The sequence below is a fragment of the Durio zibethinus genome, chromosome 2 (assembly GCF_047325235.1).
Source record: "Durio zibethinus cultivar Kanyao isolate XHJ-2024 chromosome 2, ASM4732523v1, whole genome shotgun sequence".
NCBI lineage: Eukaryota > Viridiplantae > Streptophyta > Magnoliopsida > Malvales > Malvaceae > Durio > Durio zibethinus.
This window is the reverse complement of record NC_143163.1, coordinates 6,066,133-6,121,744: the sequence shown is the minus strand read 5'-3', so window position 1 is coordinate 6,121,744 and position 55,612 is coordinate 6,066,133. Positions and strand designations below refer to the sequence as shown.

At 33.0% G+C, this 55,612-nt stretch overlaps 3 protein-coding genes and 1 pseudogene across 6 annotated transcripts; 2 read left to right on the top strand and 2 right to left on the bottom strand.

Annotated features, from left to right (window-relative positions):
• Window positions 1–22,803: 22,803 nt before the first annotated feature.
• Window positions 22,804–25,111, bottom strand: LOC111308340 (vacuole protein). 2 transcript variants are annotated; one of them, XM_022906660.2, is made up of 6 exons: window positions 24,800–25,111; window positions 24,617–24,712; window positions 24,467–24,524; window positions 24,101–24,210; window positions 23,623–23,703; window positions 22,804–23,111 (listed from the first exon to the last, which is right to left on the bottom strand). In XM_022906660.2, the coding sequence occupies exons 1-6, from the start codon at window positions 24,992–24,994 to the stop codon at window positions 23,046–23,048; spliced, it is 606 nt and encodes a 201-aa protein (XP_022762395.2). In that variant the 5' UTR covers window positions 24,995–25,111; the 3' UTR covers window positions 22,804–23,045. The 2 variants fall into 2 exon arrangements, with proteins under 2 accessions (XP_022762395.2, XP_022762397.2); XM_022906662.2 differs by having other exon boundaries at window positions 24,101–24,218; window positions 24,484–24,524; window positions 24,800–25,109.
• Window positions 25,112–25,393: 282 nt separating this feature from the next.
• On the top strand, window positions 25,394–28,358 carry LOC111308339 (beta-ureidopropionase-like; annotated as a pseudogene). Its single transcript, XR_016330095.1, has 6 exons — window positions 25,394–25,628; window positions 26,092–26,199; window positions 26,797–26,985; window positions 27,066–27,292; window positions 27,363–27,587; window positions 27,872–28,358. The product of XR_016330095.1 is annotated as a beta-ureidopropionase-like (transcript).
• A 15,326-nt stretch (window positions 28,359–43,684) lies between these two features.
• On the top strand, window positions 43,685–49,342 carry LOC111309075 (protein EXECUTER 1, chloroplastic-like). 2 transcript variants are annotated; one of them, XM_022907916.2, is made up of 12 exons: window positions 43,685–44,311; window positions 44,423–44,539; window positions 44,628–44,693; window positions 44,792–44,898; window positions 45,365–45,446; window positions 45,994–46,725; window positions 46,849–46,972; window positions 47,179–47,348; window positions 47,572–47,646; window positions 47,771–47,863; window positions 47,960–48,105; window positions 48,834–49,342. In XM_022907916.2, exons 1-11 carry the CDS (start codon window positions 43,916–43,918, stop codon window positions 48,050–48,052), a joined length of 2,055 nt encoding a protein of 684 aa, XP_022763651.2. In that variant the 5' UTR covers window positions 43,685–43,915; the 3' UTR covers window positions 48,053–48,105; window positions 48,834–49,342. The 2 variants fall into 2 exon arrangements, with proteins under 2 accessions (XP_022763651.2, XP_022763653.2); XM_022907918.2 differs by having other exon boundaries at window positions 46,849–46,998.
• On the bottom strand, window positions 49,302–50,862 carry LOC111309076 (nicotinamidase 1-like). Its single transcript, XM_022907921.2, has 5 exons — window positions 50,695–50,862; window positions 50,307–50,490; window positions 50,009–50,142; window positions 49,696–49,881; window positions 49,302–49,613 (listed from the first exon to the last, which is right to left on the bottom strand). Exons 1-5 carry the CDS (start codon window positions 50,833–50,835, stop codon window positions 49,497–49,499), a joined length of 762 nt encoding a protein of 253 aa, XP_022763656.2. The 5' UTR covers window positions 50,836–50,862; the 3' UTR covers window positions 49,302–49,496.
• Window positions 50,863–55,612: the final 4,750 nt, after the last annotated feature.

Here is a 55,612-nt window from a genome sequence, read left to right as displayed (position 1 = left end):
CTTCTTATTTTTTTATCGTTGCCTTGCTTGTTCCTTCTCCTACAAGAAATTAATAGATACTTAATATTGTCTGAATTTATCAGATAAAATTTTATGTTTAGTTTTTGTTTATTAATATTAAAATTATTAATTAATAATAATAATAAATAATAATAAAATTATATATATTTTAAAAAAGATAAAGATAGGTATGCTGTCATACACGGTATCAGCTTGTCCAGCCATCTTACCACCACCATGCACCCCAACTTACTAGCCACCTTACAACCACCCCTACAGCCTAGCCTATTCACCCCTACAGCCATCATCTACTCCACCAATTATTCCAGACAATCGACCTCTTAAAGCCCTAGTTTTTTTCCTTTTAAGCTCTCTATGACACATCTTCAGAAACCAGAAACCCCATTCAGCCACCACCAATTACTTCGCCCAAGCACTATCCTTTCCTTTTTATTCGCACACTAGCACCCCATACCCAATAAAGCCCTCTCGACCAACACCCATCCCGACCACTAAGACCACAACTCCACCAAGTTCACACATCCAACGACCCTCACACCTCACTCAGCCCCCTTTCAAATCGATAACCTAAAAAAAAACACAAACAAAAAATCCACAAAAAAGAAAACAACAAACACAGTCCTTGCCAAATTAGCAAGGAACCTAGTGCCAAAAGAGGTACCTGTAAAAAAAAATCAATTTTAGTTCATAAAAAAAAAAAGAAGACAGAAACTTTAAGTACCGATCTATGCTGATCAAGGCTATTTTAAGCGAAAAAAAAGTTAGATCTAAGAAAAAAGTGCTGAGAAGAGCTTTTGGAAGCTTTTTGGCATTTTTCGATAATCGCACGACTGTCGCCCACCATTAACGGTGACCCTAGGTGGCGGTCGGTGCCGCGGCCTGATGCTGGACACTAACAAAGCTCTATAGCTCTGAAAGTTTTTTTTAGAACAGAAGAAAAATGAGCTGAACAAAAAAATTTGGCTTTATATAAATAGATAAAGCCCAAAACGATGTTTTACCAAATGAGGACTCACGCATTGACCTCGACCCGACCCAAGATTCGCACAACCCGACCCATGACCTGTTTCTACCTATTTTTACATTCAAAACTTTTTTTTTTTTAAAAAGATGTGATTCATTTGTAATAAATTAGGGTCTTCAAATGAGAACACCCATAAATATTTATCTTAATTTTCATTTTAGTGCTTTGATATTAGTTTTGTAGAAATTATAGTAATCGTTTAATCGTGGCTTAATAATGGTTATACTTGCTGAGTTGATAAATAAAGTCTATCTGTTTATTTGTCTTCCGTGTAAATTTCTGTATAGTTGAAAAAAGTAATTTTTCTCGCTTATGCTGTTAATCAAATATACAAATACTTGAACAATAAGTGTCATAACGTCTAGATCCGGAGACCTATCGCTAGACATTGACTTAAGGGAGTTGCCACCAATCTTTTTTATCTAGTTGCGATTGACCACCTAAGGAATCTGTTCTTTCAGGAAACACCTAAATTTAAGGGTCCCTAAAAGAATAGGTTCAGGTCTACTAACCAAAACAGGGTTCAGGAGTTCGGTTACGTGTGAGGAAGGTTATAACACCCTCACAACGCCCATTAAAAGATGGTACCAGCTTAAATTTGTGTTATCCAATGAGCCTTAAAAAATTACCAAGTAATTAATTATTAAAAATTATTCTCAATTGACTCTAATACTTTTAGCAGAAAATTGAGAAAATGCCATCACCTCAAGAGTATACAAGAAAACTATTGTTTCACTTACAGATGCTCCATAATCAAATTATTTAACATTAAAAAAAATAAAAAAAAGAGAAGAATGATTGTTTTTATGCAGAAAAAATTGATACTTTTAACTTTTCTCCAAAATATTTTTTAGAAATTTTAATCTCGAGGAAAATTGATACTTTCAACTTTTTTCAAAAAATATTTTTTTTGAACCCTTAATTTTGAGAAAAATTGATACTTTCAACTTTTCCTTAAAAACTGTTTTTAAAAAAAAATTATTTTTAAGGAAAATTGATACTTTCAACTTTTCCTCAAAAACCTTTTTTGAAATTTATTTTTAAGAAAAATTGATACTTTCAACTTTTCTTCAAAAACTTTTTTTGAAAATTTATTTTTAAGAAAAATTGATACTTAAGGAAAATTGATACTTTCAACTTTTCTTCAAAAACTTTTTTTAAAAATTTATTTTTAAGAAAAATTGATACTTTCAACTTTTCCCCAAAAATATTTTTTTTGGATTTTATTTAAAGAAAATAAAATAATAAAACAAAATAAAAAAATAAAAAATAAAGAAGGGTGAAACAAAAATAAAAATAAAAATAAAATAAAGATAAAAATATATTAAATAAACCTAATCTAATAATAAAAAATAAATAAATAAAAAACCTGGAACGGCTCGGCTTGGCTTGGCTCGACTAACGGCTCGGGGAGGCAGATCACGCGCGGATCAAAAAATGGGTCGACACTCGGGTCGGGTCGGATCTTGGCAAAACGCACGGATCCTCTAGGTTATTTAACGTAAAAATGATGTCATTTTGGGAGGGTATATAAGGTTGAATCCTTCATTTTTTCAGCAGACTGAGCCTCTTCCCTCTTTCTCTCTAGAACACCCGAAGAACTCCGATTGAATATTCACCGGATTTTAAAAATTTTCGTCAAAATCTAGGTTTTTCGTCGAAAGTTCACCAGAAAACTGATCGATTTTTGGAAATGTTACCGAAAATTGGGAAGTTGGCAGGAAGCTTCAAACTTGGTCGAAATTTTCGTCGAAAAACTCATCGAAATCTGAAAATTTTTCAAAAATTTCCAGAAAAAAATTTCACAGAAAAATCTCCAAAAAAATTTTCCCTGATTCCTAAAACTATTCTAATGCATCTAAACCCTTTTTAGCCTTAAAATCTCTTCTGTATGCCTTTTTCTCTAACCAGTAGCTATTTTTCTCTCTGTTTTCTATGTGTTCCTTCTGTTCCTGAGGATCCCTTTTATATAGATTGATCAGAAGAGTTTCTGATCAATCTCAATTTCTCTTTGGATCGGGATTCAATCATTGAATCCAACATGGACTCTTCTGATTGAATCCCAATCCAATCTTCAGCCGGATAAATAAAAAAAATCAAATAAAAATATTAATGAAAATAAATAAGATAATTAAAAAAAATTAACACATAAATTAAAATTAAATAACAGATAAATTATAACATATAATCTGATATACATATAAATATTAACAGAAAAAAGAAAAAAAAAGATATATAATATATTAATAAATAGTAGTAATGAATAAATAAATACATAAAATAAAAATATATAAAAACAATAATAATAATAATAGAAATAAAAATAAAAATAAAATAAAATAAAAATGTAAAATACAAAAATAAAAATAAAAAGAAAATAAACTTACCTATTTGGACCAGGCCCAATTAATCCGAGCCTGGACCAAATTGGGTGTCTACAGCTGCCCTTCTTTACACATTTTCTGTGAAACAAAAATTGCGCAAAGACGTAGACATCCAATCAAGACTCAACTCGACATTTTTTTTTTTAAGATCTGATTAAAACTCCTCTAAGCAGAGGCTCAATGACTTTGAAAAAATAAATGGCTCCTCTAATCATGGCTCAACGACTTTGAAAAAATAAATTGCTCCTTTAAACAGAGGCACAACGACTTTGAAAAGTAAATTGCTCCTCTAAACAGAGGCACCACGACTTTGAAAAGTAAATTACACCACGACTTTGAAAAGTAAATTGCTCTTCTAAACAGAGGCACCACGACTTTGAAAAGTAAATTGCTCCTTGACAATCATGTCCAAAGGAGTTGAAAACTTATGTTTGAAGGAATTTTAGGAGATTATGCCCAAAGGTCTTATAAATCAATCATGGTACCAAAAGACATCCTATTTCAAGGATTGGGAACTTACTTGATAAGTTTCTTCTCAAATTTAAAAATGTCTTCATATCTGTCTTCTCTATGTGGGATGTTGAAACACCCTTACTTCTTGAATTTATATACTATACTTTTCTGAAAGTAATATATGCTATGCAATGCATATGAATTTTAATGCATGCTATGCAAATGTTGGCCAATTAATTCATATTCAATGTATGGCACTCAAGTTTCTCAAGCTCTTTTCTTGGGTATCAAGCCCTTTGATTCTTTAAAGATCTAATTATACTGCTCTTCTAAGATCGAGCCAGTGTAGCTCTTAATTGTCTGTTTCACTCACATTCTTCCTGTAAGAAATCTCTTCCCAGATTCAATGTCTTAATCAGGAACTGAACATCTCGATTCTGTTTTTATCACTCTTAACTTATTCAATGTAATGTAAAAATCTTTCATGTTGTTATTCATTCATCAATCATTATTTCAAACTCAAAAAGTAAGAATGCATTTGCACATTTCTTCCATGGTAGGGTATTAGGAAGAAAAGAATATGAATGGTTGAGAAACAGTCATCAGAAAAAGATAAAAAGAATGAAATAGAATGTCTCTTATTAGCAAAATGTTGGCTAATTTTAGCCAAAGAAGAATTACAAGGATAAGTATGGGGATAAAGCCCAAAATGAACAATCAGATAATCATGATAATCATGATAATCAATTTAAGAAAAATTGATACTTTCAACTTTTCTTCAAAAACTTTTTTTGAAAATTTATTTTTAAGAAAAATTGATACTTAAGGAAAATTGATACTTTCAACTTTTCTTCAAAAACTTTTTTTAAAAATTTATTTTTAAGAAAAATTGATACTTTCAACTTTTCCCCAAAAATATTTTTTTTGGATTTTATTTAAAGAAAATAAAATAATAAAACAAAATAAAAAAATAAAAAATAAAGAAAGGTAAAACAAAAATAAAAATAAAAATAAAATAAAGATAAAAATATATTAAATAAACCTAATCTAATAATAAAAAATAAATAAATAAAAAACCTGGAACGGCTCGGCTTGGCTTGGCTCGACTAACGGCTCGGGGAGGCAGATCACGCGCGGATCAAAAAATGGGTCGACACTCGGGTCGGGTCGGATCTTGGCAAAACGCACGGATCCTCTAGTTTATTTAACGTAAAAATGATGTCATTTTGGGAGGGTATATAAGGTTGAATCCTTCATTTTTTCAACAGACTGAGCCTCTTCCCTCTTTCTCTCTAGAACACCCGAAGAACTCCGATTGAATATTCACCGGATTTTAAAAATTTTCGTCAAAATCTAGGTTTTTCGTCGAAAGTTCACCAGAAAACTGATCGATTTTTGGAAATGTTACCGAAAATTGGGAAGTTGGCAGGAAGCTTCAAACTTGGTCGAAATTTTCGTCGAAAAACTCATCGGAATCTGAAAATTTTTCAAAAATTTCCAGAAAAAAATTTCACAGAAAAATCTCCAAAAAAAATTTCCCTGATTCCTAAAACTATTCTAATGCCTCTAAACCCTTTTTAGCCTTAAAATCTCTTCTGTATGCCTTTTTCTCTAACCAGTAGCTATTTTTCTCTCTGTTTTCTATGTGTTCCTTCTGTTCCTGAGGATCCCTTTTATATAGATTGATCAGAAGAGTTTCTGATCAATCTCAATTTCTCTTTAGATCGGGATTCAATCATTGAATCCAACATGGACTCTTCTGATTGAATCCCAATCCAATCTTCAGCCGGATAAATAAAAAAAATCAAATAAAAATATTAATGAAAATAAATAAGATAATTAAAAAAAATTAACACATAAATTAAAATTAAATAACAGATAAATTATAACATATAATCTGATATACATATAAATATTAACAGAAAAAAGAAAAAAAAAGATATATAATATATTAATAAATAGTAGTAATGAATAAATAAATACATAAAATAAAAATATATAAAAACAATAATAATAATAATAGAAATAAAAATAAAAATAAAATAAAATAAAAATGTAAAATACAAAAATAAAAATAAAAAGAAAATAAACTTACCTATTTGGACCAGGCCTAATTAATCCGAGCCTGGACCAAATTGGGTGTCTACAGCTGCCCTTCTTTACACATTTTCTGTGAAACAAAAATTGCGCAAAGACGTAGACATCCAATCAAGACTCAACTCGACATTTTTTTTTTTAAGATCTGATTAAAACTCCTCTAAGCAGAGGCTCAACGACTTTGAAAAAATAAATGGCTCCTCTAATCATGGCTCAACGACTTTGAAAAAATAAATTGCTCCTTTAAACAGAGGCACAACGACTTTGAAAAGTAAATTGCTCCTCTAAACAGAGGCACCACGACTTTGAAAAGTAAATTACACCACGACTTTGAAAAGTAAATTGCTCTTCTAAACAGAGGCACCACGACTTTGAAAAGTAAATTGCTCCTTGACAATCATGTCCAAAGGAGTTGAAAACTTATGTTTGAAGGAATTTTAGGAGATTATGCCCAAAGGTCTTATAAATCAATCCTGGTACCAAAAGACATCCTATTTCAAGGATTGGGAACTTACTTGACAAGTTTCTTCTCAAATTTAAAAATGTCTTCATATCTGTCTTCTCTATGTGGGATGTTGAAACACCCTTACTTCTTGAATTTATATACTATACTTTTCTGAAAGTAATATATGCTATGCAATGCATATGAATTTTAATGCATGCTATACAAATGTTGGCCAATTAATTCCTATTCAATGTATGGCACTCAAGTTTCTCAAGCTCTTTTCTTGGGTATCAAGCCCTTTGATTCTTTAAAGATCTAATTATACTGCTCTTCTAAGATCGAGCCAGTGTAGCTCTTAATTGTCTTTTTCACTCACATTCTTCCTGTAAGAAATCTCTTCCCAGATTCAATGTCTTAATCAGGAACTGAACATCTCGATTCTGTTTTTATCACTCTTAACTTATTCAATGTAATGTAAAAATCTTTCATGTTGTTATTCATTCATCAATCATTATTTCAAACTCAAAAAGTAAGAATGCATTTGCACATTTCTTCCATGGTAGGGTATTAGGAAGAAAAGAATATGAATGGTTGAGAAACAGTCATCAGAAAAAGATAAAAAGAATGAAATAGAATGTCTCTTATTAGCAAAATGTTGGCTAATTTTAGCCAAAGAAGAATTACAAGGATAAGTATGGGGATAAAGCCCAAAATGAACAATCAGATAATCATGATAACACATCTCAAATTTTTTTTTTGAAAACCCAACCCTCTGATGTACTTAACAACTTGGAACTCTTCCGAATTTGCTAACCTCCATGTCAACGAACTTTTAAATTCGACACTGTATTCTCCTTATCTAAGCTATCTTTTCAGGTTTTTAACTTAGACAAACCTCCTATGACTCAAATCGCCCTTTTTGGGTTTTCGTCTTGAGTCTTCTTTTTTCATTTACTTTTTTCTCTTTTTTTTTTTACTTTTTATTATTATTTTTTTAAGCATAGTATTTCTTCACAGCATCAAAATTTATAGGATGGGGTAAATCATTTCCATCCATCTCAGTTAGTATCAATGCTTCACCTGAAAAAGCCCGTCTCACCACATACGATCTTTCTCAATTCGGAGTCCATTTTTCTCTACTATCGTGTTGGATAAGAAAGATTCTTTTCAACACCAACTCACCTTCTTGAAAGCAATAGGGTTGAATCTTCTTATCATGAGCCCTCATCATTCTTTTTTGATATAGCTGACCATGGCACAATGCAGTCAATCTCTTTTTTTCTATGAAATTTAACTATTCATAGCGTTCTTGAATCCATTCAGCTTCTTTCAACTCAACTTTTTTTAAAACCCTTAAGGAAAAGATCTTTACTTCTACTGGTAGTACAACTTTCATCCTATAAACAAAAAAAAATAGGGTTATCCTAGTAGAGGTGCGAACTGACATTTGATATGCATGTAATGCAAATGGAAACTTCTCATGCCAATCTTTGTAAGTCTTGATCATCTTCTCTAAAATCTTTTTTATGTTCTTATTGGCTACCTCAACTGTCTCATTCATTTTTAGATGATATGGTGTCGAGTTATTATGTTTGATCTTATATTGGGCACATATTTCTTACATTATCTTACTATTTAGATTCTTGACATTATCTGAAATAATTTTCTCTGAAAGCTCATATCTACAGATGATCTCTCTCTTTATGAATTTGTAAACCACAGACCGTGTCACACTTACATATGATGCTGTCTCTATCTATTTTGTGAAGTAATCTATCATCACAAAAATAAATCTGTGCCCGTTAGAAGCCTTTGGGGTGATTGGGCTAATGACATCCATGCCTCACATTAAGAATGCCATGCGGTGCCATAACATGTAAAGCAGATGGTGGAAGATGGATCTTATCAGCATATATCTGGCATTTATGGCATTTACGAGCATAATCAATGTAATTATTCTCCATCATTAACCAGTAATATCCTATTCTCATGATCTGTCTCGCCATCATATGTCTATTAGTATGTGCCCCACATATTTCATCATACACTTCTTCAATGATTTTTTTCACTTCAGTTTTACTTACACACTTCAATAATACTTGATCCCGACTTCTTTTGTATAAAACATCTCCATCTAGGAAAAAGCTCATAGCCAATCTTCGAATGACCCTTTTATCATTTTTTGTTGCTTGAACTGGGTACTACTGAACCTTAATATACTGTAAAATGTCATAATACCAAGGTTTTTCATCATCATCTTCTTTTACATTAGAGCAATAAGTTGGTATATCCTTAAAATCTAGCTTGATGGGCTGAATGTCAGTATTATCATTAATTCGAATCATTATAGCTAGAGTAGCCAATGATCAGTAATCAAATTCTCTTCTCGAGGTAAGTGGTCAAATTGGATATCTTCAAATTATTTCGTCAACTCTAGAATATACTTATGATATGGAACGAGTTTTGAATCTTTTATCTCACATTCTCCTTTCAACTAATATATAACTAGAGCTGAGTCTCCAAACACTTTCAGTACTTTCACTCTTCTATCTATAATAGCTTGTAAGCCCATGACACATGCCTCATATTCAGCGATGTTATTTGTGTAATTAAAATTTAACCTTGCTGTTACAGGGTAGTATTGTTCTTCTGGAGAGATCAAAATTACCCCAATTCCATGCCCCAAGGCATTGGCAGCTCCATCAAAGTACATTCTCCAACATTTTTCTCCATGCTCCCCTTCTTTTAGTTGGAAAATAGTCATTAGGTCTTCATCAGAGAATTTCAGCTTTATTGGTTCATACTCTTCAGTAGCACGATCTGTAAGAAATTCTATTATAGCGCCCTCTTTTATTGCTTTTTGGCTCACGTATATAATATCATATTTTGAGAGCATTACTTGCCATCTAGCAATTCTTTCAAACAAAAAAGGCTTCTCAAAGATATACTTAATTAGATTCAATTTTGCTATGAGCCATGTAGTATGATACAGCATATACTATCTAAGTTTTTTGGCAGTCTACGCTAATGCACAACACATTTTCTCTAATGAAGAATACTTGGATTCATATTTTGTGAACTTTTTACTCAGATAGTAAATAGCTCTCTCCTTTCGGCTAGCCTCGTCTTGCTGTCCCAGCACACATTCCATTGAATTTTCACATACAGTTAAGTATAAAATTAAAGGTTTTTCTGGAACATGTGGCACCAATACTGGAGGGTTCGATAAATATTGCTTAATTTTATTAAATGCCTCTTGACATTCTTCATTCTATTTCCTAAGATTATTCTTATGGAGAAGCTTAAATATGGGATCACATTTGTAAGTAAGTTGAGAGATAAATCGAGAAATATAGTTCAATCTCCCTAAAAAACCTTGAACTTCCTTTGGTGTGCTGGGAGGTGACAGATTTTGAATGGCCCGTATCTTATTGGGATCGACTTCAATTCTTCTTTCACTAACCACAAAGCCTAGCAACTTCCTTGACTTTACCCCAAATGTGCACTTGGCTAGGTTTAATTTGAGCTGAAATCTTCTCAACCTCTCAAATAACTTTCTGAGACTGATGACATGATCTTCATCCTCACATGACTTTGTAATCATATCGTCTACATACACCTCGATCTCTTTGTGCATCATGTCATGGAAGAGTGTTACCATGACCCTTTGATATGTTACCCCAGCATTCTTTAACCCAAAAGGTATGATTTTGTAGTAAAAAGTTCTTCACATGGTCACGAAAGTAGTCTTTTTCAAGTTATGTGTTCTTCATTGGATTAAATGTGTTTAGCTAGAATTCAAAGAAACAAAGAACTGTGGCTCAATCAATAGCAAAAGTAAAGTACATAGCTATTGCAACTGCTATTAATCAAGCAATTTGACTAAGAAAAGTTTTGATGGATTTGAGTCAAAAGCAAGAAGATCCAACAAAAATTTGTGTGATAATCAGTCAGCAATTGCAATGGTCAAAAACCCTATGTTTTATGGAAGAACTAAATACATTAAGATTAAATATCACTTTATTAGAAAAGTTGAAGCTGAGAATAAAGTGAAGCTGGTGCATTGCAAGTCAGAAGATCAAATTGTAAATATTCTGACCAAGGCCTTACCAAAGGTAAGATTTGAAACATTAAGGAAAAGTCTTGGTGTTTCCAGTAGAAATGCCAGGATGAGTGTTAATGGTTGAAACAATTAGGTATGGCATTTTTACTGCAACCTTTGCAACATGTTCTACCATCTTATCAGTTTAGGTAGCATGATGGATCTGTGTGTGGTGATCCATATTGTTAGATAAATAACTTTTGTAATAGTTATGTCGTAACGTCTAGATCCGGGGATCTATCGCTAGACATTGACTTTTAGGGAGTCGCCACCAATCTTTTTTATCTAGGTGCGATTGGCCACCTATGGAATCTGTCCTTTTAGGGAACACCTAAGTTTAAGGGCCCCTAAAAGAATAGGTTCAGGTCTACTAACCAGAACAGGGTTCGAGAGTTCGGTTACGTGTGAGGAAGGTTATAGCACCCTCACAACGCCCATCAAAAGATGGTATCGGCTTGAATTTGTGTTATCCAAAAGCCTTAAAATTTTACCAAGTAGTTAGTTACTGAAAATTATTCTCAATTGACTCTAATACTTTTAGCAGAAAATTGAAAATAATCCCTCACCTCAGGAGTATGCAAGAAAAACTATTGTTTCACTTACAGAGGCTCCGTCGTCGGATTAATTAAAGAAAAATAAAAAAAAAATTAAAATCAAAATCAAAATAGAAAGAAAGGAGATGATGATTGTTCTTGTGTAGGAAAAATTGATACTTTCAACTTTTCCCTAAAAATATTTTTTGGAAATTTCGATTTTCAAGGAAAATTGATACTTTCAACTTTTCCTCAAAAACCCTTTTTTTGAAAATTTATTTCTAAGGAAAATTGATACTTTCAACTTTTCCCCAAATATATTTTTTTTGAAATTTTGATTTTTAAGGAAAATTGATACTTTCAACTTTTCCCCAAAAATATATATTTTTTTTGGAAATTTATTTTTCTTTTAAGGAAAATTGATATTTTCAACTTTTCCTTAAAAATATTTTTTTTTCGAAATTTATTTCTGAGGAAAATTGATACTTTCAACTTTTCCCCAAAAATATTTTTTGGAAATTTATTCCTAAGGAAAATTGATACTTTCAACTTTTCCCTAAAAATATTTTTTTTGAAATTTTTTATTTTTATTTAAAGAGAATAAAATAATAAAAAAATAAATAAAAGGAATATTACATAAACCTAATCTAATAAATAAAAAATAAAATAAAAAAAGAAATAAAAAAAAATTCAAAGAAAGAAAAAAAAAAAAAAAAACCTGGAGCGGCTCGGATCGCGGCTCGGCTCGGCTCGGCTCAAGGCAGAGAAAACGGCTCGGGGGAGCGGCTTGGCGGCTTGGCGCGGCTCGGAGGAGGGGCAGCACGCGCGGGTCAGGAAAGCGGGTCGACCCTCGGGTCGGGTCGGGTTCGGCAAAACGCGCGGATCCCCCTGGTTAACTTAAAGCCAAAACGACGTCGTTTTGGGAGGGTATAAAAGGCACATTCCTCCGTTTTTCGGCAGAACGCTCCTTCCCCTCTCTCTCTCTTCTTCCTTTTTCTCTCTTTTCTCTCTAGAAACTGAAGAACACCGGTGCCGGATTCTGGAAAATGTCACCGGAATCTGGAAATTTCGCCGGAAGTTGGCCGGAAGATTGTCGGTTTCTGGGATTCTTCGTCGAAAACTGGGCAGGTCACCGGAAACTTCAAGGTTGGCCGGAATTTTCGTCGGAAAATTCAAACTTCGCCGGAATTTTTGCCGGAATCTGGAAATTTCCCAGAAATTTTCAGAAAAAATTTTCGCCAAAAATTTCTAAAAAATTTTTCTCACTCCCAGAACACTCCTAAACTTTTTCTAGCTTCCTATACGCCTCCTTTTCTCTCAAATCAGTAGCTTTGCTTACTGTTTTCTGTGTGTCTTGCATTCTGTTCCAGAGTCCCTTTTATAGGGATTGATCAGGAGTTCCTGATCAATCCCAATTCCTCCTTGGACGGGAATTCAATCTTTGAATCCCACTGGACTCTTCTGATTGAATTCCCATTTCCAATGGGATTCTTCAGCCTTCAATCTCAGCCCTCAAAAATCAAAATCAAATAAAATAAAAAACTAGATAATTAGAGAAGATAAATCAGCAGATATTATAGGATAAATAATAATAAAAAAATATATCAGATATATAATTAGATAAGTAAAAATACAAAAATGAATAAAATAAAAAAGATAAAAAATATATATATATACATAAATAATAAAATACACATAAATACTAACAAAAAATAAATAAATAAATATATACATATATTAATACATAATAATAATAAATAATACAATACATAAAATACAAAAGAAGAAGAAAAGAAGAAAAAAAAATACAAGATAAAATTGAATTGGGCTTACCCATTTGGGCCAGGCCCAATTGATCTGGGCCGGACCCAATTGGGTGTCTACAGCTGCCCCTCTTTGCACATTTTCTGTGAAACAGAAATTGCGCAAAGACGTAGACACCCAATCAAGACTCAACTCAACATTTTTTGGTTTTTTTGTTTTTTTTGTTTTTTTGTTTTTTTGGTTTTTTTGTTTTTTTTGTTTTTTTTTTTTACCAAAGCTCCTCTAAACAGAGGCACCATGACTTTTGGAAAGTAAATTGCTCCTCTAAACAGAGGCAACGAACTTGGAAAAGTAAATTGCTCCTCTAAACAGAGGTACCATGACTTTGGAAAAGTAAATTGCTCCTCTAAACAGAGGCAACGAACTTTGAAAAGTAAATTGCTCCTCTAAACAGAGGTACCACTACTTTGGAAAAGTAAATTGCTCCTCTAAACAGAGGCACCACGACTTTGAAAAAGTAAATTGCTCCTCTAAACAGAGGCAACGAACTTTGAAAAGTAAATTGCTCCTCTAAACAGAGGTACCACGACTTTGAAAAAGTAAATTGCTCCTCTAAACAGAGGCAACGAACTTTGAAAAGTAAATTGCTCCTCTAAACAGAGGCAACGAACTTTGAAAAAGTATATTGCTCCTCTAAACAGAGGTACCACGACTTTGGAAAAGTAAATTGCTCCTCTAAACAGAGGCAACGAACTTTGAAAAGTAAATTGCTCCTCTAAACAGAGGTACCACGACTTTGGAAAAGTAAATTGCTCCTCTAAACAGAGGCAACGAACTTTGAAAAGTAAATTGCTCCTCTAAACAGAGGTACCACGACTTTGAAAAAGTAAATACTCCTAGACAATCATGTCCGAAGGAATTGAAAGTTGTGTTTGAAGGGATTTTAGGAGATTATGCCCAAAGGTCTTATAAATCAACCCTGATACCAAGAGACATCCTATTTCAAGGATTAGGAACTTACCTGACAAGTTTCTTCTCAAACTTGCAAAGTCTTTTCATATCTGTCTTTTCCATGTGGGATGTTGGAACACCCCTGCTTCTTGAATTTGTACACTATACTTTCCTGAAAGTAATGTATGCTATGCAAATGCATATGAATTTCAATGCATGCTATGCAAATGTTGGCCAATTAATTCCTGTTCAATGTATGGTACTCAAGTTTCTCAAGCTCTTTTCTTGGGCATCAAGCCCTTTGATTCCTCAAGGATCCAATTGCACTGCTCTTCTAAGATCGAACCAGTATAGCTCTCAATTGTCCTTTCCACTCACATTCTTTCCTTGTTCAGTTTCTCAATACTTTGGAATAAGCTTCATCAATCGATCATCTCTTGACCATCATTCAATGAATTTCTCAGTACTAACAAATTTCAAAACAAATTTCATCCACCATCACTGGGTCCTTGTCTCAGCATCAACCATTCCAAAATAAACTCTGTCCACTGATTGTTCCCACCATTCGACCAATTCATCCTTGTACTCATCACTTGGTTGTATCACTTTTCAAGATTTGCCCCATCATATTCTCTATTTGGTCACATCATACATCCTTCTAAATCATCTCTTTTAGGTTTTTTCATCATCTTATATTTTCTTTCAAATGAATGTAAGATTCTTTTAAGCACATATTCATTCATTCATTATCATTTCAATTCTTGACAAATATAATGCAATCAAGCATTTTCTCAATTCATTCTAGGGGTGAAACAATAAGAGAATGCAAGGTAAATTATGGTAAAGATAATCAATGAAGATCTATTTTGGTACAAAGCAAATGGGAAAGGAAATGAATTGGATACATGTCATTGGGGTGGATGGTATGTCCAAATGATGAATATTCAAACAATTCTTAACATTAATCTAGGATTTTTTTTCAAAAACTCATTTCATTTACTGTTGAAGTCATCTTGAGCTTGGCGAACTCTGCCCCAGTCTTTGAGGGATCTTCAGATGTCTTTGATCTTTCATTCATGTGAGCCATTTGACTTAATTTTTTTCTACTAAAATCACCCTTTCAGGTTTTCAATTTGAATCTCTTTTTTTCATTTTCTCATTTTTTCCTTCTTTTTTTTTCATTTTTTCTTTTTTTTTCATTTTTTTTCTTTTTTTTCATCATCTTTTTTTCATCCATTGTTGATATCTTTCATACGTCCAACTTTAGAGCATGATTTCATTGCTTCCTCGTGAGCATACCTTCGTTCAACATATGATCATTCAAGTTGAGTATTCACACTTGATCTAAATGGACTTTTCAAGGTTGTAATGTAAGCCAAGGTGAAGGGTCATAAAAAAAAAAGATATAATAGGCTCAAAACATGTATTAAAAAGGTTCAAGACCAAAGGATCATTTGATGCAGCTTGGCATTTTGCCCCACATCATTTCACTGCTTTTTCTTTCCTCACACAAAGGATCTCATTACTTTGCCCCAAATCATGTGTGGCATTTATTTTTCTTTTTGCTTTTCTTTCTCTTTTCATCTTTGAGATCTTTTGTGGTGTTTTTTTTTCTTTTTTTTTTCAAAATTTACCCTCCAGTGTAGAGGGTGATCCTTGGTTGGGGTTCTTCAAAAAAATGATAAGCTCAAAGGGGTAACAATAAATGGTTTTTCAAATGGTAAAAGAAAGATGGCCATTTTTCATCTCAATTATGAATACCTTTCTTGAACATCATCTATTGAACAGAGCTCATGAACTTGTATAAAAGATTGCACACCTTCAAGACATATCTATTTCACCTTCAGTAACAGCTTATTTTTTGCTCAAATCATCTCCTCACATTGACGTGGATGAGTTCTCAAAATTAAATCCCAGAATCATTGTTATCATTGTCTAAATATTCATCATCTGAAATTTAAGAATGGGAATGTGAAGTTATGAAAGATAACAGGGCATGGAATAATGGTCAAGTGAAAGAGAAAATGTAATGAAATGCATTAACTTGCCCTTATTAAGATGATAACAAGTGAAATCATATTGCACAAAGAAATCCAACAATCACTCGAAAAGAAATCTTAAAATGACAAAAAACCTTCAACCCGCCTTATCTCCATTAAAAATTAGCTCCCTATATGATCAGGTGAAGAAATCCCCATTGACATCTTGCCCTTCAATTCATTGTGACTCTCCAGATCCTTTCTGTTCTTGACTTTCACTCAGTACGCTAACATGAGGTGTTGTTGTTTTTCCCTGATCAAAATTTACCATTCCATCATTGATCAACCGTTGCACCTTATACTTTAAAGCAGTGCAATTTTCAGTAGAATGGCCAGTAATTCCATAATGATAATCACAATGGGCTGTAGGATCATACCACTTTGGATAGGGTGGTTTAAGCGGTTCCACATGGCTGGGGGCAATCAAGTGGCTATTATAGAGTTCTCGATATAACTCTGTATAAGTCATAGGGATTGGATCAAATACAGGTTTTTCTCGAGTAGTTCTTTGTTCTCATGAACCACTTGCTGGGTTAGTAGGGCGAATTTGAGTTCTTACAGGAGCTTGAATGTTAAGGCGGTAAGTGGATGAATAAGATGGTTGTGAAGCTAGCTGGTATGGGTAGGATGAGGCATTATTCACAGCAGGATAGTATGAAGAGTAACCTTGGGATGGATAGGGTTGATAACCCCTGAATTGTTGTCTATCAAAGCTCACAGCTTGAGCTTCAGTTTCTTTCTTTTCTGATGCCTTCTTGGTTTCTCCTCCTTTCAACTTGCCATTTTTTATGGCACTTTCAATAATTTCTCCAGAGATTACCATGTCAGCAAAATTCTTTGTTGCATTCCCTATCATCTTTTCATAATAGGGAGGTTTTAAAGTGCTAACAAACAGCACTGTGGTCTCTTTCTCTGTCAGTGGAGGTTGTACCTGTGAAGCTATATCCCTCCATCTCTGAGCGTATTCTTTAAAAGACTCATTTGACTTTTTCTCTAGATTTTGCAAAGATAAACGATCAGGGGCCAAATCGATGATGTGTCGATATTGGCTGATGAAGTCATGAGCCATATCGCTCTAGGAGCGAATGTGGGTTCTATCCAACTGAACATACCACCTGGCAGCAGAACCAGTAAGACTATCCTGGAAGACATGCATCAAGAGTTTTTCATCATGTGCATGAGCTGCCATCTTCCTGCAATATATGGTGATGTGGGTTTTAAGACACTTTGTACCATCATATTTTTCAAATTTCGGTACTTTGAATTTATAGGGGATAACCACATCAGGAACTAGGCAGAGCCCAGCAGCATCAACTGACCCATAACAGCTAAATCCTTCCACAGCCCGTAGCCTCTGCTCTAGCATGCTAATCTTGGAACTTTTCTCAACCTCTACTCTCATCTTTTCCTTCTCCTTCTCTTTTACATCATCTAGATCAAGAATTGGTTCTGCTGCTTTTTCTGTGAAGACAGGATTTATATAGCTATTATACTGCCCTGGGTTGAAAGCTGATGGCATTCCAGGACATGTTGGATATGCAAAATATTGTGGTGGGACCTCTTGGGCAGACTGGGCCTGAGGTGGACCAAAACTTGGAGGGTATAAAGGGTCAGCCACTTCTTACTGGCTTGTACTTCCTTCAACTCCTTTTCCTTTATTCATATTATTGAGGGCCTCCAGAATCTTGCTTAGTTCACTTTCAATCTTCTCTTGAGCTTTTTCTAGCTTTTCAAATCTATGAGAACTTTCTTCTTCCATTTACCTTGCTCTGGATCTTGTGTTGTATGGATGAGCAGGGTTTTTGCTAGATAGAGCTATCTTCGGACCTTGAGTACCATACTTATGATTAGAAATGTTATGCTGTGCCTTATGTATGATGCTTTGATACACAAATGAAATGTACATTTTTTGAATGAAAATCTAGTATGAAATGAATGCAAATGATTGTGTTGAAACATGATCATGAAAAGAATACAGATGCATACAATCAGACAAACAACATAGTTAGTTCCGTGAATGAAACGTAAATGATGTTGATGCATAATGTTACATATGATAAAAATAATACACAAAGTTAAACAATCAAAATGATTAGACAAACACTCTTTTTGTGTCCTAATTTCAGGGTATATCTATCATTGGGTAGAAAGGGCTCTATCCTAGGTGTAGGCACTCTTAAAGTTCACTACATGCAGTTTTAAGGTCAGAGTCTAAAGGTCCTCAAATTGCTCCTTACATCCCTATCCATTACAGACTAGTAAGGCACCCTAATCCTCACCTATTACAGGCTACAAGCGGAAAAGGTTCAATTTGAGTGGGAGTATTTCGCTAGCCACTACGGAGGCATTAGACCTCACGAAAGCAATAGGTACTTTACTCCCTCCTGGAGGGACGGAGCTCGGGTATAGAGCTCATGTTATGCACATGCACATGAATGACATAATTAACAAAGTAAATAAAACATGAATGAATAACAACACATATATACAACAAGGTTCAATTTCATTTGGCTTTTGGATAACATAAATTATTTGCTGGCCTGACTCTCAAGGTCCCCAGTGGAGTCGCCAAGCTGTCGTAACGTCTAGATCCGGGGATTTATCGCTAGACATTGACTTTTAGGGAGTCGCCACCAATCTTTTTTATCTAGGTGCGATTGGTCACCTATGGAATCTGTCCTTTTAGGGAACACCTAAGTTTAAGGGCCCCTAAAAGAATAGGTTCAGGTCTACTAACCAGAACAGGGTTCGGGAGTTCGGTTACGTGTGAGGAAGGTTATAGCACCCTTACAACGCCCATCAAAAGATGGTACCAGCTTGAATTTGTGTTATCCAAAAGCCTTAAAATTTTACCAAGTAGTTAGTTATTGAAAATTATTCTCAATTGACTCTAATACTTTTAGCAGAAAATTGAGAAAATTCCCTCACCTCAGGAGTATGCAAGAAAAACTACTGTTTCACTTACAGAGGCTCCGTCGTCGGATTAATTAAAGAAAAATAAAAAAAAATTAAAATCAAAATCAAAATAGAAAGAAAGGAGAGGATGATTGTTCTTGTGTAGGAAAAATTGATACTTTCAACTTTTCCCTAAAAATATTTTTTGGAAATTTCGATTTTCAAGGAAAATTGATACTTTCAACTTTTCCTCAAAAACCCTTTTTTTGAAAATTTATTTCTAAGAAAAATTGATACTTTCAACTTTTCCCCAAAAATATTTTTTTTGAAATTTTGATTTTTAAGGAAAATTGATACTTTCAACTTTTCCCCAAAAATATATTTTTTTTTTGGAAATTTATTTTTCTTTTAAGGAAAATTGATATTTTCAACTTTTCCTTAAAAATATTTTTTTTTCGAAATTTATTTCTGAGAAAAATTGATACTTTCAACTTTTCTCCAAAAATATTTTTTGGAAATTTATTCCTAAGAAAAATTGATACTTTCAACTTTTCCCTAAAAATATTTTTTTTGAAATTTTTTATTTTTATTTAAAGAGAATAAAATAATAAAAAAATAAATAAAAGGAATATTACATAAACCTAATCTAATAAATAAAAAATAAAATAAACAAAGAAAGAAAAAAAATTCAAAGAAAGAAAAAAAAAAAAAAAAAACCTGGAGCGGCTCGGATCGCAGCTCGGCTCGGCTCGGCTCGGAGGAGGGGCAGCACGCGCGGGTCAGGAAAGCGGGTCGACGCTCGGGTCGGGTCGGGTTCGGCAAAATGCGCGGATCCCCCTGGTTAACTTAAAGCCAAAACGACGTCATTTTGGGAGGGTATAAAAGGCACCTTCCTCCGTTTTTCGACAGAACGCTCCTCCCCCTCTCTCTCTTCTTCCTTTTTCTCTCTCTTCTCTTTAGAAACTGAAGAACACCGGTGCCGGATTCTGGAAAATGTCATCGGAATCTGGAAATTTCGCCGAAAGTTGGTCGGAAGATTGCCGGTTTCTGGGATTCTTCGCCGGAAACTGGGCAGGTCACCGGAAACTTCAAGGTTGGCCGGAATTTTCGTCGGAAAATTCAAACTTCGCCGGAATTTTTGCCGGAATCTGGAAATTTCCCAGAAATTTCCAGAAAAAATTTTCGCCAAAAATTTCTAAAAATTTTTTCTCACTCCCAGAACACTCCTAAACTTTTTCTAGCTTCCTATACGCCTCCTTTTCTCTCAAATCAGTAGCTTTGCTTACTGTTTTCTGTGTGTCTTGCATTCTGTTCCAGAGTCCCTTTTATAGGGATTGATCAGGAGTTCCTGATCAATCCCAATTCCTCCTTGGACGGGAATTCAATCTTTGAATCTCACTGGACTCTTCTGATTGAATTCCCATTTCCAATGGGATTATTCAGCCTTCAATCTCAGCCCTCCAAAATCAAAATCAAATAAAATAAAAAACTAGATAATTAGAGAAGATAAATCAGCAGATATTATAGGATAAATAATAATAAAAAAATATATCAGATATATAATTAGATAAGTAAAAATACAAAAATGAATAAAATAAAAATGATAAAAAAGATATATATATATACATAAATAATAAAATACACATAAATACTAACAAAAAATAAATAAATAAATATATACATATATTAATACATAATAATAATAAATAATACAATACATAAAATACAAAAGAAGAAGAAAAGAAGAAAAAAGAATACAAGATAAAATTGAATTGGGCTTACCCATTTGGGCCAGGCCCAATTGATCTGGGCCGGACCCAATTGGGTGTCTACAAGTTAAACAAACTTTTGTATTTTTGAAGCCTATAAATTAATGAAATGAAGCTTATGATCTGATAGAACTAATTTACTTCCATTGATAGATTAGTTTCTTCATTTTTTTCCCTTTGATCTTTCTCTGCTATGATCCTTCAAAGTTGCTCATATACGCAAAGTTGGTCTTTTGTTGCTTATTAATAACCTGATTTGGGGTTTGTTTGTCAACACATTTCTGATAGCAAAGACTTGAATTTAATAATAATTGAATAGTAATCATTCCTTTATGTTGCTATCACACGACAATTATTTACTCGTCATTGGACCATTCAGGAGATTTTTTCCAGCTGGAGACACAAGACAGATCATTTCCGGAGAATTCGCTCAAGGACTGGAATTCCCTTCAACTCAATGCTTTTATTATTATTATTATTATTATTATTATTGTTATTTATGATGAGGATAGGAGCATACAAGCTGTAAGAATGGCTTTTCCTATCTTTTCCTTTTGCCTTTTTTTTTTTTTTTTTTGGCTTGGTCACTTGCTTTTATTTCATGGAGTTGGATATTTGGCCCTTTACATTTATGCATTGAGGTTGTAAGAACCTTCTCTACCCATTCTTTTGCTATGGTTATTGGGAAGGGCTGGCATGTTATTTCACTTAGCATAATCTTTAATGACAATGGCAGGTCTCTAAGATGGGAGTCACGAGCATATATGTTGATAATGGGGTTAATCTTGAAGCATTGAGACGAGGGCTAACAGAATTCACTAAAAATCAAAATGCATCAGAGAAGAACAAGCCCAAGTGACTCAAAAATACTCTCAAAATTCAAATTCTTCTGAGAACAACCAGAAATGAGTGTTCTTATACGGTATTCCTTGGTTTACGGTAACAGAAATCAAGATTATTTTCCAAAATTAAGTGGATATTTTTTTGAAATATACAATTACTGAATGTTGCCTTTCATAGTGATTCAGGTCAGGAGTGTATCAATCGGTCAGGAATTTCACACAATTGTTAGTGCAGAAACTTTCTTCTGGGAACTCAATAGCCATCCGTTGAGCCATTCAACCATTGTTATTGTCAGGGAATGAAAGTTAAATTTTTTTTCTGGTTCTTTTTTATTTTATGAACGATTATCTGCTGAACTTGCAATATGCTACTATTACCGAATAAATGGGGATATAATGTCCTAGTTGGGAAATTTATAAACAAGTTACACATAAATGAGTCTTCTCGCATGTTCACTCCTGGTCTATAATCTCAGGACATCAACATTCTTTTCTAAATTATTGTATCGCTTTTAGAAGCCAGTAAGAAATGTTTCCAAAATTCAGTGCCTGTATATGAAAAATATTTAAGACTGATGAGCTTTGTCAGTAAGAAATGTCTGAATGCCGATTCTGATGATTTTGCACCTATCTCATTCAATTTAAAAAGAAAACAATATATCGTTTACACAAGGCCATTTAAAACGTTTGCAAGGCTGAACTTCATTTGGTATTCGGGCCATCGTGGACCCAAAAAAAATGAAGATAGAAGGCAGAAGTAAGAAGAATCAGTGATGCCTTGAATTTGGCGAGGGCTAAAAAGAAACTCAACTCTTGGCAGAATGAGATCAAGGGCTTTTGATCCCCACCTTGATAAATATGAAGGTGGTGTAACCGTTTTAGTGACGGAAAGTTCTCTTGTTGCAGCCATGGGAGCTTTATCTTTGGTTCTGATTTCGGAATGTCAGGTTGGCATTGGATTTTGGAGATTGTGATAAGTGGTATTCATATTTTAGATCAAGCTGGTAAAATTTGTTGTTAACCAAGTTTTCTTTTTTTTTTTGGCAGGAGGGGTGACTTCAATGAAACCATTCTTGATGATGTTTTTCCCGTCAGTGTACCAGAAGATGCTTCAGGAAAAAATTCTTGAAAATCAGTACTGCAAATTTGATAGCTATCTACTAACATTTTTCACTTCTGTCCTCTACCTGGCGGCATCGGTTGCATTGTCATTTGCCTCAATGGTTTCAAGATCTTTGGCCGGAAAAGTGATTGAACCAGCATTGCAACATGTTTTAATTAACTGGGAAGCAGTAAATTGGAAACACATTTACGTTCACATTCTGCAATTTTAGTTTGATTGATTTACCAGCCTTCCAGCAATGCTATTCTCACCCATCAGCCCAAAATGCATATGAAAGCATCAGATATTATTTTTAACATACAATGTCAATATCAGCAAACAAAGAACAAACATATAAGCCAGACAAAATAAGGCTACTGAATTAGAAATGATAGCAAATTACTTGATATAGCAATCTAAAAGAATTAAGAATTGCTTTTTGACATGAACTACACAACTTTACACGAAATATGCTGTTGCTTACCATCCAACTTCAAAAAAGCAAAACAGAGAGAAAACATCAGAAAAGAGAAGAGTATAAACATCATAAAGTTGAACTGTTCTCGGTTTCAGGCCCCTTGTCTCTGGCAACTTAAACAAAAAGTGCCCCTTGGGCTAATCACACTAATTCTCTAAAACCCTATCTGCCAAGAGCAATTGTTCAAGTTCTTCTCTACGCCGCTCCAAGTCCTGCAGATGAAAGTCAATGAGATCATGGTACTTTCTTTTTCCTTTCCATTTTCTTTATTTGGAAAAATAACATATTTGGTGATAAAATTAATTGATAACTATAATACTTTCATACCATGGACCTCTAACGAATACAAATTCAATACCAAATTAAAGATCTCCACCTAACCTCCAACTGGTCAGGTTGACCTGAAGGAGCTACATTTTAACTAATAAAAGAAAAAATAGACTGACATGAACCTCCATTATCCATCATGTAAAGGTGTTTATTGATGAATTTCTTATGACAATCACTTGCAATGCACCATAATAACGTTCTCTTATTTGTCAACTTAAGAAGATCTGTGCACGTGATTAAAGAGCCTTGAATCCCAAAAGAAGCATTCATAGCATGACCGGACATCCATAATTGATAATAAGGCTAAACATTAGCATCACAAAGAAAATAAATAGAAACAATCACGAAGGCAAGATGTAGACCAAAGGCCTGATTTGGACACTCGTAGCCTACCTCCAGATCCTTAACTGCTTGTTCCCTTGTAATTTCTTTCTGCTGGCGCGAGCGTTTGAGAAAGCCAATGCATAAGAGTCCCTGATAAATTGTTGAAACAATCAAGGTTTAAAATCACTAAACAGAAATTCAACTCAAGTCACAGCGCTGCCTCAATTCCAGCCCAAACGATATTATATCAACACGTGAAAGTGAAAAACAAACCTAAACTAGACTACAATGTTAAATCAGACAGCCCATAGATAGATATAATGAAAGTCAAAGCTCAGTAGAAGAAAAGATCAAAGTAAATTTGTGATTTATATAGAAGAAAAGGATCTAGAATTGTTTGAATTATGAATCAATCTTGGAAAGTATTTCCTTTGACCTCCCAGAATGATCCTTTTAATTTATACCAGCGCAGTTGGACTAGAAGGACTAAGTCGATTTTAGCTTATAAATTCTCACAGCAACATAAACATTAAGTCCATTAACTTACGGAAATAACGTAGACTAAACCACACGCAAGGAGCATATAGCTTGCTATGTTCTGAAGAAGAACAAGATCCTTTTGGCTTTCGGAATAATCAGGGAAAGCTCTTGTCATCACTGCAACACTGAAAAGAAACAATTACAATTTCAGAAAGAATAAACCAAAAAAATAATAATAATAAAGAGACAGAGAGAGATCATTCCACAAAAGATAGTATATCACACACTAAAAATTTGGGCACTACAGCATTTGTTCTCTACCGGCAAATAATCCTTTGTTTCTTTTCTCTTCCTTTTCCTTTTTTAAGGTTTAGTATTGATATTTTTGGAGAATATAAAAGCGAAAAGAAAAGAAAAACAAGAAAAATCTTACTGCAATATAAGACATACAAGATTTGCAGCATACCCCTACCGGCCCAGAACTCCAAAACCTGCCGTTTTTAAATCAAAAGATTCAACATTTGATGATATATCCTTGAGAGTATAAATTGGTTAAAATCCCAACCAAAAGAAGAAAACGAACCTTCCAGAACTTGATTATGAAGCCCCATTCAGTCTCCGCTATAACCACAAAGAAGGCAATTACAACCGCATAACACCGGAAAATCCCATCAAAAACCTTTTTTTTTTTTTTTTGTATAAAGAAAGAAAAAAGGGTCAGGGAAAAAGAAAGTAAAAGAAAAAAAAAGGAATGGATTATACATACATCGGATCCGTTCTTGAAAGAGCGAACAGCAGAGAGAACGTTGACGGCAATGCAGAGAATCGCAGTTAGAGCGGTTATAAGGCTAAAGCATCTGCACACCATCAAGAAGGGGTCGCGTCCAGTTCTTACTCTCCCGTTCGAAGACGCTCGCGGAAGTACTCCCTCGCTGCCATCTGGATCTCCATTTCTCGCCATTTTTTGTTTACCCTTTCTCTTTGGATAAAAAACCCTAGCAAATCACTGAAGCATTTTTCGCATCTCTAATACTATGGGAAATCCTTTTTCAGTTGTTGTTCGTTGGCGAAAAGCGGGATACTTTCACCTGCTATTCAAGGCAGTCAGCTTCAACTGCCACGTGTCTTTGTCGAATGGAACTCCCGACACCTGACGGTAATCCATGTTCCACCGTTACTGAATCCATTTGATTTTGTTAAAATGGGGTCCGCAGACTAAAGACAGTTCTGCCACTGTCAGATTTCATCTGATAAAAAACGATCAGTAATCGACGGTTCATAATTAACTAAAATCTTGACGTCAGTGTCAGTGAGTCAGTGTGATACGTTAGCTAATCTTTTAAAAAGCAGACCGACCAACCAATTAGCTAATCTTTTGTTTTTGAGTCATATACTGTATTATTGTCCAAAGCAAATTGATAAGAATTGAAGAGAAAAATCATAGTTGTTGCAACTCAGAAATGGAGAAAAGTGAAGGAATTGAGAGAGAAAATGGAAGAATAGAAGAGAAGCAAAGCTTTAAAGATGGATCCATTTGTGAGTATGACTAGCTTGACCAACTCTTGAGCGCAAATCTCGATCCTCAAATCTTCCAGGTCTCTCTCTTTGCCGAACTTTTCAACCCCTTTTCGTTTCTGGGTTGTAATTTATATGTCTTGACTTTGTTGATTGAATTGGGGTGTTTTAATCTGGTTTGACAAGATAGTATACTGACCTTGCACTTGACAAAATCCAATGTTGCCTGTTATTTTAGTAACTTATACCTTTTATTATTTTGTTATTGGATTGGTTATGAAAAAGGATGAATTGTGGCTTTGATTGGATCAACATGTGTTGATAATCAGGAAATCCAATTCAAATTGTCAATTATGATTAGATTAGTTATTGTAATTTGGATTACTGGGTGCCACTGAAATGATCATTGGAATTGATCCTCAGAAGTTGTAAATATTTTACAAATAACATGTCTTTTGCCTATTAAAAGTTAAAATGTACTGATCTTAATGCTGATAAAAGTAACAATCTTTGGAATTTTGCGTTCATATGATTTATTTACATGAAGTCAGCCGGTTGCTTCTGGGGCTGAATTGCGGAAGAGCACTTGAAACTATTGTTCTCCCTGAATCAGCTAAATCCCTCTTTTCAAAACATGATTTTGACCTTCAGGTGCATATTTTTCCAATTTAACTGTGTTATAATGGATTGGTCAATACAGAGATTCATCGTCCAGTTCATTAATATCAGAAAATAACAACCAAAGGGTTGGCCTGACTGAAACCTGGATACTCCTAGAAAACCATCAAAGGGAAGGAATAATTTATGTTTTGAACACTTTAGATATACAAGGCATTTCCACATATTTTGAAGAGAACTGAAGATTGTGTTACTCAGTCTTTAGCAGTGTTAGTTATTCTGTGTCATAGATTGTTCTGAATTTTCTATCAAAAACATTTCCTTTTTTTTTTCTTTCCAATTTCTAATTAACCCATTTTGAAAATGTGATTAGAATAGTTTCAATGTCTAATTTTTCTACTACCAGGATTTCCTTGAAAATATGTTGATTTTCATTCAAGCTACCTTCTCTAAAAGGTTGAAAATCACTCCTTTTCTCATTACAAAAATTAATCTTACACAGACCTAATCTGAGCAGACTTGTAGTTATTACTTGGGTTATCTTTTATCATTTCAATAAAAGTATATCCTAGAAGACAGCCTATTCTGAGAAGACAGTTTTATGTGCTTTTCCATTTCAAATCATTCCAGGCTTTCAGCTTTTCTGCTGACAAAGAGTTGTTGAGAGAACCTCGGGTGGTAAGGGTTGGTCTTGTTCAAAACTCTATAGCTCTTCCAACAACTGCTCCCTTTTTGGACCAGAAAAAGGCTATCTTTGAGAAATTGGGACCAATAATTGATGTTGTAGGTGCTTCAGGAGTCAACATACTATGCTTGCAGGTATGGTCAAAAAAATTTTTTTAATTGATGCTTAATTATTCTGAAAGTCCCTATTAACAACTTATATGATGTAAGTTCAGAAAGCATGGATGACGCCATTTGCCTTCTGTACACGGGAAAAGAGGTGGTATGAATTTGCAGAGCCTGTTAACGGAGAATCTACACAATTTCTTCAAGAATTTGCACGCAAGCATAACATAGGTCATTATAAGCCCAATTCTTGAAGGGGATGCAAATCATGGAGAGACTCTGGAATACTGCTATTATAATTGGAAATCATGGCAACATAATAGGCAAGCATCGTAAGGTAAATGCAGTAGTTTATCTGGGTTTCGGTTTTTGTTACTAGAATTTTTGTTGACTGTGGCTTCTGGCAGAACCATATTCCTAGAGTTGGGGACTTCAATGAGAGCACGTATTATATGGAAGGAAATACTGGACATCCTGTATTTGAGACTGCTTATGGGAAGATTGCTTTTAATATATGTAATGGAAGGCACCATCCTTTGAATTGGCTAGCTTTTGGTTTGAATGGTGCAGATAATGTTTTCAACCCATCAGCCACAGTTGGTGAACTTAGTGAACCTATGTGGCCCATAGAGGTTATTCTTTCTTTTCAAATACTTAAACATGTGTTCTGCTTCTTTTACAGATTTAGATTACGCTTTCATTGAGACTAAAATTTGCCATGAGACTGTTTATTTAGTTATATAATGCTAAGTTATCAAAAGATTTAATGTGATACAGATCTAGTAGACGATCATTTATCTAATATTATTAATTGCATACGACATATGGACATAGATGTTAGCGTTATATCAGTTACTGCCTACCACTACAATGTCTTCTACAAAGTAATTTGACATAATATTCCTTTGTTTTTCAGGCACGTAATGCTGCAATAGCAAATAGTTACTTTGTTGGGTCAATCAATTGTGTAGGGACTGAGATTTTCCCCAACCCATTCACTTCAGGGGATGGAAAGCCACAACATCCAGATTTTGGGCATTTCTATGGATCTAGTCATTTTTCAGCACCAGATGCTTCCTGCATACCCTCACTCTCACATTATAAGGATGGGCTGCTATCTCAGACATGGATCTTAACCTTTGTAGGCAACTGAAAGACAAATGGGGGTTCCGAATGACTGCAAGATATGAGTTATTGGCAGATTTGCTTGCCCGTTATCTGAAACCAGACTTTGCATCCCAAGTCATCTCTGATCCATTGTTACATAAGAAGTCTTCTTAAGTTCCTGGAACTAGTTGCAGCTCAAATATGAAGGGAATAAATGAAGGTGAAAATGACAACTGTATTTTAACAACATATTGAATCGTCAATGAGAATTAAGTTCTTTGTGTTTGCGTTTGTAAGTACTTGTGCCCTTTTCTGTCTTCAATAGATTTAGCAATTTCTGACCACTCCATTAACTTCCTTGATATTAAGATGAAGAAAAAGGAATCCGGGTGTCGGCACTTGGTGAAAATTATAAAATGAAGTGAAAAGAACGCTTATTAGAAGAGAAGTGCATTTGAATTGCTCTTGCCCTTATCTTCGTTCCTCCAATTTTCCTTCTCACTGCCATTATACTTCTTGCTCTTACTGTCAAATACTACTTGGGATAAGTTGCAACAAGGCTATATTAATGTATTTACTTTATAAATGTTGAAGCTAATTAAAGAAAAACATCAAGGCTGGTAATGATGTTTTTGTATGGGGCTTGAAGAAGATTCTGAGAAATAATCTTGGCGTGCAAGTGGCATGAATATTGCACGGCAACTTCTGATTTCACTCTATTCCTATGACACAGTGTACATAGTCAAAGAATCAACTGAAAACTTTTCACCAAATGAAAGGCAGATTCTAATTCTTATGCCTTGGAACGCGAAAGTGGAGAGAACATCCAATTTGATGAATGAAGAATTCCTATACTCCACCTATGGTTTTTCACTAGAGCAATAAGGGACGCAATTTGATCAATTTGGTTTAGAGCCAGAACTGCTATCAGGAAGGAAAAAAAAAGGACAATATTTATGTCCCCCATCGATGAACGTACCATTTCCTATATCAGGCTCAAATTTGACCATTAGATTAGATCCCAACAATAATGATCCGTATGGGGTAAAGCATTTGCAAAATATTGTCCCCAACGTTTTGGATTTATACCTCACATCAACCTTCAGACTGAAACGAACCATTGCTGTTTCCCGATCTGCTCACAGCTCATGGAGAACAGAATATCTATTCCAGACAGAAAAAGGGCATTTCTCCTTGCAGAGAGAATTTCCGGCCACATTTCAAGCATGGGGAGAATTATGGTTAGGTGTTGTTCCTAGTAGAATCTGTGTGTGGGATAAATCCTAACATAAAGTTTGATCAAATTTGCTCATGATAGGACTTGAACATGAAATCTTTAAGATTCGATAATTTTCAACTTTTGAGTTGATCATGGAATTACTTCAACAAAAATTACATGGTGTAATTTCTATGAACAGTAAAGTAAATATCCAAACTATTCATTCAAGGCATTTTTTAGGCCTACTAAGAATCAATTTCTCCCTTCCTGTTTCAGGCATCATCCCAACCGGTAGATTCCAAAAATATGAATCCGGTACTTCCAGAAGACTACTTTTCCAGTATGATCCCCATTACTCGTATTTAACCCATAAATCTAACCTCACACCTAAACGCAAGATTCTACGTTCGATTTGCTTACCTATTTCACTAACAACTTTTTTTACAATTAGTTGGTTGCCTTCCCATCCTGTATTCCCAAATTTCACCTGCAATATTTTATGTTCCTTTGCTCCCAAGTTAAAATTAGGCTCAACGGAAACTGTTGAAAGGAGGTCATCATGATCTTCATTATTGTAAAAGATGTAGCCCTTAATTTAATCATAGTAAATCCGTGTGCGATCATATCCGGATGTCAAGTTGTAGTCACGGTGTTGGCATCCGAATATGAAATCTAATTCCCAATCGGCCGCCAGTCTCGTGTAGAAGATGGTGAAGTTGGATATGGCGAATGACTTTGGATTTAACTCTACCGTTGGTGAAGGAAGATCATATGTTAAGATATTGTATGAAATGACTAATGCAAGGAACGCGAGTCTCGCGTAATTGGCGCAGGCGTTCTCAGCAGGTTCATCGGCTTGTGATGGACAAAACTCGGAGGAGATTTCATCGTCAAGCTGAGGCCCTGGAGGAAAAAAATTGTGTAGCCACCTTCTGCGCCTCTTGATTCATGTGGCAATTCTATTGAAAAGGACGTCATTTCAGAATCATCTTCCTGGGGTAGGGGTGGAAAAGCACAAGGGCGATCACTCTTTGCATTTTTTGATTGAATATTCTCGGGTAGAGAAGACATTTTTCTTTTGTTTTCACTGTTTAATGATTCCTTTTTCCTGGAGAGAAAATTTTGCATTCACAAAACTTGTTCTTGATGCTAATATATGGTCGTATTGAGTGATGACATTTGTTTCACTTTGATGGATGAAATTTAATTATCATAATATTCTATGTATCTTTCTTCGCCAAACATTGTTTGGTAACAGAAATAGTTTTTGGAACTAAGCCATAAATTCTTCAATCCCACAACAGTCTCAACGTAATTCAAACAGAAAGGTTTCTGTCTGTACACCAAAAACCAAGTGATTAGCACTCACAATTTAGTTTAATGTATGTTCCAATGACATATTTACAACTACAAACAATGCCAGCTAAACATGAACATAAAAATCTTTGTGTTTATCGCCAAAAGCTATATAATCTATATTTTTAAATTCAATAATCAAAATTCAATTATGATGACTTCAAATACCAATAAAAGAAAAATGAAGAGCTTTTCAAGGTCAATCAACAAAATTACATACGCTGACACATATATATAGGCCCATATATAAGTTTGCAAGCATGCAAGTAGGTATATATGCACACCAGAAAGGAAAGATTATTTGATATGTTTTAACATTTTTTGAAATTCTAATATATCTTCGAACTCCCTACTTTTTATACTTATTTGTTTGAAGATGACATCTCGTGACATTTCGTGTATAAGCTACTTCGGATCTACAATCTCTAATTAAGTGCTAACTCTAATATTATTGTCAATTGATCCAAAGGTCAGTTGGCTTATCTATTTTAACTTAAATAGTGAAAGAGTGATTAACTTTAAGAAAACCATAAACGTTAGTTAATAATGCTGATTAATCACCAAGCAATAGTCCAACAATGGTGAAAAGGTAGTGAGTGTTGGGGGCATTTAGTAGTCTAAAGGGTATAATGGTTTTTTTCTTCATGAAGGGCCCCTGACAGACAACCAGGGGCATTTTGGACATTTTTGCAAACTTGACATGTCAAGTCGATCTCACACACTCAATGCTACATCAGTTCGACCATGTCATTATTGGTCCCTATTGACCTTTTACCTCTTATCTATAAATATAAGTATTCAGGCATTATAATCCCAAGTTCTATCTTATCATGACCCTTTATCTTTCTTTTTTTTTAACCTCCTTCATCTTGATTCTAACTTTTGTGTCGGAGTGCAAACATAGAGGACACTTTTTGCCTATGCATTTGATCACTCTTTTTCTGCTTTTGTTCATTCAGGAATATCATCACATCAAAGCTCAACACAAACATTTGGCACGCTAGGTAAAGTGTTTCCGATTCATTAGCCGAGAACAAAACAATGTTACCTAGGAAGAAAACTTTAGAAAAAGGAAAGATGGTCGTTCTTATCAAAATAGAGACACATAATAGTTAACACTTGGACCAACCTATTTTACAATAAGCTAGTCCAACCATGAAGCAGTTCCAGCCTCTAATCAAGCAAATATAAGCTCCCAAACAGATGTTACAGACTATAACCCTACTCCAAGCTTCGAAGGTTCCCGACCTAATTACCTCTAGCTAAGAAGTTGTGAAAAGGCAACCAAGTTATGAAGAGGAGGAAGCCTCTTCAGCCTTAATAGAAAAAGAACATGACACTCTTGCTCACCACTACCCTAGTCATAACTCAACACGTGTCATGACCCAACAATCAAAACAAACTAACCTAGATCCTCAACCAAACAAAGACTTAAAAGCTTGGATGCAAGCTATGGAGAAAGAGCTAAAGGCGAAAACAATAGCTTTTGAAGATAACCTCAAATTTTTAGAGATCTCGTCATTCACCAAAGAGATCGACAGAGCTAAAAGGTTTCAAAATGCCAATCTTAGAAGCTTACGATGGTACTTCTAATCCCTTCAATCATCTAAAACTTTATAGGACTAACATGATGATGCAAGGTACAAATAAAGCTCTTATGTGTAAAGGCCTTGTTACTACCCTTAAGGGCATAGCTCGATTTTGGTATAGCAATTTAAAATTGAGGTTGATCACGATATTCAAGGAGCTCAACCATTCATACTTGTCCAGATTCATAAGTAGTTGAAAAATTTTTTAAAAAAATGACGTTAAACTTAATGTCGACCCACCAAGGTTGTAATGAATCCCTAAAAAACTATGTCACATGTTTTAACGTGAAAGCTCTATAAATGAAAAATCTAAAACAATCAGTTGTTGTAATCACCTTAACAAGTGGACTCAATGATAGAGAAAATCACTTAAAGCTGACCTTGTCATTAAAACCACATAAGACTTTAGCTGACGTCCTACTTGTGGCTAAAAAATACATAAATGTTAAAGCTATAATAAGAAATAATGTAGGTGAGAGAAGCTCATCCTTTTTTCAGTGATCAAGGTGAGAAAGGCTCATTCCCCCTCCTCGATCACAAGAAAGGTAAAGATTTTTATGATTTTCTTTCAAGAAAAAAAATGATATAAGGCTATGAGCCCTAATGAAGAAAGAAATTATACTGCACTAAATACCTCTCGATAGAAGATTCTAATGCAAATCAAGAGAAATTTAAAGCTCAAATGGCCAAAGCCACTAAGGCAGAATACGATGAGGGATCCAACCAAAAGATATGCGTTTCATAGGGACGTAGGCCATAATACTGAGGATTGTGTTAACCTTAAAAATAAGATTAAAGCTTTGATTAGAAAAGGTCAGACGAGAAAGTTTATGGACCAAAGAAGACAAAAGTAGACCAAATCAAATTACATATAAGATTGAAAAGAGCTCACAAAAGATAAGAAAGATAAGTCAGAGAAAAAAAAAGCCTAAGGAGATTAGTAAAGATAAGAAGAAAGCTAACCTAACAATAATAGGCTAATTATCGAAATGATTAATGTGATTACTGGATGGAGCTTAACCTCGACCAAAAAAATGTCTAACCCAAGTATGATAATGACATTAGCTCTTTAGCAAAGAAAAAAAATGGAAAGATGAATTGATCTCATTCAGCTCGAAAGACTTAGAAGAAATGCAGCATTTCTATGATGATGTTATAATAATCACAGCTATGGTGTATCATTATATGGTCAAAAGAATCATATTCAATAATAAGAGTTCAACCAATGTCATGTATTATATCATCATGAAAAAATAGGTTTAAAAAAAATCAGTTGCAACCAACCATCATAACCCTGATGAGATTTAAGAATGAACAAATACTAGTGAAAGAGACTATAAAACTACTGACCTTTTTAGGGACAAAATCGAGGACAGTCACCTCGGTAATAGAATTCATAGAATAATATGATACTTAGCTAACCTAGCCAATATGTAATATGGCTCATAGGCTTAGCTCTTTATTTAAAGGTAAAATTTTCAACACCTTAGGGAGTTAGAGAGATGAGGGGAGACTAGTCTATGACGTAATAGTGTTACATCAGGATAATAAAAAGAAAGACTGAAAAGTAAATTAGTGGCTCGACTAAGATCAAGAATGCTAAAAAAAAAAAGACAAGCAACAAGAATCGAGGTGAAGTAAAAAAATAAGAGTAAAAACTTACAACATAAGATTGACCTGATAAAAATATTCTCTTAAACCGTTCTAAGCTCTTAAGCTCTAATAGAAAATTCATTGTTTGTTTTGTTTTTTGAACTTTTGAAATGATTTTGAAAATGATCGAGCTCTTAAGCTGGCATAAATATTTACATGTCATTTAGACTAAGCTAACACACTGGCCAAAACAAAAATTAAAATAAGAGCTACATTCTATTCAACCATATGTTTTGATCATTTATCAATAATATATTGATCATCACATTGGGATCTATCTTCATAGAAAATTATCCCTACCTAATTGAACAGAAAGATATAATTAACCAAAGACAAATAAAAATTGACCTGAACCAATATAAGACCTTGTGTCTATACTATTTTGGAAAAATATTCTCAAAAAACACATGTAGATCAGAACTAAATTCAAACACAAAGAATAGTTAATTTAACTCTTGAGAAATAACACAAACATATTTGCATAAACACATCTGACATGCTTGGGATTGATACCAAGGTGATATTCTATAGGTTGCATACTAGCCTGCACATAAAATCAGTTTGATAAAATAAAAGGATTTTTACCCTAAAAAGATAAAAAGTTATCGAGGAAAAAGTCAACAAATTATTACAAATAGGCTTCATTAGAGAAATTTACTACCTTGAATGAATAGCCAACGTGGTCATAGTAAAAAAGAATAATGAAAAATGGAGGATGTATGTTAACTTTACTGACCTTAATAAAGTATGTTTAAAAGATAATTTTTTTCTTCCTACCATAGATCGACTAGTAGATGACAGTGCCGAGCATGGCCTCTTTAGTTTAATGGATGCTTACTTTGGCTATAACCAAATCAAGATGTTGAAAAAATAAAGAGAAAACAGCTTACATCACTAAGAAAAGCCTTTACTGCTATAAGGTGATGCCCTTTGGCTTGAAAAATGTAAGGGTGACTTATTAAAGGTTGATAAACAAAATTTTTAAAAATTAGATCAACCACAATATGAAAATATATATGGATGATATGATAGTCAAAAGTAACAAGAAAGCTAAAAAAAAAAAGAAAGATGAAAACTTTTGTCGATATATCAACCACAAGCAATAATGGCAGAGCCTACCTTATTCTAATAAGTTCGAAAAAATTGTATTATCAATATGCCCTGAAGTTTAGATTCAAGGCATCTAATAATAAGATGAAATATGAAACACAGATAGTCGATTTAAGATTAGCAACCAAGATGAATGTTCAACATATAACTGTGTATAGTAATTTTAACTAGTGATTGATCAGATAAATGGTGAGTTTAAAACCCAAAAAAAAATTTAGAGATATTTGGACAAAGCATTTACCCTCGTTGCCAATTTTCAACAAATTGAAGAAAAAAAAATTCGAAGTTTGAAAACTTGCTGGTAGAGTCCATGTTTGAACTAGCCTCAAGAATAATGATAGAAAATTCATACCAAGTCCTAATGGAAGAATTGGTACAGAAAAACATCAAGAAGAAACTCGTAGGATAGATCAAGGAAAAAAAGACTTGAATAACCTCGATAAAGACATATCTAACTCGAAAAAGCTATCTAAAGATATGGTCCAAGCTAAAGCATTAATAAGAAAGGCTCTTTGGTACATGATATCAATAGAAAGTTGTACAAAAGATCTTTTAACCTGCCTTATCTGAAATGTGTGGATGACAAATAAATAAATTACGTCTTGAAGAAAATTCATGAAAAAATATGTGAAAACCACCTCAAACCTCAATAGCTTGCTTATAAAGTACTCAGGTAAGGCTATTATTGGCCTACCATTAGAAGGGATGCTATTGACCTAGTGAAAGGATGTGACAAATGCCAAAGGTTTGCCTACGTGCAACATTTTTCATCAACAGAGTTCATCATTATTATTAGCTTTTAGCCTTTTATATAGTGAGAAATAGATTTTCTCAGACCGTTCTCCCTTGTCATATGCTAGAAGAGATTTATTATGGTAACAATAGATTACTTCATGAAATGGCTTGAAGCCAAGGTCTTAGCCACCATAACGGAGGCCTAGGTCAAGAAATTTGTGTAAAATAACATAGTCTGTAGGTTCGACCTACCTCAGTTTATAATAACAGATAATGGTAAACAATTAAAAAATTTAAAGCTTAGAAAATGATGTTCAAACCTTTACATTGACCTAAGATTTATGTTAATTGCCCACCCTCAGTCTAACGAACAAGCTGAGGTCACGAATAAGACAATACTAAAGACTCTGAAAAAGAGATTAGATGAGGCAAAGGGAAAGTTGATTGATGAACTCCCCAAGGTACTATAAACTTTTAGGACAACCACTAAAATACTCATAGGAGAAATCCTCTTCCACCTAGCATTTGAAACATAAGCTATAGTGCCAATTAAGATTAGTCTTTCGAGCTTAAGAGTTGAGTTAAGGTAAAAAAAAATGAAGAAGTCCTAAGGGCTGACTTAGATCTAATTAAAAAATAAAGAGACAAGTCTCTAACATGAATAACAGCTTACCAATAGATAGTATCTAGTTATTACAATAAAAAAGTTTGACGTAAAAAATTAAAAAAGATAGCCTGATACTTAAGAAGGTTGAAGCCTCAAGAGTTGACGATAGAAATAGTAAGTTAGCTTTGACTTAAGAAGGACTATATGTGGATGATGAGATCATTTATGATGCAAGTTACAAACTATAGGATATGAATGGTAATTGCCTGTCGAGAACATGAAACACGAACAATTTAAAAGGACATTATTGTAGCTCCATTCAAACTGAGCTTATACTTGTAATCCAAAAGTCAAAAAGTTATGATGATCTCATTCATTAATCAGCCTAAGAACACTGTTTTTAACCTAATGTGTTCGATTTGAAACTTAAGGCCTAAACGTAATAACATTCATCTTAGTCTATGAACTTATGAGTAAACTAACCTAATAGAGCCTAATTTAATTCTAAGCTCACTCGAGCTAGGCTAAAATTCATAATATATAATTATTCAAATTAAATCAATTATCTTAGGTTGTCCAACCTAATCTCATAATAATTAAGTTTCGATGTCATTTTGTAAATGGTTATTTGAGCTTAAACTTAATAAAACTGAACTGAAACTTTGAAACAAAATGTTGTAAAATTTTCATTAGTAATTTCATATCAGTACAAAAAGAATTACTTTTGACAAAAATTGATTAGAGTGATTTTTTACTAAGGTTATAACAAAAACCCAACCTTACACTTAAATAAAAATTTACAAAAGTTAACAAAAAAAAAAAAGAGCTAAGCATCAGTAATAATAGCAGTTGCACCAGTATCATCAGTAATAGCAACAGGGACATTAGCTTGTTCTTCTTTAACTATACTTTTCTCAACTTTAGCAAGCCAAATAGCCTTAAGCTCGATGTTTAGTGCATCATCTTTATCTTTTTTTTTTCTTTTTTTTTTCTTATTGGATTGATTTGAATAAGGTTTCAATATGATATTGTTCAAGTCAATATAAAAGAGATCAAGACTAAGGTTAACAAATTTGAACTACACCTCTTTTTTCACCAACTAAAAGGCATCGATTACGTTCTCCTTGGAAAACTCTATCTGGACCTTGAAAAATTCATTGAAAGCTTTAAACTTTTTAATGGCTTTCTTTTTCAACTCTTTCTTCTCTTTTTTTACAGCCTCTAATTTGAACCTCAACCTAGCTATCTCAGCCTAAGTATCACTAAGTTTCAACTCAACCTGTTTTTTTATTTGCTCTGCTAAGGCTTTTTCGATGTGGATGTTTTCTAGTCTAATTATCAGCTCATCAATCTTCTTCTTTACTTGACCTTTTTTTTTGTGAGATGTGCTGAGGTTGAACCTCACATTGCTCAAGACATCCGAGTTTTTTTTATATTTCTCGCTAGGATGGTCACATTCTTCTTAGCTTTGAATAGGTGAGCCTTGGCCAGATATATGTGATGGACTAAACTTGGGTGATGTTATTCATAGGTGTAAGAGAGAGTTTTTGAAAGACTACATAGGACAAACTCAAATTTAGCAAAATAAAAAACAAAATAATGATGGACTAAGCTAAAGTTAAAGAACACTTACTACTATGAGGAATTAAGATTTTACAGAACCTTCTGGCCATGTCAAAGTTCTCAAAGGGGTTATTAGCTAGAGTATACTCCAGCCTCATACAAATATTTTTCAAGTTGGCCCTTAAAACCCTGAACTCTAAATTCTCCTTGGTAAGGGAAAAAGCATTGGCCCTTGACTTTTTTACAGAAAGAGAAGTTGTCAAGTGAAGCTCTTGGTGGGTTATGGTCTTATGCTTTTTGCTGGCACAAGAGTTCTGAGTTGAGGATCTTGTAGCTTATCCATCATAGGGTTAATGACCTTATTCCCCCACGAGAAGGGGTTTCAAGCTAAATTTTTTTATTCTAGGTCTTCTTAGGCCTAGGCTCATGTTAGAAGATGGAAAAGTTGAAGTTTTTCTTAGAAGACATCTTTACAAAATCGAGTTAAGAGTTAGATAAAAAAATCACATGAAATAAAAATCTTACAAGTTTACCTCACACTTACTCCTATACTTTGTCTCATTTATTATTTTGAAAGAGGTCAGCTTATAGGTATCTATGATGAGCTCTTTTTAAAGGTGTACTTTATTATTTTATTATGATCTGATAGGTCCAGGATGAAAAAAGTAACAAACACATCTACAAATTGATCAAGCTTATTTATTATCTCTCAAGCCTTAACCCCGACCTCAACCTCGATCTTATCATTTTTATTTTATTCTTACTTTTAAAGGTAGAAGAAGAACAGCTTTCAGCTGGAGCTCGAGTAATTGACAAATAATTTTTTATTGAACGAAGTTATAATGTAGTACTACCTCTTATCATTGGGGTACTTTTTAATAGAAAAAAATTTCTTGAATAAAAGGAGATCAAAAAGAATATCTAAGTGTTGACAAATAATGATAAAATCTATTATATACTATATAGAGTTAGGGATAAGCTAAGTAATAGTTAAATTATAAGAATTAAAAATTGAAACAAACAAAGAATGAAGTAGGAACCTCAAATCGACCATGAATAAATCCCAATATACTTAAAGTCGATATGGTTCTTGTTTATTAGTGACTTGATTTGATGAATTTGACATTAATATGCTATACCCCTCTATGAGAAAATGGAAGTTCATCCCTAAAACATTGATGTGATAAGTTGAACATATATTAAGACAGTTCTTAGGATTGGCCCTGCTTTTCAGTTCCCTTATTACGTTCTTAGAGGTTATACCAAAGTCACATAAAGTATATATAAGAACCTCAACCAATTCATCCTGCTCCCAAGAACTCACTTTCTCATCATCATATTCCCTATCGAGGGCACTATTTTTTTTTTGTTCTTCTTCAGAACCTTTATCATCGTCAGTTTTTATTGTCAGAAAACTTAGAATTTTGAGTAAGAGTAGGATTCCAAAATAGAGCAGTGACTGAAAGCACCATAACTTCAAAAGAAAATAAGGGAAAAAAAACACTCTATGAGAGAAAAAGTGTGTCAACAAAAGTTGACCAAGAAGGAATAGAAAAAACAACGAGAGCATTTATGGGTAAAAGAGCATATGAAGAAAAAAATTAATGAAATTAAAAAAAAAACAATCGAAGATGAAAGAAAGTTGATCATAGAAGATGGATCAACCCAAAAGATAAGAAAAAAAAGTTTGATTCTTTAAATCAAAATTTATTTGAGCACATAGCTCTTTTATTCTCAAGACTCGCTCTCTTCTTGCTTGAACATTCTCACCATTCTATAATGATTATTTCTTAGACATAGGGTTGAGCCAATAAATGCTCTTATGATAGTTTTAACCTCTGATAATTGGTTGGACTAGGTCATTGTCATCTTTATCTTACCAAAGCTAACCCTCTAGGCTCTACCTTAAAATTTCTAACCTTCTCAAAATTGAAACTAGAAGACATGATGAAAAAAAATGTATTGAAAAAATAAAAAGAGTAAATGAAAAGAAAATAATGATAAGGTTGGAAAAAAGAAAAGCTTTTAAGGTCAAAAAATTTAGATCGAACAGAAAGTAAAAAGTAGAAAGGTGAAAATTGAAAGCCCCAACAGACCTTTATATAACCATGCCTTAAATCAAATAAACTACTCAGATTATGCCACGTGTCAAAATGCCATTGAAAAAAGTATTTTCTCTTTTCTTGTTCTAAATTTTATCCTCAGATTACTTTTTTTCTTATTTAATAAAACCTCAACCACTTGACCTGGTTAAACCAACCATGCTAGGTGGCTCTCCAGATTGAACCAACCTAATGTACTGATGGCCACTTCATCACTAAAATTAAAAAAAAAAAAACTAAAATCCAAACTTTGAAAAAAAAATCTAAGTCCCACATTGACCAGGTGAACTCTTATCTTAATCTCGAATCATCTCGAACAAATGACATTTTGGCAACCTTCAAATTAGCCATGCACTCAACTCAAAGCACATGCGTAAGATCATATTCATATTAGGTTGGCCCATATCATATCACCTCAGGCCGTAGTAAAAAGCTAATTATCTTTTTATGCTTACCTTTATGTCAACCTTGGCCATAGGAGATCGAATCTCTCGTGACCTCCTTTAAGTTGGTCAACCTATGCGAAATGAACTAACAGTATGCCTAACAATCTAATATTCAGACTACATGGCAAAGAGATAGAATGTTATGAACATTTAATGGTCTAAAGGGTATAATAGCCTTTTTTTTCATTAAGGGCCCTTAGCAAATAGCTAGAGGTATTTCAAACATTTACGTCAACCTGACATATCAAGTTAACCTGACATACTCAATATCACATTAGCTCAATCACGTCATTATTGTCCCTCATTGACCCTGTACCTCTTATATATAAATATAGGCATACAGGTATTGTCATTCTATGTTTTATCTTATCTTGACCTTTTATCTTTCTTTCTATTTTACCTTCTTCATTGTGATTTTTGACTTATGTGTAGGAGTGTAAATATAGGGGATACTTTATGTCTTTGTATCTAACCACTCTCTGTCGACTTTCTGTTCTTTCAAGAATATCCTCACATCAAAGCTTGGCATAAATAGGTAGCCATTTGTCCAAGAAAATTCAAAACCACATACAATGTGACTTTTGAAGAACATTTTCAATTGTTTGACATGTAAAAGTAGATCTGACAAATGGATAGAACTTGTTTAGCTTTAATGATTCCACATTTTAAGTGATGGAAAAGCTTTTTCTTTCAATTCATAAAACTAGTAAGTTTCAATTTCACAAATTGTAGTGCCAATTAAAAGGTTTAAAGCCTATAGTTTTAGTTAATTCTAGCTGTTTTATTCAATAATAAGGCGATTGCTGCAAATTCTAATTGTTTTCCACCAAAACCTACTGTAATCATTCCTTTTGTATAGACAACATCAAGGTATTGGCCTAAAAACCCATGATCATCAGTCTATCTAATCTACAATACTAGATGTAAGCTCCATATTCATTATTCTTTAAGTAAATCTTTCATTAATTAGGGAAACTTTTAAGTATAAGCATCCTAATGAAAACAAGAAAAAAAGGCATAGAAGCAACAAAATTATTTCTTTTACCAATATCAAAAGTTAAAAAATTCATCTATTACAACCAACTGGTTTAATCTATAAAAAAATAAAAGAAAACCAAAATTAGTTTATCATTGATCCTAGGCTAGGCACTTATTTTGTCCCATACCAAATAATCTTCCAGCCTCAGTTTTAGGTGCAAACTTTACAATAAAGTCCTAATAGTATGAATTAACTTAAGATTGTGAACCATAATAAGTCCAAGTCTTTGGTCTTTAATGAATGCATTGATTCTCATGCTAGATTAAACCATTCCTTTTCCTAGACCCAAGGGTTGCTAGGAATTAAGTCATTGCCAAAGCGATATCCTTGCAAAAAATGGTACCTTCATAAAGAAAATTTCATAGCCATTATCTTGGCTCACAAAGGCCAAGTCTAGCTCCTAAGTAGCTCTCAACTTTGAGTTTGAGACATTGAATGAAGTTGTAGTTCAGGTTCTAATACAGCAAAATCAGAATCATTTGAATATATAATGGCCATTATTAACATAAACATGAAAGAACATGAAAGAAGCAAATACAATTCCAAAGACTTCCGTATTCATGATCCACTTTCAAAAAGAGAAGAGTCTCAAGGGGATTAAGAAGCATCTTGAATGGACCATTCATATGGATTTTCATTATTTGTAGTTTTTAATTAGGGCATAATAGTTTTTTTGTTTATCTGAACTCTATTGGCTAAGAATTGGTACCAGTTTAATATTGTTCTAACTTATTGTTTGGTAAAGATTTCCTAACACCAAATGAAGCTTTTTTATGTCTTTTGTTTCTGTTTTCATCCAACTTTTTTTTTAAGAATAGAAATTTTGACCTATAAAATATTTAATTTTAAATACTAGGAGTATGTATTTTTACAGAAAAGAATGGGTTCAAATGTCAAATTATCTAAAAGCAACTGAATCTAAAAGGGGGTGTTCTTAATTCACCACTAAATTTTTTTTATACATTTTCAAATTTTCTTCTAAAAATACCTACATATCAAATACCAATTTTAACCTTTAATAAATGAGAAAAATACCCTTAATAACTTATATGCCCAAAAATCACCTCGTCTTTCTTGGAATTGAATTTTCGATAGTTATATTGTATTTTCAAAAATTCATTTCCAAAAAAAAAATATAATTATCGGAAATAGATTATTAAGAACAAAACATAAGTCTTGTAAATTTCATTTTCGAAAATACATAAAAATTTTTAAATATATATTTAATTATAAACTTTTGATAACAAAAAAATCGATATCTCTAATTTTTGGCCCACTAAAAAATCTCAACTAATTGACAAATCTGATAGTAAGGATTGGCGGTTAAAAAATTAGATACTGTCAGATTTGTCAATCCACCGATGACATTATTAGCAACAATGTTCTATTGGGTGTTCAAGTTCGGACTAGTATGCATACATATCCATAAGTCATTGATGTGCTCATTCTTACTTGATCATATGTGTGAATGGAAGAGACCAAATTCTCAAGTACGCATGGCATAAAAATATTTCTATTCTGAGCCTAGAAAATCAAGGAAATGGTTCCAGCTTATTCCATACATATTGAGCACATTGATTTCAATTTTATTCATATATATAATTAAGTAAATGGGTTTATAATTACATAATTAAAATTTTTGATTAAAAGTAAAATTGAGTTTATCATATATAAAGATTCGAAAAGCCTATAATCTTTTTAGGTAATCATTTCTAAGAAGATTTAAGTCTTTTCAAAAATGAATATCTAAGAAACTTTGAGATTTTTCGAAAATGAATATCTAAAAAATTTTGAAATATTTGATAAGATTTGAATCTTTTCAGAAATAAATATTTGAAAAACTTTGAAACTTTTCAAAAATGAATATCTAAGAAAGTTTAAAATTTTTTGAAAATAGATATCTAAAAATTCTTAAAACTTTCTATATATTTATTTTTGAAAAATTTTAAAGTTTTTTTTATATTTATTTTCACGAAATTTGATTTTAGGAAGAGAAAAGAGAAAGAAGAAAGAATGGGTAGAAATAGAAAATAAAAAATGAAGGTTGGGATGTATTTAATAAAAAAAAAAAAAGTTTTGCATTTGATGTGTATATAAAAATAGAAGTGTATATAGCATTAAATGGGACGTATTTAAAATTTTCCTCTTAAAAGCAAATAAAATAAAACAAAATAAAACCGCTTTATCTCCAAATTGTCTACCTGTTCCACGCTCGCCGGTCACGACAAACACCACCCCTCTCTCTCTCTTGCAAACGAATTAGAACTTTCTTCCTTTACCACTCTCTTCTTTTCTCCTCAAATATTATTACCCACACAAATTTATCTTCTTGGAAAATTTCACAAAAGTTTCCCTTCTCCTTCCCGAATCACAACCGGAAAAACTAAAAAGAAAAAGGAAGAGAGGGGGGGCGGCATCGTTACTTCTGTTTTTGATGGCTTCAATTCCAACCCCGACGCCTCGTAATCTTTCTTTCCTTAGCCCCCAATTTCCTTCCTTAAATAGATCGTTTTACCCTCCTTCTCCTTCTAGGTTTCCTGATTCCACCCTCTGTCGCTGCTCCAATAATTCTTCCGATAATAATCCCATTAACTGGCGATGGGACTCCGCCATTCAAGACGTTATCAAGAATGCCATCAAGCGATTCGATTCCTACATGAACCCTTTCCGGAAAGACTCCACCACCGCCAAAGATGCATCCAACGACGGCGTTTCGGATAAGCTGAGCCGTCGAAGAGACGAAGAGGACGATTGGGATTGGGATTGGGATCGCTGGAAAAAGCATTTCGAACAAGTCGATGAACAAGAACGCCTCCTTTCCCTTTTAAAGGTATTTACGAATCTATGCTTCTTTTTGGCATTTTCTCAATAAAAGTGAGAAATTAATGAACTGTCTTTAATTACATGCTTTAACAGCAATCCCTTTTTTCCCTTTTAACAGTTGCAGTTAAATGAAGCTGTACGTAGGGAAGATTATGAGGGTGCAGCTAGGTTAAAGGTTGCAATTGCTGCTGCTGCTACAAATGACACTGTTGGCAGAGTCATATCCCTCTTAAATGTACTAATTCGATTCTTTTATTAATTTTTTTTCAGAAAAAAAGATGTATTTCCATTGTTCTTACTCACCTGATTTCTCGACACTACAGAGAGCGGTAGTGGAAGAACGTTTCCAGGATGCAGCATTTTTACGAGATAATGCCGGTGCTGGATTGGTAAGTCAACTTTTTTAAGGAAAGAAAAAGGAGAACTTTTTTTTTTTTTATAGTGGTTAAGTAAATATTGAATTTTTTTTGTCTTTGGTTCCTTCCAGGTGGGATGGTGGGCTGGTCTTTCTGATGATACCCAAGATCCTTATGGTCTAATTATACGTATAACTGCCGAGCATGGCAGATATGTTGCTAGGAGTTTTAGTCCTAGGTAATCAATCCCATGTTTTTTTTTTTTTTTTTGGTCTGGGACCCTCTGGTGTCCCGTAGCCACTTTGGTTCCCGACTAATCCGGAGTTGAGCCAGATTGGACCCCATAAGGGGCAAGCTCTCCCAGGCCAGTTTTCTCCATTCATAAAACTCGAAACCAAGACCTTACTTACTTAAGGGGAACCGAGCACCTTGCCACTCAGACCAACAGGCGTTGGTCAATCCTTGTTTCATACATATATATGTACCTATATATATATATATATATATATATATATATCATTTGTATGTTTGTGTACACATGTATATGATCTACTACTACTAAGCATACAGTTAATACGTGGAACATTTCTTGTGTGGATATTTTGCACTGGCTCCTGTTCTATTATGCTTATTGCTTGTACTTATTGATTTGTAATTTCAATGAATGTTTCTAAGTTATTGTTAGACTGATTCTTTCTTTTCAGGGAGCTTGCTACTGCATCAGTCGGTGTACCGTTGTTTGAGATCTTTCTTACTGTAAATAAGAAAGGTGAATACAAACAGCAGGTATCTTTTGCTTCTGTTCTCTTTTTATTTCTTCATAGTTTTCTGATGTTTGAATCGAAGTATTTTACTTAGACAGCAACAGTTTCTGTTAAATTGACAGAAAACCTGGCTTGCAGTAGGTAACTTTGGGAAGTCACCCACGTGTTTTCTATTTGTGTGCATGGATCTAATGATAATAATTCTTGAGCTGGCATTTTTTTTCTGTTTTGATAATTCTTTATTGGTGTATGAAAGTAAATCAATCTTGTATCTAGCTTGATGAAAGTTTTTCATCAATTAAATTGTCCAATGATTTTCAGATTATATGTGTATATCTTTGTGGATTGTTTATTATATGTGTGCCTGTTTCAGTGAGGCATTAGTTCAGTAAGCTGTAGGTATGCTTGTAGGAAGCTTTGAAAGAAAAAAAATGCATTTGATCTAGCAAATGCATTTAATAATACCTGTATATTCCATCCAGGAACCCTGCTCAGCATTCATAGTTTTGTGGTCAATTTGTAGTTTCATTTAATGTTTCTTGAATGCAATCTTATTTGGTGTTTTTTAGGCCGTGTACTTTGAAAGGAGTGTTTTCCGAGATTCTTCTATGGTGTCTTCCAAAACATCAGGAGCCACCAGCCGCTCGAGTCCATCAGGCTTCAGTGAAGACAAAAATGATCTTTTTGTTGCGAGTACTGAAGATGAAGAAGATGGTGATGATGAAGATGATGATGGTGCAGATGATGGATCTGATATGGGTGAGGGACTAATTGGTTTTCAAAATATATTGCGAGATATGATTCCTGGTGTAAAGGTCAAGGTCTTGAAAGTCTCTGCACCAGGAAAAGGTGACCGAGATTTTATATCTAAGTTGATTGAGCAGATAGTAGATGAAGAAGATGAAGAAAAAGATGCTGGGGTAGAAAGTATAGAAGTGGATGATGAAATTAAGAGTGAAAGTGACCAAGAGAGAGATCAAATTAAGATGGATGCTGATAGTGGAGTTATTGATAGTGATAGGCCAGGTGAAATTGCAGTTAAAGTTGTTGTCCATGGTCTTGTACAAAAACTTTCTGGCAGTATGCCTACAACAGAATCACTTAGAGTGCCTGCTAAGCTACTGAAAAAGGAGCGCCTAACATTTTCCTTTTCTATAGAAAAAGACATAAATCAACTTGATTCAAGTCGCAAGACAAGGGGTTCATTGGACAGAAAAGCAAAGGTTCAAGGTCAACGCGACATAGAGAACATAATGTTTGATCTTGCTAAATCTATTGGTGGAGAGAAGATACCTTTGAAGGTAGGTTTAATATATTGAATAAATATTGATGAATAATATTTGTAGAATGAGTTCTACAGAGCATTTCCCATTTAAGTTTTTACTGTAGAATGCTTTGTTTGCTAACTGGTTTCAACCATGCAGGTGCTTAAAGATGTTGGTGAATTAATAAATCTCACTCTCAGACAGGCTCAAAATCATCAACCTCTATCTAGATCAACAACTTTCCATCGCATTGAGACTGCAGCATCACCAGATCCTCTAGACGGTGATTTGCAACACCATCTGTTCAGGGTTGTTAATTATTTGATGAAATAATCATTTGCTCTCTCTCTCTCTCGCTCTCTCTCTCTCTCTCTCTCTCTCTCTCTATTTAGGCTACTTTCTGTCATCCTTTACTCTGTCTGTTTTGTAATGATGGTTATTCTTGTCTATCATAGAATTATTGTATTTACAATATTTTTGTTTGATCAGGATTATATATTGGTGCACATGGGCTTTACACTTCAGAAGTCATTCATCTTAGGCGCAAATTTGGTCAGTGGCAAGGGGATAGTGGGACTAAGGAGCCTTCAGATCTTGAATTTTATGAATATGTGGAAGCTGTTAAATTAACTGGAGATCCTTATGTACCAGCTGGCCAGGTGATTTCATTATTTAATTTAACTTTCTGTTATGATCATGGAGTTATAAAAGAGGATTATTTATGCATGTGAAATGCAGCTGAATCTCTCATTATTTTCTTTAATTTAGTGGTTCCTACTCCCTGCTTTCCCCCACTCCTATTTTTTGTTTATGTATGTTTGTCTTTGAAATGATTATCTACCTTTATTTGGTTTGTTTCCTAATACCTTGGAATTTCTATAGGTAGCATTTCGAGCTAGAGTTGGTAAAAGATATCAGCTCCCACACAAAGGGATAATTCCTGAAGAATTTGGAGTGGTACATTTTATCTTACATTGTTAGCTTGTAAAAGTTTAAATTTGTTGCTATCCTTTGTTTGAATTTTTCTTTTTGATACCCTCTTCAAATGTTAAGGAGATCTGTGGTCTTATTTGCAACTTAGGTTGCTCGATATAAGGGACAAGGGAGGCTTGCTGAGCCAGGCTTTCAAAATCCTCGATGGGTTGATGGCGAGCTTGTTATTCTTGATGGAAAGGTTTATCTCGTTTGTCTGATAATTTATTTGATTTGATGTCTTTATTTTTCAAATGGATACTGATTATTTGGTGTACTAACTTGCTAATTCGAACAGTATGTCAAAGGAGGGCCTGTTGTTGGATTTTTATATTGGGCACCTGAATATCACTTCTTGGTGTTCTTCAATCGACTAAGGCTTCATTCATAGTCTGTTTGTATATAACATATGGGCATTCTTATTATTTGTTCAGATAAAACGGGGTAAGTACTTCCTAACTGTAAAGTAGGTGTAAGAAATGTGTCTGAATTTATTTTCATTGCCTCATGACTCTTTTGGGTCTACTCCATATTTCTGTTTGAATGGTAAGCCTATTAATTCTGCTTTCATCCGGATAATTTTCCTAAATGCTCTAATGCCTTGTTGGTTTAGACTGTAGACTTCATTTAGGCATGTGGCATCAATTATAGTCTGCAAAAGTGATCAATTGGTATATTTTGTGAACAATTGAGTAAATATCTGATTTCACTACCTCCTTTTTCCACCCCTCCCAGGTCCAGTCATGCTTGGTATGTCCTATTTGTGAACGATAAGAGATTATTATAGCATGCAGTAATGTGTGTATAACACACACACACACACACATATATATATCTGTTTGTGTATGTGTCAGGGTGTGTGCGTATGTGTGCGCGCGCGTGTGTGGGTTTGTATGGTCGCATTAATGACATTGTATTAACTTGCGGATCCATCTCCAGAGGAACTTGATTTGTATGCTTTTTAAAAATAATTGTTATTTATAAGGTTGGTATCAGTTTGTGTAATTAAGAGTAAGCAGTATGGGATATTTTCTTTGGGATATTTTCTTTTCCTTTTCTCCCTCTAAAATATCACTGAAACATAGCATTTAAGGGTAACATTTGTTAGATTTCTTTGCTATTTTCATTAAATATTCAACATTTGAAAATTTCCTTAATTGTGTGTTTTGCAGTTCAACACGATACTTGTCACTGAATAGTGGAGCAGCAAAGAAAGCAAGTGATTTGAAGGCCCACCTGACTTATTGTTTCTGCAGTAAACATATTGATTCTATGGAAGTGACCATTGAACTTTGCAAGATTCAGTGAAAAACCATTCAGTCTTTCTGCTGCCTGGGTTCGTGATAAGTCCTTTCCTTCAATCCATCTCGTAATTTTATCATGTGTCCATCATTTCCCAAATCAAGGCCTATCTGAATCATCATAGCAATAGGTTCAGTTATTGTAAATTTTTACAATTCTAACTACATCCGAGGTCGTAGATTGAATTTGGACTTGCAATAGTGAAATACGCAATGCTTTTGGATGGCCTTATTTTGTGATGCAGCTAGCTGATAAGCCTCAAAATGAATCCATCTGTAATTATCTTCGTTTTTATTTCCTTTTGCTCAATGATAATCAATGTAGCCTGAAGAGCAAAATTGTTACTCAAAATGTATGCATTTATTTTTGAGTTGGTCTAGATCATGAAGTGCTGCAGAAGGCATAAATTTCAAACTTGACATATACTAATACATGCTATTGCTTGATCTTTATTTAGAAGAAAGTGAGGCTACTAATGTCAAGATAGCCTGTTTACATTACATGCCATGCTTCAGATAGCACGAATCTCAGACCTACTGGCTGCAGTCCGCAGTAGTTAATTGCCTATTTGGAGCACCAAATGAGACTTCGTTTGCTATCTTGGCTCCCCTTTCTTTTGCCATGTAAAGGCCTACATGATGCATAAACTCCTGCAACAATAAAATCAGCAAGTCAAGTGATTTTCGGTTTACCTCGATTCAAATCATGTCTTGCAAATACGAATCCGACTACCTGAGGGTGAGGCAAAGCTCCTTTGGTGTTTCTGGCAATATGAAGAGGAACATCAAAGGTTGCACAGGCATTTGAATACACAATAACATCCATGAGAGGAGCCAGGAAACCTCGATTCCGCGCTGATAAAGTTGAACACACGAAATCCAGCACACAGATATCTGTGCATATGCCTACTACCAATAACTGTGACCACCAAAATCATGGTTTCAATAACTCATATCCAACTACCTGGGAAAATTCTGAAAAAGAAAAAGCAATTAAAAATGCTTGACTCTAGCACCGCTACTGAAATTTTGTATTGAGTTCTTACAACTTTAATCTGGTTGTTCTTCACCCAATCCACAAAAACATTCGAACCATCAACTTCCATCGAACCCAAATATCCATCATAGCAATCTTTCCGCCTGATTGTCACGTTTGTTTCATTTTCTATCCATCGCAGAGCTGCATTTTTAAGAATATTAACCAAAGATACGTGAGAGAAAGAAATTTAACCTGTTTTGTCAACTCTAACATCAAAACAATGATATAATTGATACAAAGAAATCCGAACAAGACATTGATCTAGAATTCATCATATGGGCCTAAAAGGAAAAGTAAATGTATACCTGGAACCAAATTTGATTCATCGGTGCCAACAATACAATGAGGAGGATAGGGATCCTCGGGCTTGTCAGGATGATGAGAATCAAGAAACGCCATAACAGGCAATTTCTTCTCGCAGAAAAGTCTTGCCAGCCTTGCCGATTCGCTGAGCATCCCCGAAATTTGACTGTTGGGTTCTCTTGGAGCCTAAAACCAAAAAATTATTGCTATAAAGTTCCTGATTGAATGCAAAAAACACTTTCTAACATGATCCTTTTCACCATACATGCTTACACTTGGATATGTGCATATTATGAGTGTGTACATACAAAGAAAAGTAACCTCAAATATAGTTGTATGACATGGGAAACATCTATCATATCAAAATAGTTAAAGGGTGATGACAGATACCAGATTTCCAGCACCGACAGTGCAGAAGCCATTGATGGTATCCACAAGAACAAGACCAGTCACAACATCTTCAGGCAAAACCACAGCCTCCTGCTCAAGAGGGAGCTCGTTCTTCAAAAGGTCAACTGTTTGGGATACCATTTTTCCAATTTATTAGCAGTTTACCTCAAAATACAAAACCAAAATGAGGTTATATGATACAGCTTGAAAAAACCTCAATTATTGGATTTAGTCAAAAAGGTTAAATAATTAAGAGGATAAGACGTGCGGATCCATCCAACATAATTTTCGTAGACAATTGTAAAGAGCTTCTGTTTCAACTTTTCTTGATTGTAATGGTATCAGCTATCATGCGGGATGCACGGTACATTTGGATGTAACATATTTTCCAGTCATGAATAAGGGCCACAGTTTTTGTATCTCCTAAAGGATATTTTTATAAGATGTTCGTAGAGTGGATTCACAATAAAGTTTATAAATTAATCACACACGATTGACTCCTAAAATTTAAGAGTTGTCTTTAAAATAATTTTATTTAATTATTAAAAAATAACTTTTTGGAAATGTTTGGTTTGAAGAAAAGTAATTTTTTTCTCATAAATCTTATTTTTAATAATTTGATTCCTTACTTTAGTTCACGGCAATGTGATTTTTTGGGTTTTTTAAAAATTTTAATAATATTAAAAAGTGAGAAAATAGGGGAATAAAAAACCTCTAATCTTCTTAAAGATTTTTAAAAATTTAGAAGGAAAGTGAATTTTTTTTCCTTTAAATGCTCTCATTTAATTGCATTTTCAAATTACATAAACAATGTTATATACTTTAGAAACGTAGCAATTTTTTATAAAATATTATGAAAATAATTTTTTTGCTCAATATAATTTTTTAAAAAATCACATTTTTAATTCAATATTATTGAAATCTTCACAAAAGTTATAATTAAAAACATGATTTTTGTTGAAAAGATGAAAAAAATTATTTTTCATAATTCAGCAAAACAATATTTTTAAAATAAAAAATGTGATCTTTGTTAAAAATATGAAAATATGGCTTTTCAAAATTTAACAAAGGTGATGCTTTTCAGATAAAAATGTAATTTTTATTGAAAAGATGATATTTCTAAGATAAAAATGCAGTATTTGTTATTAACATAAAAAATATATATTTTATAGAATTCAACAAAAATAACATTTCTAAGATAAAAAGATGTAGTTTTTATTGAAAAGATAATGTTTCTAAAATAAAAACACATTCTTTGTAGAAAACATGAAAAAATATTTTTTAAAAAATTTAATAAACACAACGTTTCTAAGATAAAAAATGCAATCTTTATTAAAAACATGAAAAAATATAGTTTTCATCAATAAAAACGATGGTTTTAAGATAAAAATATAGTTTTTGCTAAAAAAAGAAAAAAATATAATTTTTAGAATCTAATAAAGATGATGTTTTTAAGAAAAAAATGTAGTTTTTATTGAAAATATAAAAAAATATATTTTTTAAAATTCAATAAAGATAACATTTTTAAGATAGAAATCATAATCTTTGTTAAAATTATGAAAAAAAATATATATTCAAAATTTAATAAAAACGATGTTTCTACAAAAATAAATGTAGCTTTGGTTGAAGAGACAACATTTTTAACATAAAAATATAAACTTTGTTGAAAGAATGAAAAATGTATTTTTCAAAATTCAATAAAGATAATGTTCTATGATAAAAATATAATTTTTGTTGAAAAGATGATTTTTTAAATATAAAAAATGCAATCTTTCTTAAAAATATAAAAAATAAAATACAAAATATCTTTATTTAATATTATTACATATAAAATCTAAAACATATGTACTAATATTATTACACAAAATTTGTTTTAGAGAACCCTCGAAAATCTTCAGGAGGGAAGGAGGTATACTACTCATTTTCAACTCCCATATTTACCTTACCATCAAGGTCAATCCTAGTGTTTTTTTGTGTAAAGACAATAACATTTTGACAGTAATTAGAATTATAATATTATATTTATTAAAAAATATAATTTTTTTTCAAAATTATTTAATTTCAACAAAAAAACATATTATTCACATATCAATATAATGGATGTCACTTGTTATTCATACATTATTAAAGATAATATAATAAAAACTTTTATTAGGTAATTTTACATTCTCATGAATCAAATACAAAAAATTTTACATCTTCTAAATCAATAAAACAATAAAATCACTTATCTCTTTTTAATATATTTTTTTCTTAAATCACTTTCTCTCACAAAATTTAATAATTCATGAATAAAACAATCATTAATATCTTTGAGGTTTGTCAGGCCAAAAGGCAAAGCTAAAAGTAAAATCTTAAAAAACATTTATTTTTCTTGTAAATACCCATTTTGTCTAGTATTAGTTAATTATGCTTTTTTTAATTTTAATTTTAATTTTTTTCTTTTTCTTGGCCTTTTTTTATCTTGTTGCCTAAACATCAAATACAACCATCTTCAAATCCAAATTTTTTGTCACTGTTAAATCACACTGTCAACCATTGGCAACCACCTTAATAGCTAGTCTAATTTTAGGCAATCAAAGTTCAACAAAAATCTTAGACTTTTTGAGATTTTGATCTTCATTTGGCTTTATAAATAAATCCACACAAAGAACCCACAAAATTAGAAAAAACCAATCTAAGAAAAAAACTTAGATAAAAAAAAGTTTCACCAAATTTAAAAAAAATCTTTCTATAAAAAAGAACCCAAAACCAAAACAGAAACCAAATAACCAGAACACAAAAACATAACCCCTAGTAGTAGGAAACCACAACGCCAAATCAAAAAAACTTTTCATTTTGGTTGAATCTTCCAAGCTTGATTTATGCCATTTGGAGCCATTTCTTACAAAAATAGACCCAGATCTGTATTAAAGGGGTTGAGGGAAAGTTTTTTTTTGGTTTTTTGGCAACTAACGTCAACAAATGGCAAACGACACGACTCACTGGATTATGGGAGTAACAATAGTTGGTTGGGATTTTAGAAAGAGAGGGAGTATGTGAGAGAAAGAGTTAAAGAGAGAGGAAGAATAAGGAAAATGAAATAAATTTTTTTGTTTTTATAATTAAAAAAAAAATGAAACGACGTCGTTTAAAGGCCAAAAGATTCGTGCATGGATCGAGGTCCACACACCTGACCTGTGATCTGATCTTATCCCCTATTGATCGGTCTAGCTGAACCAATTGACTAAACCATCTAAACCACCTTTTTTGACCAATGTTGACCAAAGGAATTTTAGGTATTTTATCATAACTTTTTTATTTTTTATTTTTTTACCCAAATTTTTTATATATTTCTATTATTTAATTTTTTATTTTTTTGTTATTTTTATATTATTTTTGTATAAAACTCTTGATAGAAAAATAAAATAAATGGTAGAAAATATAAAATATTTTTAATTGAAATTAATTTTAAAATAATTGTTAAAAATAAACTTAGGAAAATTTTAACTTTTAATTTTCTCTTAAATAATTTTAAAATAATAAAATGAAATAATGAAAATTAAAATCTTAAATGAACAAGAGAAAGAAAAATATAACAAAAAAAAACAAAAAATAATAAAATAATAATAAAATAACAATGAAGTCACAAGTGGTGACTTTATTAAAAATATTCACATAAATAAAATTTTAAAATATTCTAAAAATATTAGAAATATTTTAGAATTTTTCAAGTATATAAAAAATAAAAAATAAAAAAATAAAATCACAAATAGTGATTTTAATAAAAATATTTAAACAAAAAAATTTTCTAAAATTTTCTAAAATGTGTTGAAAATATTTTAGAATTTTTCAAACATAAAAATAATAACAATAATATTCATTTCGAATAAATAGCAAGAATTAAATAAATACAAAATATAGTAATCACAATAGTAATAAAATCACAAGTAGTGATTCTTAAAAAATTATTTTTCAAAATATTGCCATAAGTGTTAGTAAGATTTTTTAAAATCTTTTGAATAAAATTAATAAAATATAAAATACTTAAATTGTCAAAGTAAATAAAATTTTACAAGAATAAAAGTCACAAGTGGTGACTTTATCAAAATTTCTTAGGCAAACAATTTTTAATCCAAATATTCCAAAAGTGTTGAAAATATTTTGAGATTTAACCAATGAATTTTTTTCTCAATAATAAAAATAAACAATAAATAAATGTTCCAAAGTAAATTAAATTTTTCTTCAAAAATAAAATTAAGAGAAATCACAAGTGATGATTTTCCTCTAATTTTTTAAATCATACTACTTCACTTCAAAATATTAAAATAAATTTGACGACGAAACCCTTTCAAAGAAATAATTGATTTCTTTGAAAACACTTAAAGTGAAAAAATTTCTTAAGTTATATCAAAAGTGTCGAAAATAACTTTTGAAAATTTTCAATAAAAATAAAAAAAACGATAAGGTAGTAAAAGACTATTTGAACAAGACTAGTTTAGGATCATATAAGATTAATTGGTACCGTTTTTAGATAGGTGTTGTGGGAGTGTTATAACATTTCCTACATGTAATCGTACTCCTGAACCCAACCTTAAATTCATAAATCAAAAGATAGGATTGGTGGCCAATTATACATTGACAAAAAAGATTGATAATGACTCCTGACTTTTTACATTTAGTGATCAAGTCCCCGAACAAAAAATTATTATGATAGCTTGGTGACTCCGTTGGAGACTTAGAGAGTCAAACCAAAAATTAATTTTAATATGATCATAGGTCTTGGCTGAATAGTCTAGTTTTTTTTATTCGTTTATTTTATTGATTCATTTAACTAATTTCTCATTTATTTGTTTATTTATTTGTTTGAAAGGGGTTTAAAAATCTGTTTCATCACACAGTGCACATACATATCATAACATAAGCTCTAGACCGGGGT

What these genes read in the sequence shown, in the direction of transcription:
- LOC111308340 (XM_022906660.2), bottom strand. Translation starts at nt 24,994, where the DNA reads ATGGCGAGAAATGGAGATCCAGATGGCAGCGAGGGAGTACTTCCGCGA. An exon ending in TCATAATCAAGTTCTGGAAG is followed by an intron (nt 24,525 to 24,616) that starts GTTCGTTTTCTT and finishes TAAAAACGGCAG; the next exon opens with GTTTTGGAGTTCTGGGCCGG. An exon ending in GTTTAGTCTACGTTATTTCC is followed by an intron (nt 23,704 to 24,100) that starts GTAAGTTAATGG and finishes ACAATTTATCAG; the next exon opens with GGACTCTTATGCATTGGCTT.
- LOC111309076 (XM_022907921.2), bottom strand. Translation starts at nt 50,835, where the DNA reads ATGGTATCCCAAACAGTTGACCTTTTGAAGAACGAGCTCCCTCTTGAG. An exon ending in AGAACAACCAGATTAAAGTT is followed by an intron (nt 49,882 to 50,008) that starts GTAAGAACTCAA and finishes TGGTGGTCACAG; the next exon opens with TTATTGGTAGTAGGCATATG. An exon ending in GAGCTTTGCCTCACCCTCAG is followed by an intron (nt 49,614 to 49,695) that starts GTAGTCGGATTC and finishes TTATTGTTGCAG; the next exon opens with GAGTTTATGCATCATGTAGG.
- LOC111309075 (XM_022907916.2), top strand. Translation starts at nt 43,916, where the DNA reads ATGGCTTCAATTCCAACCCCGACGCCTCGTAATCTTTCTTTCCTTAGC. An exon ending in TTCCTGAAGAATTTGGAGTG is followed by an intron (nt 47,647 to 47,770) that starts GTACATTTTATC and finishes TTTGCAACTTAG; the next exon opens with GTTGCTCGATATAAGGGACA. An exon ending in TTGTTATTCTTGATGGAAAG is followed by an intron (nt 47,864 to 47,959) that starts GTTTATCTCGTT and finishes TAATTCGAACAG; the next exon opens with TATGTCAAAGGAGGGCCTGT.